Genomic DNA, 72,089 nt, shown 5'->3' with positions numbered 1-72,089 from the left:
TTCGTACCCTTTTAGAATAAGTTTATTTAAAGGAGCGATAAGTTTACAAGGATTATTTCTAAATTTCCGGGAATGGTAAATAACATTTCTGTAAAAATGAGGATGTTCTATCCCGTTTAGAATAATTTTTCCACAGGAACAACCAAAATTCAACACCAAATCTTTATATCTATTGAAAAATTTAGTTTTTAAGTTATTTATGGTAAATATATATATCCCTGGTTTAGTATTTTTTTAGTAATACATAGATTGCGTTCTTTAAAATCAAAAACGTCACAAAAGAGACAGGCATAGCGAACGATCTATGAAATATAAACACCGTATGATGGGGCTATAGGGACATCATCATTTAAAAATGGAAAATTAACAATAGGGAACGAAAAATCGTCTCTGTTGTCGTAAACTTTATAGTGGAGTTTGCAGTTCAAAATCGTAATATCTTAATCCAGGAAAGGACAATTATTACCGTATACATTTGATTCATTTAAAGTAAGTTCCTAGGGGTATATTTAAGCAGTATATTGAGAAAATTCTTGATTATTTAACGAAAAAATATATTCAAGATAACTGTAAGTATAAATTTGTTGAATTTATCAATTAAATGCAATTTCGATATGTCTTCACTGAGTTTAGTCATGGACTGATTCGTAACAGTACAAAAACAAGTCTTCTATTTAAGGGACACAAATAGTGCCCATGCAGATGCCTATAACCTGTCGATAAACTTTGTTGCCGAAACGTACATAAATATTATCAAGGAGAAATTGAACAGCTTCATTCATCTCATCACACCTCCAGTAAGTATATCTAGCATATTTACCTTTCACATTAGAGAAGACGGCTTTAAATGAGTTGCAGGAAATATATTTGCATTCAGATTTCTAAACGAAAATTTAATTAAATAGGAAAACTTGTGTTTAATAAGATAGTTTTGAAGTATAGTGTAAAGAGTAAAAATCAAAACTGTCAACAGAATCAAAAAGACCATCAAAAGCAGGTAGTTTATCTTGAACATCCAAAGAATTTGTTAGACTCTTAAAATGGTTTATACCACTATGTTCATATATTGTATTACAATAATTTATGATAAGCTCTTTAATGATAGTAAATAAACTTGTTAAAAGCACTGAAAGATTAGTTTTACAACACTTACTAAAGGCCGATATGAAACGATATTTAAATGGTTTTTTTTTGTGAGGTTTAGGTAGCCAATACAAAGTAGTGACTGTCAAATGTTCAGAAGAAGCCTTAAACCTTGATGTGGTTGTGATATGTTTGTTTACTATATGACTCTCTGTGGAGCGGACAGAGTTGCATTTAATATCTAATATTTCATTCTTAAGAACGTCCGTGTAGTATTTACGTCATACAACAACCACATTGTTGGCTGCTTTGTCGGCTGGTACCCACACAAACCGCTTTGAAAGTTCATGAAGTTAATTTTGATTCTGGAAATAGGTGTATTATGCACTCTGTTATTTACTTCTAAATTATTTTCAAAATGGGATATGCTCTTATCTACCACATTCATTCATATATTTAAATAAGAATCAAGAGATTTTTATCAGATTTTTTCCCGTTTACACCACTTTTTATAAAACGAGGAAGAGCATCTTTTGTGACTTAACGACACTCTTTCCAATCTTATTTAGATGGATGGCGATAGTTAGGTCCTTTTTGTCAAAAAGTTTTTAACCTCTCTATATATACACATGGAAAAAAAGTATTGCAACAACTTGATTTTTTAAAAATTGAAAAATCAGTCTCTTATTTTGGATGGAATATGATAAAATATTTGTAAAATAATATTGAAACGTAGTAAATGATATCATTGGCTTTAAAACGAACAAAAAATGTATGAAAAAAAGGTTTTATCGAACCAAAATTTTTATAACAAAATGAAGTGTTTGCATTTTACAAGTTTTACTGTAGTCGAACTTTACAATGTTAGACATTTCAAAATTAATCTTTAGATGATTGTTCACATCATGGTTGGTCGATATATGCCTAATAATTAGTACTTTGTGCGCAGCTTACATTCAAACGGATAACCGCATCTTAATGTCTTTTGATTCCTGCCATAAGTCGACTCATTTGTTGCTAAGCTAGCAGCAACCATTCTTGACGAAGGGTATTGTTTATTTCATGGCCTGTTTGAACTGGGGTGTCCTTTCGTGCACTTTACGCCCAACAGTGTCCCATGTATGCTCGATATCGTTCAAATTCGGGCTACGATAGGGCCAAGGAACAATGGATCTTCCTCCACGACGTTAGTTTTCAACATTGGCGAGCTCTGCACAATATTGGATACGGGCATCTGTGTGTCTGTTCGTATGCAAAGGTCCCCGAAATGGTATTATCGCACGATAACCAGTAGCGATGAGCCGATCTTGAACAGTTCTTGCTTAAAGGCTCATGTATGGTCATTATTCTCTTTTTAGGATTGTATTGTTTGCAATGGGTTTCCTTCTGTCCAACCTTCATTATGCTTAATTTTCCCTTGCAGATGTTATAGGGGGTGTTCTTGACCTCTGGATGTCTTTAACATCGTTTCTTGCCTGATTTGTATTCTCAAAACGACTTATAGTGGAATGGAGATGACCAACAATACGTGCAATTATTACAGCGGCATACTTGTACCCTCATGCTGGATATCTGCCATCTTGCTGCAGTTATGAGTTGCGGATGACCAATTAGAAGGTGTCAATAACATAAATTTATAAACTTGGTTATTTTAAGTGTTGAAAACAATGAGGATTAAAACGTCTGTTTTAGTGTTTACGAGAACAGTAGCTGCATGTGCAGATAAGAACTGATAGAGTCGATATTTATTGATTAAACTCAGGTGATGTTTAAATAATATTTAACTAGTTCTATTTCAACAAATTATTTAACAAAAAAATAAAAAGTATGTTTTTAATTTGAATTCTAATTTTTTGTTGCAATACTTTTTTCCAGGTGTATATGTATGTTTATGCATATGGTTTACAATGTTACATTTTAGTTCGAACACGAGACAAGCGATTGACACCTGTAAACTTTTCTTATGTATTTTCAACATGTCGCTCTTTAATAAATAACCTCTCAAAAAAGAATACAAGTTACTGGAAATGCTTATTCTTTATTCATATAACTTGAAATAAATCTTCTGTGTGTCGGTTTGTTTCACGTCTGGCCTCTGTCTGCAAAAAATATATAACAAGGTGAAGACACAACATAGAAACACTTAACACTAAGCAACACGAACCCCACTAAAACTTGAGGTGATTTAAGGTGTTCCAGAAGGGTGGAAAAAATCCTGTGCAACATGTCGTGTTGCTTATTTTATTACAAATCCAGTAAAATCAAGGCTGTTAGTTTGTCATGTTTTAGAATATTTGTCAGCTTTACGGAACCCTCTTGTCAATTCGAATGCCTTCAAAAATGCACATTTACCCTTATTTTTGTTTTATTAAATATATATTGATAAGCCATTTGTAAAAGTTTTATTATTTTAATTTTGTTTTAGAAATAACTTGTCAATGTTAAAGCAAAAAATAGTCATAAGAGAAAGATCATTTTTCCGTCCAAATTTTAATGGCTTGTATCTCGAAAACAAGCATATTGACCTGCATGTTTTTCATAGCTGTTTTGATTGCTTTAATAATCACCTTTTTAAAAACTAAGCAGCGAACTCCCTCAAGTTGTATTATTCTACAAGTGTAACAAAGTAGAGAATTTGTACAATCGTAGAAAATGTTCACAAATCATTTTGTAGAGTGTTTTATTTTCGGTCTATAATAATCAAAATTCGCGTTTACATGTTGCAAATTCTTTAAATGTGTTCTCAAAAATAGCCAACAGTTCCTTTCGAAAAACATAAACTATGAAACTGTCTATTCATTTTTTTACACAAATAAGGCTGTTAGTTTTCTCGTTTGAATTGCTTTACATTGTCGTATCTGGTCTTATATAGCTGACTATGTGGTATTGGCTTTGCTCATTTTTGAAGGCCGTACGATGACCTATAGTTGTTAATGTGTGTGTCATTTTGGTCTTTTGTTAATAGTTGTCTCATTGGCAGTCATACCACATCTTCTTTTTTATATATTCAGTCTCTTGTTTTATGACTAGGCTTTTAAACCTCATCTGGTAAAACTTTGTCATAACAATTAAATTTGTAAAACTAATAATTATGCTTTAAGGTGTTGAGATGGTTTTGTTTGGCAAATAATCATTGTGCTTCTAATGGAAATGAGGAAGTGTCAAAGAGACAACAACCCGACCAAAGAGTTAAACAACATTTTAATTATCTGATTGTTGATTTTCTTATTCACAAAAGTATTAAATGCTTTTAACCCTGATTAAGAAATGAAAAGACATGACGGGTATTTAAGGAAATTTACAAATCCAATAAAACAGATGGAAAGCTGATGTATCTGGTAAAATATCTGCACTTATATTTTCTTGACCACCGCAAACCGTCTCGACCATTGAAAGTAAGATACATTGGAAGATAATCAAAAATACCAAAATGAACTATTTTTTTTAGGTGTTTACAAGAAGACAAGTATACAAAAAACGCAGAATAAGGAATACAGGAAAATTTACTATTATAAGTACTTCTTATTGAAGATCAGAAATGACATGGTATAATGGAAGATTCTGAGAGTTTGATAAATGCTTAAAATCTTTGTGTTCGCGTATTTTGGATAAAATGAAATGATTAAGTCAAGAATAAATTGTTGCATCACGTATTAGTGAAATAGTAGCATAACATATCATAACATTATAAAACTGTTATTATTTCAGAGTCTGCTTACCTGCATTTTTTTTTATTTTGGTGGAAGTATTCCCATTCCAGGGTACTGTGGGAAAGTTGATATTCCAGAGCCACGGAACCTATATGAGGTTTGTTAGTTGCTCAGATATTTACAACATGTGTTCCATGATCTGGGAGAAAATGGAAATACACATGTGTATCTTATGGTCCATTCCCTATAACTACATCGCCGACGGCAAGTGCACCATATTCGTCCTGTACAGGAAAGGAATTGATTATGAAATAGTAGTTATTACATAACATGTATGTTTCATTAATATAAGAAAAAAAGAAAAATTTCTCATGCTCTTGATATATTCTAATTGTGCTTGTGTCTACTTTTTTTCAAATGTGGAAAAAGTTTCAAATTGTAAACAAAGTGATAAGTACAATGATTAATGGACATACATATGTATCTAATTAAACTAAACATATCAATTTAAAGTTCAAATATTGTATTATAATGGATTATAGAACTGTAAATTCAATACAAAACATATTGATTGCTCATCGGCTGTGACATTGGACTAATCATCCCTCCCAATGGACTCGTCGGCTGTCCCAATGAAGTTATCGGCTGTCCCATTGTATACATCGGTATCGGTCCTCCAAATGGACTCATCGTCTCTCCCAATGGACTTATCGACTGTCCAATTGGACAGCAGTGAAATTGGACTCATCGGTATCGGAAGTTCAATTGGACTCATTGGTGGTCCCTGTATACCCATTGGCTGTCCTATGCTTGCAAAATATTCCGGCGTATGACCATACATGGATGGCAAGACCGTAAGAGCAATACTTAGCAGAAGAGTTGGAAGTCTCATTGTGAAAAGTACGTCGAGTGACTTGTGGTACACCTGCTGAAATCTTTAGCCAAATGTGAAGTGATTTGTCCTCCATAAACAGTATATATACCCTTAACCTACAAATGTGATGTAAAACAGACATGACTGCAATATTTCAATAACTGATTTATATAAAAATAATCTTTGATCTGTCTGATTTATTGACTTTTTTCATGAATTGAAGTTTGACAGATTTGGTTTTAATTAAAATGTGTGCATGTAGTTTCAAATCATAAAAAAGTTTTTAAATTAATCAAAAGTATTCAAACTGATAAATTGTCAATTTGAAGAAAAGCAACACTTAATTCAAACCTGAATATTATGTGTTCCTGGTTTATTACTTATTTTGGCATTAAAAAAGATCATGCTTATAATTAGATTCGCATGACGCGAGATTTGAATACAAAAGACGAAAAAAATCAGAACAAATCAGTAATTAGGTTGAAAAGCACTAAACGTCAAAATGTGTATTAGTTTTAGTTTAATTGATGCCGGTATTTTTTTCAATATAGCAAGACAAACACATGGGTTTTGAATCAGACTCAATACTATACTTTATTGATAACATGCGGGTAATTTGATTTTTGCTGGAAAACAATAGTGCATTATAAAGTTAATGAGTTTAGATTATTCAAGTGTTTACCTCTAAAATTGTGATTTAGATGGGTCTTTAATGTTTAGAGTGTGGCACCACGAAAATAATTCAAACATGCACATTCTGACTGAATTATACTGAGTTGGTCACATCAAATTCAGGTAAACGGAATAATATCCATCGCCTGGCAAATCACTAATTTACCGTATGGGTATATCACAATTACCTGTGGATTTGGTAAAATTTGACAAGTCCATTTAAATCGTTGATACAAAAAGTAAAATCACAAAATTACTGAACTCAGAGGAAAATCAATACGGAAAGTCCATAATCACATGGCAAAATCAAATAACAAAACGCATCAAAAACGAATAGAAAAGAACTGTCATATTCCTGACTTGGTACAGGCATTTTCAAATGTAGAAAATGGTGGATTAAACCTGGTTCTATAGCGCTATCCCTCTCTCTTTAATAACAGTCTCATCAAATTCCGTTATATTTACATGATACATGTAAATACAACATATATATGTCGTCATGAAGATATATTTCTCCTTTTACAGATCTTAATAAAATTGAGAATGGAAATGGGGAATGAGACAACAACCCGACCAAATAAAAAAAAACAACAACAGAGGGTCACCAACAGTGTAAAAACAAATTGAAGCTTTGATACATGTATCTCAGGTCATAGATATCAATTCATTAATTAAGAGGGTACATAACTGTTAAGGGAGTTAACTCTAATAAAATCAGTTGAGGGTTTAGATTACAAACTATTACATTTGATAAAGGAGACATAAAGCCTTTCAATGATCAAATAGTTATCAAAGGTACCAGGATTATAATTTAATACGCCAGACGCGCGTTTCGTCTACAGAAAACTCATCGATGACGCTCAGATCAAAACAGTTAAAAAGCCAAATAAATACAAAGTTGAAGAGCATCGAGGACCCAAAATTTCAAAAAGTTGTGCCAATTACGGCTAAGGTAATCTGCTCCTGGGCGTAAGAAAATCATTAGTTTTTCAAAATATTCAAAGTTTTGTAAACAAAAAAATTATAAAAATGGTCATATAATTGATATTCATGTCAACACCGAAGTGCTGACTACTGGGTTGGTGATACCCACGGGGACGAAACGTCCACCAGCAGTGGCATCGACCCAGTGATGTAAATAGTTATCAAAGGTACCAGGATTATAATTTAATACGCCAGAAAAAAAAATCAAAGTTTTGTAAACAGGAAATTTATAAAAATAACCATATACAATAGTGTTTGTAAAACTGCTATATAGCCAACCAGATTATTCCTATAACTTGGTCGGGTCAGATTTCTAGAAATTTTCATATTTTATTAATCAACATTTTGGTCAAAACCTTATGAAAATTAAACGAACCAATCAATTTTAGTCAAAGTGTTTAAACACAGGCGTAACCTGAAATGATTATTTTCAAAACAAGATTTGGAAAAAGGAATATTTGAAATGATAAGTAAAATGACAACTTTCAACCAAGGACTACATGAAATAGAAGGTAACAATTATAGGTCATGGTACAGTCCTCATTAATAAGCAAAACCTATATCAATAATTTGTAATAAAAGGCACAGAAAGGAAAAATGTAAAAATATTTAAAGTGGAAAACAATCCTCTTTATTGACGGACAAAACAGTACAAAAATAACAAATTTGATATACATCAAAAAACAACAACTGACTTACAGGCGCGGTTGCCAAAACTTTGAATACATTTGTTTTTACCGACAGATAGTTTTGCAACTCAATGGCTGCACATTCAGTTCTAACTGCCCTTTGTTAATTAGTTAGTTCACATTCTATGAAGTGCTTTGTATTTTAATTTTCGTTCTCAATATTCCTTGCTTGATTGTTAAATTTTCAAAGTGTAGCATAATCATTTACGTCTAAAATAAAACATGACAGGTTTATATTCCGTCTTTGCTGTTTGTTAATACGATTAATTCATTACCTCTTTGACATCTGTATGACAATTAACACATGTACATATATATATAAAGATAAATAACTTTGGTCGAATAATTATGTAATTATAATATACCATGTCGGACAAACTATACAGGTATTAAATAGCGTTAATAGAAGTTTGAGGTTCGACAATCTATATTTGAAGTACTCGTTATCAACCCGAATGTCTTCAATCTAACATTAGGTAGCATGTATCTCAATGTGTGCTGCTCGTGCCGAAGTGGTGTACTCGTAAAGTGGGACAGACGGGGCGATACTATTTAAGCTCTTGATTTTGTCATTTGATTAGGAACTTTTAGTTTGAATTTTCCTCTGAGTTCACTATTTTTAAGATTTTACCTTCTTTGAGACTGTGAAACACACTGTTCAAGACATGTTCCCTGTAATCATGTCATTACAAGATACCTCAAAATCGTCGAAGACCCTGATGTTTAAACTTTTCTTGAAAAAGGGCCTGCTTATCATCCTCAATCCAAAATAAATATGAAACATTGTCGTCTGGCTATAGTTATCAAAGGTACCAGAATTATAATTTAGTACGCCAGACGCGCGTTTCGCCTACATAAGACTTATCAGTGACGCTAATATCAAAATATGTTTAAAGCCAAGCAAGTACAAAGTAGAGAGCATTGAGGATCCAAAATTCAAAAATAATTGTGCCAAAAACGGCTGAGGCATTCTATGCCTGGAATAAGAAAATCCTTAGTTTTTAGAAAAATTTAAACAGGATTTTTTTTTAAAAGATTACATTATTGATATTCATGTGAACACCGAAGTGTTGACTACTGGCCAGGCGATACCCTCGGGGACGAAAAGTGTACTCTATATGTAACGTTCATGGGTCATCTTCACATTTAGTCTCATGCACGAGAAAATCGATTTTAACGAAATTGGAACGGACAATCCAGCTATATATATTATATCTAAATAGACAAAGTAAATTTACTTTGATAAATAACCGCTACATATAACATTATACATATGATTAAAAAGTGCAATACCATAATTTCTCTATACTTTTATTTTCACAAGTCTTGCAAAGAATTCTCTGTTCTTACCGTTAAACACTAAATCTCTGCGGTGTGTTTTAGTGGACTTTAGTCTTTGATGCATATTCTTTTTTATGTACATTGTTTTTTTTGGCTTTGAACCAGCTTTCAGTTAACTGAACTGTTGAACCAATTTGTATTGTAATTTTGTAAGTTAATGTTAGATATGTCTCTTTTCATTCTTGTTTATATACCACCTTTGATAAGTGTTTGGTATGACGATTATTTTACTCTGTTCTCACTTTTGTTAATACACCATCTTTGATAAGTGTTTGGTATTACGATAATTTTACTCTGTTCTCACTTTTGTTAATACACCATCTTTGATAAGTGTTTGGTTTTACGATAGGTTTACTCTGTTCTCTCAAATATTTGTATTAAACAATAATACGTGTTTCATCGATACCTTACAACAAAATTGTTTACATTTACCTGTGAAAAGTAAAATCACAAAAATACTGAACTCAAAGGAAAATCAATACGGAAAGTCCATAATCACATAGCAAAATCAAATAACAAAACGCATCAAAAATGAATAGACAAGAACTGTCATATTCCTGACTTGGTACAGGCATTTTCAAATGTAGAAAATGGTGTACGTTATTTTTTTGCAAGTTTGAGGTTGTCTTTCTAATAATTTGTTTACACCTAAACACTTTTTTTGTATTTATAATTAGTATTTACATTGGGTAATAGATAACATTAATTCGTTCAGTGTATGTTTACTTGTTTTTGTTAATATGTCTATCGATTGTGTTAGGCCATTTCAATTAATATGTTATATTTTGTCTTTCTATGTAGTAATGTTACACTATTGTTTCGGGTTAGGATGGATGTCAGTTACTTTTTAAATGTTTAAACCTACTGCATGTGTCTGCATCTGTTCCAAGTAAGAAATATAATGTTTAGGGATGCAGTTTGTTCATAGGATTCAGAACTGTTTCTCGTTTTTTTATATAAATTTGTCCGTTAGCTTTCTTGTTTGAATGGTTTACACTAGACTTAGTCATGTAATAGCTCTTTAAAGCAAGTTTGTCGGTGATATACAAGGCTCTCTGTTGACGGCTCACTTACATATAATGGTTTACTCTTACAAAATATGACTTGGAAGGATAGCTTCTTCATTGCCACTTTTACCACATCTTGTTATATCTTTTATAATACACATTTTCAGAGTAAACATTAACTATCTGAAACTATCTGAAACTATGTTCATATTTCTTGTGATTTACCTTTGCTTAGAAAAGCAGATCACATATCTTATATATACAAGCACATATAGTCTAGGTGGTCAACTTAATCATATTGTTAATCTAAACTTTTCACAATTGATCCACATTTGACTTGTTTTTTGTTCATTTGTTTATTTGAAGATAACTATAAGTGTACAGTGAAATGTTGCTAAAATTGAGGAGAAAATACCTAACGATTGGTCAAACTCATTAATCGAATATTCAGATACTGCCATGGTAAAAAAAAATGAAACCAAAAGAAAAACAACAGTATCCGAAAACAAATTTAGAATAACTCAAGTTAATTTCTGTTTGCTCTTTTTTTTCTCACTATCATATCATTGCGTATTGGTGTGTGTTTCCTTTTCTTCATTCACAAGCTGTATGTGAGACGGGAGAGATCTCACAACACATGTTTAAACTCACCGTATATTTGCGTCTGTCCTACGTCATGAGCCTCTGTCCTTTGCTAGTTTTGTATGTTGTCTTTTTTAATTTTGTTTATGTATATATATGGGACTTCAACATGTACAGTATGGTGTCAACTTTCCGTGTGCTAGTACATATTTTACATGGGGGCGAGCTGATGCAAGCCTTCGGGTGTAGGATTTGTTCGTACATTGAAAATCAACTGGTGGTTTTCGGCTCTTTTTTGTTCTTTGACCGGATTGTTGTCTATTTTTAGAATACATTCTCCGTTTAAATTCTCGATTCTAACATAATCATCCCTTTGTTTGCTTTTAAAATATGTTATCGTGAGCGTTCCTGGTGAATTAGAATCGACGGTTTGAATGTCATGCACAGTTTTGGGGCCCTTCATATCTTATTGTTCGGTGTGAGCCAAGGCCCCGTTTTGAAGGCCGTGCATTGACCTATAAACGTTTACTTTTATAAATTGTTAATCTGATGGAGAGTTTTCTCATTGGCACTCAACTCTTCCTATACATAAATATTATGTTTGATTTTCATTGATATCTCTACATATCTAATAATATCAAAATACAGATGTATTTGATGCATTCGTGTTTAATTCTTTGTGTTTAATTTACATTTTAATCGGTATAAATGTGTATATGCGACACTTATAAACTTGTCTTGTGTATTTTAAATATGCCATTATAACCAATTAACAAAAAAAGGCCATAAATCATTTCAAATGCTTATTGTTTAATTCATCTAATTTATAGATCCACTTTGACGGTTTGGTCAACGTCTGTTATTTTTCTACAATAGAAAATTATAAAAATTTAAGAGTGATATACGAAAAAGGATTATTTCTTATATCGTTCAACTGCTGTTTCTTTCTAACTTAGATGCATTTAGTTGACGAAAAAAACAGAATGTGGTATCATGATATAACGGCAAAACCTATGTAAATATGCCTTAATTATATGTTGTCAACAGCAATATGTTTTCACTCATCAGTAAAGCTACGAAGCAGATCTGTGGTAAGATTATTTAGCATTAACCACACAACAACAACAAAAACAGAATTAATATTTCAAAATGGGGACACACGTAGTAATTTTTTGGCCATGGACATGACATAAAAAAAAGATTACTCTGTATGCATTTCAGAGTTACATCTGTTTAACACATATATGTTTTTAAACAAAACCTATCAAATATGTATTAAAAACAGGTACGAAAGATACCTGAGGGACAGTCAACTTCTAAGATCAAACATAGAATGACAACGTCATAGCTAAACATTGATAACTATTCTAAAATCATTTAGTAAGTACTAAATGATATAGATATTGTTATTATCGGCTTTGAAAGTGTTTAACTAACTGTGACCGTTACTTTTATTATGCGTTCTTACCTTAAATTCCTATTTGAAACCTTTTTGTGGCAGAATACTTCCTCCCATTCCGTAATCAGCCATTCCAGGGTAAGTTGGAGGGTACTGTGGGAAAGTTGGAATTCCAGAACCACGTGACATAGATGACGTTTGATAATTGCTCAGATATTTACAACATGTGTTCCAGTATCTGGGATATAGTTCTTGAAACCTACAGGTGTATCTCATGGTTCTTTCACCCCAACGACATCGCCGACGGCAAGTGCACCATGTTCGTCCTATACCGGAAATTGATTATAAAAGACTAATAGTTACATAAATTCATTAAACTACGTCATTATAATTGGCTTACAGCAATCTCGTGTCAATCTCAAATCAACCTTCATTTTAAAATGTCTTGAATAATTTATAAAGACACGAGCTTCTTCGATAACGAACACAGGTAAATACGAGAAACTACTTAAAAGTAATCATTTGTCATGTTCGTAACGGGAAAACATTTAGTTACAATATGTATCAGTATTGAATATCGGATGAAAGATTGGTAATCTCTTGTATCATACACCAATATAAGAACTTGTTATTGTTATATTATTTGCGCGTTAAACTACAAATCACAGGAACAGTGCTTAAGTCTACTTTTTTATTGAAAGATGTGGAATAGAGTTTCAACATGTTCAACGTGTAAATAAAGTGATAAGTCAATATCTTATTAAAATTAATATATCAATTTAACGTTCAAATGTTGTATTGTCTAGATTAGTGAACTGTAAATTGAATACAAACCATATTGATTGCCCATCGGCTGTGACATTGAACTGATCGGTCCTCCCAATGGACTCATCGACATCGGTCCTCCAAATGGACTCATCGGCTGTGAAATTGAACTCATCGGTATCGGAAGTTCAATTGGACTCATTGGTGGTCCCTGTATACCCATGGGCTGTATACCCATTGGTTGTCCTATGCTTGCAAAATATTCTGGTGTATGCCCATGTATAAATGGCAATACCGTAATCGCAATACACAGCAGAATAGTTGGAAGTCCCATTGTAAAAACTACGTCAAGTGACTTTTGAACCACCTTGGTAAATCTGTAGCCTAATGTGCATTGATGTGTCTTCTAGAAACAGTATATATACCCTTCACCTAAACATTTAATGTAAAACAGACTTGAGCAAATTATTTTATTTATTGATTTTGTATAAAGTTCATCTTTGATCTGTCTAGTTTATTTACATACTTTTTAATGAATTGTGGTTGAACGATTTGATCAGAAACATATTGTATACTTTTTAAAATGTACAAAAAACATTATGTTTTATTCATCAATTGTATTTAAAGTTCTGATTAATATACATGATATAGTGAGAAATTAAAAATAAACATGATTCGTGACAAACACGATTGTGAAATTTTGCTGTGTTACGTCATACACACAATTCTACGTTAGAGCCAACACAACTAAGCAACCATCTGTTTGTCAGGATGAGGATTCAGTCCCATTATTTAAAATCTTTTGACTCTTTATAGGAGGATTTTACATAGATGAATAAAGTCGTATAATAAAAAAGGAATGAATGAGGTTTTTAAATTTAATGTTTGACTTTGATATTTTTTATTAGAGATAACGAAACGTTGACACTGCTGTAGCCCTATTTTTGACGATATTGATATATTGTGTCTTTTTGTTCACTCATTGTTGTTCTACATACGAGAATACCTCTACTAAGTCAAAAATATGATAGTAAGTACTTACTAAAGCCTCCTTAGAGACAGTAGACTTGTATATGGATAGTTCATTTAGCTTGAATATTATTCGTTTTTATAACACTTCTATTATGAATGAGTGAAAGTTATCCCAAATTTTGTATTTTCTGGACCTCAAAAGTTGAAACTGTAAGGAAATGAGAGGTATAAATGGATAACAAAAAAAAATATATAGACGACAAAGAGGTGCATTAGTGTTATTTATCATACTAAAAAAATGCGTTGGTATCATTTCCTTCTGTTTGTAGGCAGATGAGATAAACATTTGATCATTCATTGTTTTACACTATTTTCTATCATGATGCGGCTGGGTTTGGATTTGTTGAAGACATTTTGCTCAAATCGCTATAGATATCGTCTTACATTATACTAGATTTATCTCAAACCATTGAACTGGTTATAACAAAACTTATAAGGCTTATTATGAAGCTTATGAATCCAATATAAGGATGGAAGATCCTGGTCTTCATCCTTTTGATTAACACCAAAGGAGATGAGACCCGATTTGTGGTTTTACAGGATATCCTGCTTCGTAAACTTAGTTAGTGTAAATGTAGTGTTTCTTCCAAATAAAAACAATATTGTTTGAGGCTTTGTCAGCTGGAACGACAACATATTTACCATGGAGGCAAGACAACTCCTCTTTGACCTGAGGGTCTTTATTAGTACACATTAAAAGTGATCTCCAACTTACATAATAACTACTGTACATATGTATGCACTAAAGTAACCAACGTGGTCACCGCCCAACCTCTCTTACTAAACAAAAACGTGATCCTTTGTCTTATAAACTACCCATGAAATTTAAACTATTATTTTTCAATAGGCATTACATGTACGTGACAAAATTACTAAGCGGTGAGCAGATAAATCTGTATACTGCTGTTCTACATGTTCTACTTGTTCAATAGTCATAACAAATCAGGGTTACAAACTAAACCCGAGAGTAATACACCAACTATAAAAACACCGAACTGCAACATACACGCCAAAATATACAATCTCAATAAACCAAATACACATATGACACAGCTAATGTTTGTTTAAACAAGAAACCTATATTGACATCTCTAATGTTCACAATGATTAAATAGCAGCATGTTACTTATTTTTTAAACAAACATGTAATAAAATTTGAATACTCCAAGTTGTGGCTGTTAAATAAAGTTATACTTTATGTTTCGAAGGACTAGAACACAAATTCAAATCAAACCTAGTTGCCGATACTATAAAGTCTCTCTGGCATGGATATATCATATCGCCTTCGGCTCAGGGAATATGAACTCTAAGCCGGGAATGTCACAGTATATACCCTGTCTGAGACCTGAATAACATATAATATAAATGTTCGGCCAAAGTGATTTTATTTAGTATATGTATGTACATGATACATGTATGCACAATTACATTACACACATACTAAAGATGTAATCAATCAACCAAATACAAAGATGTTTTATTTCCTATTACAATGTTAATTTAACACCTTAGAAATTAAACTATAGGGCAAGGGATATTAGAAAATATTTTTTTTAAAAATACGAAAAGCATCTTAAAAAAATACGTTTAAATTTACCAATTTAAAAATGATAATTTGAACTGAGAGTTTAGCTATTGAATTTCTATAAGTTGTTGTCATCACTTGGGCAACACCATAAAACTTTACCACATGGTAACACGACTTCGCAAATATCGAAAACCATGCACATGCTGTATGTTAATGTTCAAAGCCAAATGTCTGTGTTTTTTTCTCTCCTGTATATCAATCAAGCTATAAAAAGAAGATGTGGCATGATTGCCAATGAAACAACTATCCACAAGAGACCAAACTGGCAGTACTGTGAAAGTACTTTTATTCGTGGGCTACCAATTTTCGTGGTTTTCGTTGATGACTTTATCCACAAATTTAAGTGTCTAACGAAATAAAACAACCATTGTCCAAATCAAGACATGGAAAGATCCCCATCGGTAGGTTTGACCACTGATATGATCTAGAGAATATATTGAATAACGCCAAATCTGAGAATACTTTAATAGCAGTCACAGAACTACAACTGCATGCAGGATTATACTCATTTTATCTTTAATAACTTAAATTGTACAACTTTTGATCCTTTAATTTTCATAAAATATATTTTTGATCGATGAAAGTCAGATTTTCGGTAATGATATGCTAGTATGATAAAGTGTTCATTCTATATTATCATAGTTCTCGTACATATGGAAAATAATAACTTCATGCTGGGCTTGATTTTTATAAGAATTATTTGACAATTCAAGATACGTTTATAGCATTTGTTTATGTTATTATTTTCAATAGGTGACATGTTTATGGCCTAATTGACACCTTTGATGGTTTTTAATCTGTTGATCACTTTATCATGGGTTAATGAGTGTTATCACTACGATGTACACGTTCAATGTTTACTTTGCAATTTCCTTCAGTCCAGACTATTTGAAACCTTCGTTTCTAAAGGCTTTAATTTTCATTTTTTTTTAGAAAACTAAAATCCACGAATTTAAAAACCCACGAACATGTAAATATTGCTCAATCCACGAAAATTGATACCCGCGAATTAAAGTACTTTCACAGTTTATGTCGTCAGGTCATTAAAGACGTTGTGTCTGCATGCTGTAAATACCGGTCTAAAAGTGATCAATCTGATTAAAACCGTTAGACAGTTATTTGAATAAACTTTTGAATACTTTTGGAATTCGTCGAATATGGTGGTTAAGTGACAGAAGTAATCGATAATGAAATTATCAATTATTCTACATGTAAGTTCTTATGATCTCACGGAGAGTCCATTTACAAACAGGCAAATCACTGCCAATACCCTGCTTGAAGCCAATTCTAACCTTTTGAAACCTCTGACTATGTACTAGTTACATAACTTACACAAACAACCATTTATACTCCCTTTCATCTCCGCATCTAGTTAGTCATATAATACATTCTTTACTTACATGAAAGAGTATGTTCCATGAATATCTTACAACAAAATTAGTTTCGGGTTGTCTTTCTGATATTTTGTTACATCTCTCCACTTTTTACGAATTTAAACTTTTTTTGTTGTAAAAACGTCTTTTGATTGTTTAAGACATTTCAACTGTTATTTTATAGTATGTCTCTCTATATAGAATTGGTATACTATTGTTTCAGGTTAGGGTGGTGGTCGGTTCTTATTCAAACCTGTTATAAGTCGGAAATATAATGTTGAGTGGTTGTCGTTTGTTGATGTGCTTCATAACTGTGTCCTGTTTTTTTATTTAGATTTTATCGTTTGCTTTTCTGTTTGAATATTTTACAAAAGTCATTTTTAGCACTGTATAGCAAGTTTGTCGGTGTTATATAAGGGTCCGTGTTGACGGCTCTCTAACCTATAATGGTTTACTTTGACAAATTATGCCTTGGAAGGATGTTGCATTGCCACTGTTACCACATCTTCTTTTTTTTGTATAATATGCTTTGTCATTGTACACATTAACGATCTCGGTTTATGTTAATATGTCTTGTGTACACAAATATAAGCTGTATTATTATGTTGGCGTTTGTTTTTGTTGCTGTTCAGCGTTACTGTTGTTCCGTTGTTTGACATGTTTCCTGGTTATAATTTGTAACCTTGATTTGCTTTCTCGGTGAATTGGAAGCGACTAATGGACTGTTTTGTGTTTCTTGCATAATTTAGGGGCCCTGTATAGCATATTTGTCGGTGCGAGACACGGCCCTGTTTTGAGGGCCGTGCATTGACCTATAAACGTGTCCTTTTATAAAATGTTATTTGGATGGAGAGTTTTATTATTGGCACTCAAACCATAACTTCATATATCTACATAATGAGTTTAATTTTCATTGATAACTTTACTTATCTAATAATATCGATACAGGTGTATTTGATGCATGCGTGTCAATTTAAGTCCACCGCTCTGTTTAAAGCTTTCCGGGGGTATTTCTCCATTGATAAATAATCAGTTTATCCTGATTAAGCTTTTCAAAAGGATGTCTTTATTGATACAGAATCAGCTCATCCCTCTGATAAAAGATTTTTATGAACATGTCTTTTTTTATACAAAATATACATAATCAGCTCAACCCTCTGATTAAATTTTTCCGGGAGTATGTCTCTATTGATAAATAATCATCTCACCCTCCGATTAAAGCTTTCCATGAGCATGTCTCAATTGATACAAATTCAGCTGACCCCTCTGATTCAAGCCTCCAGGGCAAATGTATCTGTTTTCACAGAATCAGTTCATCCGTCTCATTTAATCTTTCCAGACGCATGTCTCTATTAATACAGAATTATCTCATCCCTCTGATTAAAGCTTTCCAGCAGCATGTCTCTATTGATACAGAATCCGCTTACCCCTCTGATCAAAGCTTTCCAGGAGCCTGACTCTATATTGACAGAATCAGTTCATCCTCTGTTTAAGCTTTTTAGAAGCATGTCTTTTTTATACAGCATTCCCCCCTTCTGAATGAGGTCCTTCCAGAGCATGTTTCAATTGCTACATTGTCATTTAACATCTCTTATTAAAGCTTACCCCTCTGATACAAGCTTTCCAGGTGCTTGACTCTATTGATACAGAGTCAGCTCACCCATCTGATACAAGCTTTTCGAGAGCATGTCTCTATTGACACAGAATCAAATCACCCCTCTAATTAAGGCTCTCTAATATTATGTCTTAATTTGTACAGAATCATTTTACCACCGTGATTAAAGTTTTTCAGGAGCATTTCTTTATTGATATCGAATCAGCTCACCCCTTTTAATAAAGCTTTCTAGGAGCATGTCTATATTGTAAACAATCAGCTCAACACTCTGAGAAAAGCTGTCGCTATTATTACAAATTCAGTTCATCCCACTGATTAAAGCTTTCCAGACGCATGTCTCTATTCATACAGAATCAGCTCACCTGCCTGATTACAGCTTTCCAGGAGCATGTCTCTATTGAAACAGAAACAACTTCCACCTCTTATTTAAATGTTTAAGGAACATGTCTCTGTTGATACAAAATAATTTGACCCTCTTAATAAAGCTTTCCAGGAACATGTCCCTATTGATACATAAACAGCTCGAGTCTCTGATTTAAGCTTTCCATGAACATGTCTCTATTGGTACATAAACAGTTCCCCCTCTGATTAAAGCTTTTCAAGAGCATGTCTCTATTGATACAGAATCAGCTCACCTCTCTGATTACAGCTTTCCAGGAGCATGTCAATATTGAGGCAGAAACAGCTCACCCTTCAGATCAAACCTTTCCAGGAGCATGTCTCTATTGATACAGAAAGAACTTCCACCTCTTATTTGAATGTTCAAGGAACATGTCTCTGTTAGTACAGAATAACCTCATCCTACTGATCAAAGCTTTCCAGCAACATGTCGCATTTAATTGAGAAACACTTACGCACAGGAAAAAATTTCAGTCATCACGGTCGAGGCAATGTGTAAATTGCCAACAAATCTATGGCTTCCATAAATCATTTCTTAATCACCACATGGCTTACACTATATACGAAACCATCATTTAATAAATAAACGAAACAAAAAAAGATTACACCCTCGGATATGTTTACTTTTTTGTCTTCCACTGTAATACGGGTACCTTTTATAAAGGGTTGCTGATCACAAGAAAGCTATTAAACCAAGAGTTTCAAATGGCGAAGTTGAAATCATTCCTTCGTAAGTTTTACGGACACCATCACGAGTTGGTTGCCCGTTATGGAATAACCATTTCACAAATGATATCAGATATGTTCCTTACGTCGTAACTACAATCCCCTTTCCTTTCATGAATGTGACCTACCGAATTAGATTATTTACCGGATTTTATATCACATAAGCAGCACTACGGGTGTCACATGTGGAGCAGGATCTGCTTACCCTTCCGGAGCACCTGGGATCACCCCTAGTTGTTGGTTGTGTTCGTGTTATTTATTCTTTGGTTTTCTATTTTTTGTCTGTTTGTCTGTTTTATTTTTAGCCATGGCGTTGTCAGTTTGTTTTAGATTTATGAGATTGACTGTCCCGTTGGTATCTTTTGTCCCTCTTTTATAACTCTTTCAAAACATTGGGTTTTGCTCATTGTTGAAGGTTATATATACCTATAGTTTTAAATAAACTTTGTACTGCATGGGAGAATTCAAGAATCAAACAGAAATAGTTTGAACAAATTAACTCCAAATGTTATAAATATTGCTCAGCAAAGGTCGATTATTTGTGTTGTCGACTGTATGCAAAAAACAGCAATTCTCAATTTAAACACCTAAAAATCATCATTTTAGTTTCTTCAGGAAAAATCTGAAATTAATTGCACCTCCATCCTCAAAGACCGTATGTTTATGTCATTATGATATTGTAGGTTATTTGTCTATTTTTAATGAGGTTTGGCTAGCCACAAAACCAAGTTCAACCCACTAATTTCTTCTTAAAACGTTTTGTACCAAATCACTAATCGTTTTTATGTTTGTCGTTTGTATTGTTTTTGCACTTTAGTGTTTCTGTTCTTTCGTTGTTTTCCTCTTTTTTGGTTTGTAACCTGGATTTGTTTTATCACAATCATATTTGTACGTTCAAACAGCGGTATATATACTGTTGATTTGTTTTTGCAATCACACGACATCGTCTTATTTTAATAGTAAAAAGATTATTAGTCAATTAAGAGAGGTTAACAAAAAATAACACCAAATAATGTTGTTCTGATTATATTGCTGATATAAATTGTTATCACAAAACTATTCTCTGAATTATTATATATACAACATTCTATGCATACCATTACAAAATATTAACAATCTTAAATAGATATTTACTTCAATTGATAATTACATATCTCTTTATCATATAAAACTTTCAGACTCCATTTACATGTTATTGATCACAATATTTAAGAAATGATTGTTTAATAAATGTAAAACTTATCTCATTTCAAGCTTTTCAAGTTTAAACAAAATTTGATCACATGACAATTGTAAATAATAATTACTGTGGATTCATTCATTTTCGTGGACATAAATTTTCGTCTTTATACAATCCTTTGGAAAATTTGTCATTAGTTGAACATTTAATTTCGTGGTTTACCAGTGTTCACCTATACCTAAAAGTATCAACAGAAATTTGTATCCAACGAATTATAATGAATCCACAGTAGGACAATTGTAAACCGTATGCAGGGGAAATTGTACTTATGAAAAGGAATAACGCTTCATGGACATGATATAAATATGTAAAACAGTAAGTTAAATATGTGAAAAACCCCTACAAACCAAATAAAAAAACCAAAAAAAAACCAGCAACAATTCAAATGAAATAGCAAAGCAATCACAAAACAATAGTAGCTCCTATTTGTGTACAGTGAACTTTCGTTTAAATACATTGAATTTTAAAGGATGAAAACAATTAAGAAACAGAAACAATCCTCTCATGTATTTGAGAGTCCACACTATAAACAGCAACATGAGAGGAAATCTAGACAATAAAAAGAAATGTCAAAAAGGGGTACAGCAGTCAACTTTGTGTTTTGATATAAATCCCTATAAAATAACAAACATAGAAAAATAAAAGGCATATAGACAAATCACATAATCAAAAATGAAAGGCAAGTATACAAAAATGAACACACAACAAACAAATTCAAACAATATGAAAGATATTACATGCCAAATAAAATACGATACAAATGATAAACATGGGATATGCATTATTAATAAAACCCAAATTATAAACAATGCAACATACAGCATTAAAATTACAATAAGACAAACACTTCAATATTCCCGATCTAACATGAATATCAACTGTAAAAAAATAAGAACAAAAACATAAACATTCAAATCAAATTAAGACAAACACTGCAAACTATGAAAAATACCATAAATAAAAAAAGAACAATTTCTATAATACAGAATAAATATCATACGTAGACACTATTTGTATTATATTAGAGATACAGTATGAAAATCATAGTTAATAGTCTGCAATTATGTTTAATTCTCCATAACTTACAAGACATTATGCCAGCGTTAAAATTAGAATTAAGGATGTCTGCTTGTCATGTTTTGGTATCTTTGTCAGATTTTCGAAATTCCCTGGTTTTGTCCATTTGAATGCCTTAAAAAAATCCCAATGAACCCCCATTTTTCTTTTTATAAATCTTTAACATGTATAAGTATAAGTCAGAAGAATAGTAAATGACATCATTATTGTTCAATGAAAAATAAGCATAAAAAAGTACGGGGAATATGATTATAAAACTATAAACTGGGGTAATAGTCTTTGAAACTATTGACTGGCAAATAGTCAGTGGAATTTAATAGCACAACTATTCCTTAACTTTTTATATAGAAAATACATACTGAGGTATAATAACAGTAAATACCAAACAGAGACAGAAGTACAATTAGAGTAGAAATCAATTATATGAAGTAGTAATTATGTTGTAAAAAGAAGTAGATATCAATCAAAGACAGAAAACAATTGATGAATAGCAGTAGGTACCCAGCAAAACTATAATAACTACGAACAATAGCTTTTTCTGTCTTCATGATGTCGTTTTAAATATTACAATCAACCCCTGACACAGGATTTAGAATTAGAGCGGAACTGGTCTCCTCTTTTTCGTGTAGTCCGTTAACATCATCACTATAGATGTATGTCCATTATCTGTTGCAATGTCTAAAGGGAATTTCTCATCTATTCGGCATATCTGTGAGTTTGCTCCTTTATGTAACAATAAATGTACAATATCGGTGTGTCCTAGTTCACATGCATAAAATAATGGGGTTGTTCCATCTTCTTTCGTCATATTAATGTCAGCATTTTTGTTAAGAAGACAACGTGTTACATCTATTCTCCCTAAAAAACAGGCAATGTGTAATGGAGAAGAACCAGCTTCAACGTCAAAGATATATTCTACTGACTTGTTACGAACATAATCTGTTGCATGTGATAATGTATCATTTACAAGGCTATCAAATAAAGATTGTTTATATTCGTCTAATGTTACGAATGGGAAGTTATTTAATTTTTCTGTAATTATATGTTTATTGTGAGCACATAAATTAAAGTCAGCATTGTTCTCTAATAGTATCTGTGTTATCTCTTTGTTTCCATTTTTTGCACTGAAATATAAAGCACTACCACCATCATATGTCTGTTTATTAACATCTGGTTTATATTTCATTAATAGCTGTACTACCATGGTGTTGTTATTGATGCATGATGATATCAATGGTGTTAAGCCGTTCTTGTCGGAAATATTAACGTTCGGATTTTTCTCTAATAACAACCTTACTACATCAGTATTTCCATTCAGACTAGCCAGTTTCAGAGGACTACATCCATCAATGTTACATAGGTCAACATTAGGATCTTTCTCTAAGAGTAACTTGACTATATCAGTATGCCCTTCGTGACTCGCCCAGAACAGAGAACTGCAGTCATTCATGTCACATATATCAACATTAGAATCCTTTCCTAAAAGTAACTTAACTATATCAGTATGTCCATTCTGACTTGCCAACAAGAGAGAACTAGAGCCATCATTGTCCAATAGATCAAAATCAGAATCCTTCTCTAACAGTAACTTTACTATATAGGTATGTCCATTCTGACTTGCCAACATCAGAGCACTACGGCCATTTTGACATTGATCTACATCCACATCATTGTCTAACAACCACTGTACCATGTCAGTATAACCACGATAACAAGTAAGTATTAGTGCAGTAGTACCTGAATCCCAGTACTCATGTGGCACCTCTGTATCCTTGGTATTTGCTAATGTGACTTGTTGTAATTTGTCCATTTTTTCCAAGATTTCTAAGAACTTTTTTCTAAATGATGACATTTTCATATTAGTGTTACAGAATACATTTGTCACCTTTCCAACTGTCCAGTCCTTTATCAACCTTTGTAAATATGATTCCAAAAAATCGTCTGGTATTTCAATAATAAAGTCTATATTACTTATCTTGTCACCTGGCGATTTCTGCCAAATAAAACGTTCACGTACTAAATCACTTTCACCATATTTTATTAAACATTCTATCATTCTATGACCAAAATAATGAGCAAGGAAGTCAAACAATTTATCATGTATAGTTGTGTAAACACCATAGTGTTTAGAGACGAATGTACCAACTAGTGTGTCAAGGTTTTTTTTTAGTGTTACCTTTGATATTGTGTTGAATTCACCAGCCTCGCATGTCTCTTTTATGATCTGTTTTTGTTCACCTGTTATTTTACCCCTGAACCATTTCTCTTCCAGCTGATTATTAAAAATCACAACTAAAGCAAGACTGTACAACTTAAAGCTTTCTCTATTATCATGCCTACCTAAGCTATCTAGTTCATTTTTATAGACTTCAAATGGATTTTTGAAAAATTCTTTAAGATCTCCACGTTTTCCTTCATGATATAAATAACATAAAAGTGGGAAGATCTCACTATTTTGTGAAACATGAATATCGTCCAAGCTTGAATTAATATAGGTTTTAGCTATACTATGTTTTTCTTCGGATGTAAGACATAGCTTATCTGATAGTAAGTTACATTCACAAGTTTTAAAAGGCACTAGTATATCTAACTTATCATCCTTAAAGACCAGTAACCTGCATGCTACAATAATTTTACAACATGTGTCTGTAACAATAGTGTTAATCACTGGTAAAAATTGTTTCCAGTTATCAATCTGTTGTTGGTTTGCAGTAAAATTTCCACAGATATCATCTATAATGAAAACTGTCTGTTTTCCAGGTTGATAATAATCTCTTATATCGACTGGTTTGTTTACGGGTATAATTGTGTATCCTTCTTTCTGTAATATTAGTGCTATGTGTTTTGCAATTACAGATTTTCCTGCTCCTGATGGTGCAGTTAAAGTCAAACAATTGTTTTCTCGTAAACATGTCATGACAAAATCACTGGCCCTTGTAGACACAAACTTTTCATCTGTCTTTTTCCAGTCTCTTATTTGTCTTTGTCTAAGATCTGAATATACATATATGTTGTGCTTATTAAAAACTGAAAACGATTAATGATAGGAACTGTACACAAGCACTTGAAACAGTCATGAAATAGAAGATTGAATATATGATGCATGATTTTTTTTTATTTGATGGTGACCTATAATCGTTTTGAGTGGATGATTGTCAATTTGGCCATCACATCATCTTTGTTTGTTTGTCAAATTAATTAGATGATTATATCATTCTACTTTTAATAACATCACTAGTGTATTCAGAACAAGTAAAGGAGTAGGTCCGGTAGGGATCGATTTTGGCCTCAAATTTCAGGTTCATCTGACGAAAGATTTTGACCACTTTTTAAACACTTAAGTGTCTATGTCATTTGATTCAATTAGTGTATGTGAAATATTTTAACTAATTTAGTCATTAAAAACGATCCGATTCAAGGTCAAATATAAAAAATCTACCAAATATGCCGAAACATTTTTTAGTCAAAAATGAAAGTGGCCGCATCCGTGTTCATCCTTAACCTTTATATGTGTTATGTTTTATCATCAAATACAAGTTACATTTCAATATTAAGGATGAACACGAATGCGGCCACTTTCGTTTTACACGGAAACCGTCTGAAATTTAACCAAAATGATAGAATTTTAAGATTTCAGTTATTTAGTATGACTTAATGGTGCTAGTACCCGATATATGTGCATTGTATTGTCAAAAACAGCACATATTTGTGTAGCAGAAGCATTATATTGTTCATTAAATAACTAAATGTTCAAATTTTAACAATTTTGTAAAACTGCTATATTTTTGGGCCAAAAAGGTGTCTAACTGAACATACTCCTTTGATCATTTTGATGTATTATTAAACTGTGCACCAGATTACAACTACTTCACTTTAAAAATAAAACTAGATTCCAATCCTTAGACAAATCAAATTTACGAATTGTATAACTCTAAACCATGATAACAGAATATATGTTGATTAACGTGTTGTATATTGTTTTGTATGTGTAATAGTACATATTATCATTATATTATCATAAAATTGATTTCAGCAGAGCTATCATCATCTCAAAATATTTTTAAAACTTTTCAAGCCATTGAAAAGCATATTCAGTTATTGCAAGGGGGAACTCTACCGTTTTTATAAAGTTGTTAAATAAGTAAAAATTGCATGAACTAAGGACATACTTCTAATATTCTTTGGAACACAATCTTCCTGCTCTAATATTACTGTTATCTCTATATTATGTGCATAGTCTTGTTGTTCTGAAAATTAGAAAATTATTTATATAGTTTAATAAACATGATAAATCCATTATGAAAATTGCATTGACGCAATTCATTATTACGATACAAATTGCTCACAGTAATATCATACATGGGATGCTGCTCACTTTTACATCAGCAAGCTATTTTATCCAGTTTCAAATAACTACAATCAAACAAAACGAATCGAAGAATAGAGAAAAAATATTCAACGAGTGACCAAACAATACATTAATTCGTGAATGCGTGTAGCGTATCTGTTAAGTGTTGTTCATTCACTTGTTGATTATATTGCGATATTCGAATTCTTTTATAAGTTATTTGTTTCATTGTGTTTTTTTTTTATAAAATTGGCAAATACAATTGAGAATGGAAATTGGGATTGTATCAAGGAGACAACAACCTGACCATAGAAAAAACAACAGCGGAAGGTCACCAACAGGTCTTCAATGTAACGAGGAGTTCCCGCACCCGGAGGTGTCCTTCAGCTGGCCCCTAAACAAATATATACTAGTTCAGTGATAATGATCGCCATACTAATTTCCAAATTATACACAAGAAACAAAAATTAAAATAATACAAGACTAACAAAGACCAGAGGCTCCTGACTTGGGACAGGCGCAAAATGCGGCGGGGTCAAACATGTTTATGAGATCTAAACCCTTCCCCTGTACCTCTAGTCAATGTAGAAAAGTAAACGCATAACAATACGTACATTTAAAAATCAATTTAAGAGAAGTCCGAGTCTGATGGCTTTTTTATGATTTTTTTTCAATGGAAATTAACGTTAATATTTTGAACCGATGTTATCACACGTATATTTTCCTAATTGTGGTCTTGTTGACTCAAAAACGATATACTACTGATTCTATTTACAAATTTTCAGTGGACATGATGCAAACTATATTGTCATAACCCTGAAACAGATTATATTTACTTCTAAAATGAAACAAAAGAAATTGATATCATACTTCAGAAGCAATTTTCTTGATTTGATTTTCCCAGGAACACTAAAATTATAATATTGAAAAGCCAATGATGTATAAGGACCGACAACCTTATAAATAAAGGCAACAGTAGTATACCGGTGTTCAAAACTCGTAAATCTATTGACAAAAAACAAAATTGGGGTAACAAACTAAAACCGAGGGAAACGCTTTAAATATAAGAGGAGAACAACGACATAACATTAAAATGTAACACACACAGAAACGGACTAAGCATTAGACAAACTCCGATGAGAATAACAAATATAACATCAAAACCAAATACATAAATTTGGGATAGAACAGTACCCTGACACGTCTTGTAGCAATTTGAATTCACACTCAAATATAAAAGAAAACAAACGACACAACGGACACACAACGTTAAAGTAATACACACACAGAAACGAACTATAATGTAACAATGGCCATTTTTATGACTTGGTACAGGACATTTTTGAAGATAAACATGATGGATTGAACCTGGTTTTGTGGCATGCCAAACTTCTTTAATGGCAATGCTAAATATAACATTGAAATGGAAACATGCTATTACAGAACTACAATGCAAATAAATAGGAGAACGTATTAGACAAAGAAACACATTATTAATAGATAACAAAAGGCATCAGGTTTAAAGTTCAATACGCCAAAAACGCGCCTCGTCCACGCCAGACTCACCAGTGACACCCATATATAAAAGCTCGAAAGTAAAAAAAGTACATACTTGTATAGCACTGAAGATCAAAAGTTGAAAAAGGTTGTGTCAAATACGGCTATGTTTTTATGCTTAGGATAAGAACATCCTTATTATTTTAATAGAATAATTTATGCTATTGCAAACAGAATATTTTATCAAATGAACATAAAAGATATACATAAACTAATAAAAAGGACATAGCAATAGCAAAATCCATCTAAGGCCAAAGATGTTTGACAAAGATGTTATAAAACTTTAGTTTTTGTAAAATCAAAAAATATCGGATATTTAAACAATCATCATATTGTCTGAAATTAAATATAATTCTATAACTCAGATCGTCCGGTCGCAAATCAACGTCCGTTCGTTAAATCGACGTCCAAATCTGACGTTATGGTAAAATAACATTTTAATTGACGTACAATGTAATGTCACTCTCTTTGACGTACAATTTTTTAGCCTCCATAATCGACGTCCAAGTTTTAGCTTCTCGAATTGAAGTCTATTTTATAGGCATATGATATGTGGGCTGACATGAAGTATCACATTGGAATATCAAGAAACAAATAAAAAAAGAGGAAGAACTCTATGGAAAGTGTGTATAACTGTTTGAAAATAAAGTTGTTATAAGAACTCTATCAATCAGATCAAAATTCATCGTTTTTTACAGTTCACAATCAATCAACGGCCTATATATGTCCATGTATAAGTGTAAATGCAGTACTTTGTTATCTCATTATTTAGTAATTGATATTCGACAACGATTAAGAGAGACTGCAATATAACACACGTCGTTTGGGCAAAGACATAACGTTGCATTGGACGTCGATTAGAGGATTAAAATAATGGACGTCAATTAGAGAAAGGATGTCGATCTGGGTCTAACCTAGAAATTAATCTCATACTGAAAACAAGTATAATAGTATTATCCATCAGAAATCTGTAACAGATTATATTAAGGCCAGCCATGAGATGGTTTATACTGAATATATTAACATCAGCTACTTGATACTGAATATAAGCAAAAAAAAAGTATGATCATCAGATATCTGAAACAAAATGAAATTACCATAGCCACAATATATTTGATTCTGATTCTGAAAATATTAACAACAGTCATCTGAAAGAAATTGATTTTCACATGAGCAATTAGCTACTGACTATATGTCACGGTGGCCAATTGGTTCCTAATTTTTTTTCATACTGGCCTCTGCCAAATAATAGCATTGACAATGAAATTTAAAAATCTGTCACAATATTGATTCAGTTTCTTTAGCTTCACAGTGAATTATCCTATGCTATCTTTAAAAAATCATTTATTATACCTTTTATCTCAGTTTTTTTACCCAAAACTATATCTTTCAGATTTAAAGTGTCTTCGTTTTCTGAGAAAAAAAAATGATGTGTTTATTTGATCTCATTTACAAATATACATTCTTGTGTCTTTTAACACTTCGAACTTTATTTTGACTTTTTACCATTTTTTTATTCGATATTCAATTATTCTTTTGTTGTCGAAACAAGCATCTGGCGTAAATACAAAATGACAATCCTTGTATCAATGATGTATTTATTAACAACAATGGGGTCGATGCCACTGCTGGTGGAGTTTTATTCCCCGAAAAGGGTATCACTAGCCGTGTAGTCAGCACTTCTGTGTTGACATGCATTATTTTTGATATGGCTATACTTCTACATTATCTAGATCTGTTTTCGAACCTTTTATGTTTTTAGAATAGATAACCTAAGCTGTATTAGGCAAAACGTTTATAAATTATTGGTCCTCTAAGCTCTTCGTACTTTTTTGGCCGTTTTGTTTTTCTCTCTTAAAAAGATATTTCATTCTGTCAAAGAATCAACTCTAGCGATACCATGTTTCGATGAAGGCATACACAAATGGCCTATCAAAGGTTATTATCTTCGTTGATAAAATTCAAACTATAACTTGTTTTAAAATTATATTCGTCTGATAATTTTTTGTTGCCAATTTGGGAATTTTTTTTAAATTTAATCTAGGATAGCCTAAAAAAAATCGTCATAGTCAGCATTTAAATTTTAGAAACAAATAATGTGAAACTTTGTTTATTTATCGCTTCAATACAGAGACATTCCCATATATATGTGAGATGCATTTTAATGTAAAACTTCCTTGTCTGGTATTTTTCATACACTGTTATTGGATTGTAATAAAATTAACGGTACTAATTTTCTTGCACCAGATGCGCATTTCGACAATACATGTCTCTTCAGTGATGCTCGTGGCCAAAATATTTGAAATCCAAAGCTTATATAAAAGATGAAGAGCTATAATCCAAAAGGTCCAAAAAATATAGCCAAATCCGTGAAAGGAATCAGAGCTTTGCATGAGGGAGATACATTCCTTAATTTATAATAATTTCTAATATTTTGTAACAGCAAATTTAAATAACACAAAAAATCCGTATTTTCATGCCAGTACCGAAGTACTGGCTACTGGGCTGGTGATACCCTCGGGGACTAATAGTCCACCAGCAGAGGCAATCGACCCAGTGGTAGTAATAAAATTAACGGTACTAATTTTTTTGCACCAGATGTGCATTCGTAACTATTCATGTGTGGTTTACTTTATGCAGTTACAGTAATATGTTTATTGTACATATATAATAATTACTAAGGTTTATATCATTATTGAGTTTAATTTCTCATTTCAAATGAGCCGTAGAGCATATTAAAACCTGAACGCTTTAAAAGGGAATAGCCCATCTGTGATCGGTAACATAGGATGCTTAAGTTTGCAAATCTTTATAATAAATCATATTTTGGTATGGTATATAAGTCAGATTATGCATACTTCAATGTTTTTCCTGGGCGAATCACACTTCTCGCGGTGTCGGGATTGCCAACAGAATACGGTCGGTTGTTCATTTGCTCAATTTTGACACCCTTATGTGCATGTGTTGACAAAAAATACTTAGAATATGCGCGTCTGACGTAAATACGAAATTTCAATTCTGGAATCTATGATGAGTTTATGTTCACTTTGAATTAGGCAATTAATGTGAGTACAGTTAACATTCCAAACCAGGTATGCACGTTCAATTATGCGTCTTATACTGATAGTCTTCAGATGAGTCATCTGCTACAGTTTATATATCCTATGATCAATACATATGATACTGGCTATATTTCATAAGCAAGTCGATGCTTATTATGCATGTATAATACAATAACTATCTGATGAAATAGATTGTAAAATACTAACTAATCTCTCTCAAACTATGTCAATCAATAAAATTTAAAAATCTTGTAAACATGTGGTTTCACCAGAAGCTACACAGTTTACCTGTCAAGGTATCTGTAAGTTTGCAAGCCGATATACCTTTTTGCTCAGTTTCTTTGTCTAATAAGTGTTCTTCAAGTTCTGTACTGTCGGGTTTTCCTAGAAAAGAAAAATAGATAAGTTGATTTGAAATCATGCATACTTTTGCATTTTACACATATGTCATTTGAACTCTTTATTATGCATACGATATTTATAAATTCAATAAAATACCATAATCTGAATAACAATTACATCAATTATCTGTCCCTGAATTCATTAAAACATTACAATATTTTCAAAATAAAATATACATTAAAACATAGATTTCTTTAAAACAAAAGGCATCACTAAAATCTACTGGAACACGCTGGCGTGGTGGTAGGGGCTGATGTAGATCAGAGGGCGCTCTGATATAAACGAATCCTGATCAAGTAGAGATGTCATATCGACCAATCCAACCAACATTACAACATATTGCTGTTTCATCAAGCTGAAACGACGATATTTTAGTGAATGATATTAGAGATGGCACATATTTAGCAATATATATAGGAAGATGTGGTATAAGTGCCAATGAGACAACTTTCCAACTAAGGAACAATTTTTAAAAGTAATCCATTCAGGGTAAGGAACGGCCTTCAAGCATTGGCGCACTCCTAACAGCAAGCTATAAAGAAACCCAAAAATTACTTGTGTAAAACCATTCAAACGAGACGGTCTAATATATATGAAAACAAAAAGCATGAATGAGCCGTTTTAGAAAATGGACAAGAAGTCCCAATTGCATACAGACAAACACAACCTGGAGATATTTAATATAATTTATGTGAAAATGACAATGAAAATGATGTTCGTAGTATGGACGTAGTCTGGTCGTACGAATAGCGTTATGAGGACGGCAAGATTGCACTACGATCTGAGAAATAAATGCAATTTTGATGATCGTAGTACGATCGTGTAGATCGCAATAAGGTTGTTTCAATGTCGTGGTGAGGTATTCAAGATCGTGGAGAGCAAAACCAACTTTGAAATTGTTTAAAACAATCGTGGTGCGATCGTGGTGAAATCTGGTCGTAGTAGATGAGTAGTGAGAACGACATAAGATCGTAGAAAGATCGCAAAGGTCGCTGTACAATCGTAGCGAGAGCGGTTCAAAAGCGTATTATATTCGGAGAAACTGCGCAACGATCTCACAGCGACGTTATCACGACCTCACTACGGCCACCACGTTCTCACTGCGAGCCAACAACGCTTCCACTACGACTTTACCACGCTGTTGAAGACCATAGTACTAATATAGCACGCCCTTGCAATCCTCGTCATGCTCTTCAAACGACCTGACACCGTTCACACTACGACTATCATTTCCAATGTCATTTTCACATAAAATATATAAAAAAGTTAGACCCTAGATTGTCTGAATGTGCTCTATGTATATCTATTTGCTCTGACGGCTTAACCAAGCTTCTCGTTTTTTATATAGATTAGTTAGATAGATTAGATCCTTGGTTTTCCCGTTAAACTTGTTTTACGCTTGTCTGGTTGTTGTTTTAGTCCTTTATAGGGGGCTTTTCGGTTTTGAAGGCCATACCTTTGCCTATAATGCTTTACTTTAATAAAGTGTTACTTGGATAGGGACTTGTCTCATACCACATCTTTCTATATATATTGACACATCTGTATCATCTCTGCTATTGGTCACTAAAATATCGTCATTTGAGCTTTATGGACCAGCAATAGGTTGTAATTTATCCACCACGCCCATGTGTTTTAAGATATTTTGGTGGAAAGACTGTATTGTATCCGAAAAATCTACGTATTAATGAGAAATAGAAGTAATAAAACTGTATTAATATGGAACACGATTTTGACGTTATTGCTGAGAACGTAGTCATATCGCGGTATGATCATAGTGTAATCATGGTAAGAACGTGCTGTAATCGCAATAAGATCTGATCCAATCGGATAACTCGTGGTATGGTCGTAGGGATAATGTGAAGAGCGTAGAAAGATCTTGATTAGCGTAGTGATGTCGCAGAATAAGCCCGATGAGAACGTGGAATAATCCCCCCTCCGCATACCCCCCTCCTTTGTGAATCTATTAAAGGTTCAATGTGTGCATTTTCTATGTTCGTGATGTTTTCAGTATGTACACACTTTCAGCAACCAGAAAGACGAATTACCCAAAGACGATTTACCCATAGACGATTCACCCAAAAACGATTTACACAAGGACAAATTACCCATAGATGAAATAACATTACAAAACCAAATATGAAATGTAGCAATTTGTGCTCGGGACGAGCACTTCGGGGAAGTAGTGGAGAATATAACCGGAAGAAAAGTTTCTTTTAATTAGCTTTTACAATTATTCGCAAAGTGCTTTACATGAACTCTCGTTTTAAATTGAATATTTATATGAACTCTTGTTTTGATTTGAATATTTATATGAACTCTTGTTTTAAATTGAATATTTCTCATTTCAGTTTTAAGTTGAATATTATTAAATATAATGTTTCTTATTTCAAATATCCAAAGAGATTATAGATTTACTATTTTACAACTTAATCCGATGGCTGTCAAAAGTGAGAAACTTACACTCAGCTTCAAAAAAAACAATTATCGCCATTTTGCTAAGTTGAACCGGAGTACAATAATCCTTTTATTATTACATAACATTGGACAATTATATTTATATTTTATGAGAACCTATTATAATGTTGTAATGCCCTTATCTTTGACTAGATATATGATATGTGTTTTGTAAACTGTTACTGACAGTCTTCCCCTAGCTTTCGAACTGTAAACTTGTGTTAATAAATTTGTATATATTTTATACGGTCTTGCGTTTAAAGCAGCCATAGTGTCAATTATAGACCTGAAAACTTTAACGTAACCCGTACCGAACTTCACGGACTCGTGCCGGAATTCACGGGGTTATATTTACGTCAATTGCACGGTTCACTGAACATAGAAAATGATAGTGCAAGTCGGACATCGGTGTACTATAACACCTTTTTGTTAATATTAAGTTAGTTTTAAGCTAAACGAAACTATTTAATTGTACGCTACAAATCATCTAACAACATGATCACGCTTTTTGAATACAAAACTAATGTTGAATAATTATTAGATGATATTTTATATTTAAATGCTACCCAAAGGCGTTGACAAACAAAAAGTATTGGTCTTTATCGACAAAAAGCACGCAATTATAGTCTTGACCTTGCTTATTGCCTGTTCAAGGTATGAAAGGTATGAAAATAGATGATGTGATGTATTTTCATTAACATCTATCGGGCTATTTAACCCAATTTAAATAAGGTATATTAGCTAACCAAATGAAAAACAATTCACGGGAACATGGCCCTACCTCTTTTTTCAAAACACTGTCAGTATTTAAAAAGGTACAAATGAAAGAAGCGGACCACCTGACCCCCTCCCGGGACACCCATACGTCTAAGGAAGGTTATTCAGAATAATATACACGACTGAAATGGAAAATAAAACGAAAATAAAATCTATATCAAACATTTTGCAGAATTGCCTAACTGCTACATGGATCATGGGAGGCGTCATTGCATTTAAAGCATTAAACTGGTACATGTATCTCGCTCAATAGCCTACTGGACACCCAATATATTTCTAGTTCGAGGTTCAACGAAGTCGGGAGAAACAAGGGGAACTTTGAATTATCTATTAGTAACTGCGAGTACTTTTAGATCTGTACTTAGTTGTTTTTTATTCGAGGGGACGTACAAGTATCCGCTTTGTCCCATTATAATGTTACACCTCGCCATAAATGATGTGTGTACCTGTCCCAAGTCAGTAGCCCGTATATCAGTGGTTGTCGTTTGTCGTCGTGTTACTTATTTGTTTTCGGCTTTTAATTTATACATAAATAAGGCCGCCATTTTGGTGGATTGAATTATTTTACATCTGTTATTTCAGGGCCTTTTTAAAGCTGACTGTGCAGTACGGGCTTTGTATATTGGTGACGGTCGTATATTGACATATCGTATTTGATTGCTGCGTCATTTGGTGTCTTGTTAAGAGTTGTCACATTGTCATTAACACCATATCTTCTTATATATATTGTATTGTGCCCTTCGGTGCACTTCTAAGAAACTAGTCGTGTCTGTTTATTTGTAATTTTTTTAATTTACAACAAGTAAAGTAAAACAAAAATTAAAAGCATGGGTGCATAACGCACACTCTTAAAGTTGAACAGAACCAGGTTCAATTCACCATTTTTTTCATAGGAAAATATCTGTATCAAGTCAGGAATATGACAGTTGTTCTTCAATCATATGATGAGTTTGAGTTTTTGATTTTGCTTTTTGAATAGGGACTTTCCGATTTGTTTTCACTGCTGTACCTCTAATGTTGACATTTTAATGGAACGCCGGAACTGTCTTATAGTGTAGATATTTAATGTGTTTGATCGCGTTGCCTTTACGTCCTGTCCTTTCTTTTTATGTTATGTAAATGAGCCTTTATTTCCTGTCACTGCACCTTTGGGGTATGTCAAATGAATTATATGTTTGGTCAAACAATTGTATGATACGTCATTGCTAAATTTGTCGTGTGCACTAGGCATTACATTATGCTGTAACAAAAATAGCAAAATTAAAAAGCTCAAACACATCATATGATTGGAGAACAACTGTCATATTCCTGACTTGAAAAATTGAACCTGGTTCTAAAGCTAGTTGAACATCTGACGTATATTAAAGTGGTATCAAATTCCTTGATATTATAAACGATGCGTGAACAAAGCAAGCAGACATATATTATGTAGAAATTTCAAAAAATAGGGAAAGAGCAGTCAACATTGTGTTACAATCTGAATCACTATAACAAAAAGATGTTCTATTTCCATTAAACCAAGCAAATGCAAGCAGCGCCTGCAAACGGAGTATAAACCTGCAAATTACTACGTAATGCTTGGTCTTGTATGTACAATCATAACAGTCTTGATAGAAGGTTGCTGCTCATAAGGAATATATTAAACAAATCATCCCTTTGTAAATTCTACGAAGTTGGTTGATCTTCATGAAATATCCTTTTACGGACGATAGCAGATATGTTTCAAATGCCGTAACTTCAAACCAGTCCCCTCTTCACAAATAAAACTTAGCGAACTAGACTTTTTAACTTGTATGTACTCATATGACTATACGTGAAGAGTGTCACATGTGTCAGAAGATCTGCTAACCTTTCCGGAGAACCTGAGATAACCTACAGTTTTAAATCTTTAGTTTTCTATGGAATGTGTTGCATAAGTACTATTGTTTGTTTATTTGTCTCTTTCTGTTAGGCCAATTTAAATTAGTAGCTAGATTTTCATCCCCGCCCCTCTGAAATCGTCCCGCCCCAATTTATTTAACAAAAATACGATTTCCGGATTTTGTTCATGTCCGTTACCGGAAATCATCGATAATTTCGTTTCATTCAACATTTCCTGTTTCAAATTTCGTTTAAATTGTATTTCTTCGAGTAATATAACGAACTGATTGAATCGACATATTCTGCTGCTCTATGATGACAACATCATCTACCGAGAATATAGATTGATAACGAGAAAGGCATGAAATATTCGAGTAACGATTAAAACGCCTTGTCATTTAACGCAAGTTGCGGTAGTCACAAGTGAATCGAAAACCGTGTTTTTTTCTTTATTTATACGATTACTTTGTGTCAGGAAATTTGGACTGTGAATGATATCCAAAGCGCAAAAATCGTAGAACAAATTGGTACAAAAAACGACTGGATTAAAGAAACTGACACAAGCACGAGTTTGTTTGATTTATTACCATATATTGAGAAAAAAGTCGACAAACACCCATTTTAATTCCCTTATATTTACCCATGGCTGTTGTTTTTGTTGACAAACATCAAACACCCTCTGTTACTGTCCCAATATCCTCAATTTAATTGTCAAACAACAACTACTTTTTGGTTAAGGTTCATCATAGGGAATTGAAAAATATGGCCGTGTTTACAACTCAAAATTTACTATGAGTACAGACAAACTGGTAAATCTAGGAAAGTTTTAAGGCATGGCAGAAACTAGATATATAAAAGTTATATGAAGTCTACGTTTCAAAAAATTAAAAACTTACCGTGATTTTGATGTCAAGTTTTTTCCAGTCTGCCGAAGATAGCAAAATAAACAAACACCCGAGTTTCATGTGATACGGTCCACTCAGTTACACATTTTAAATTACCTTTTTTCTGTAGATGTCTATTGTCCATCTATTGTCCATTTAAATCAATACTACTGACAACATGTATTATACCATGGGAGATTTTCAAACCACTTTCCCAACTTAGTTTATTTTAGCACCTTCTGCAGGAACGAAAAAACTGGATAGCAAAAAGTTTCTAATTTGCTTAAACACAAAATGCATTTAGAATTTATATATCTAGTTCATGCCATCCCTTAAAACTATTGCAAGTGCATAGATTTGTCTGTACTCAGAGACAAATGTGTGAGGTAAACACAGCCATATTTTTCAATTCCTTATAATGAACCTTAAGTTCATGTTTTACATCATAATTACTTTCCACACTGAGTTTACATTTTATTTTGTACTCATAATACTTTTGTTGCATACAATTTTACCAATACATTTTATTGATTTTATGTGGACTACAAACCATCGCTTAGAAAGCAAAATTAATTTGGTGTAGGTCTAGTCCAACTAACGAGAGCATTTCTCTTCTCTTTGATGTATACTATAAATAGGTTTCTAAAGCGGCAATTATCTGTATAACAGAGGTTGCTAATCAGGGATTTTTATTGAAAAGTTTAAAAAATAGTGTCGGATTCCTTATACAGCATGTATATACATTATACAAGCTTGTTTATCACTAGCATATACCCCGCGGTATGAAGAACGTGTGACAAGGGTTTCATATGAAATAAAATTTAAAAAATAAAATCCTCCCACCCACCCCATTTTTTTAAAAAATTTGGATGAAAATCTACTAATTAATTTAGTTGGCCTTAAGGGCATACGATACAGTTACAGGGGAGGTAATGACGTTGCTAACGTAAATTGTAGTTTTCACGACATCTAACTACGACATATCAGAAAAAGATGCATTTTTCGACTGATTTCTATCATTCAAACTGATTTAATTTGAAAACGAGTGTATGGACCCCTATCTTTTAAAACGACATGTTGTTTCATTTTGAAGGGAGATAATGTGAACCAAATTTTATAAAACTGAAAATAGTGCATTTTTTTTTTATTTTTCATAAATATACAGCAAAAAATTACGTTTTTTTCTCAATTCATGACCATTTGATAAATATGACTGATTTTAGAATAAAAAAATGCATACTTTTTTAAGGACACTGATAAAAATTACAAATTATTTTAAAAAAACAATTTGAGTTTATCTTTTAGAACAAAAAAAGTTATGGATTTCTTCCAAAAGGGAAAATACGGCCAGTAATCCGAATATTCAGCAAATATACAACATTTCTACCTCCTTTAACTCAAAAAGTGGCACATAAAGGTATATCTTTTATTGCATATTGGATTTAATCAGACAAAAAATAGCATATATAGAAATCTTCATCAAATTGTAAATATGGGATCAAACCGCTTTTATGGCACTGTCAGTTCATTTTAATGTTTGAGTTTGAATGTCCCTCAGGTATATTTTGCTCCTTTATGAGAGTAACATACACATGTTAATGTAAATATATGACTTGAAAATGAAACAAAGACAACATGTTATAATGATCATGCTTCCACGTTTTTTTCTGGTTTAACAGTTATCAAGGATGCTCAAAGCGAAATATTTTTCTTAACGTTTCGTGATTTATCAACGGATAATTCGAAAAAGGTGAGTTACAAATCATGTTATTATCGAACCAATGTCTACTGAGATGATTTTATCCTTGGGGTATGATAATCAACCAACATAGGAAATCGACCCTTGGCTGTATTAATGAAAAAAAACCGCATTACGAATGTTATGCTTACAATCGCTGTTATGGATGTATATATAAATGAGATACCTTTATATCTGTTACTTTCGATTCTCCGTCTATAAAAATGCACGGCAATGGTCACTGACACGGACACTAAAATAATTATTCCAGTTATTAAAGCGGCCCTGGAAAACAAAAACATTTTGTGAATATCAATGTTAAAATAAGCCTGTATTGATAATTTCGTAATGTTATAAAAACGATATAAGAAATAGTTTGTTAAGAAAACAGACCCGGAGACGTCATCCAGTTGGCCCAAAGCATGTTTCAAGGTCCACAAAGTGAGTCTTATGTGGAAAAAAAAATACCTACCCATGTGAAATTTACAATAAAGTATAGCATGCATCAATTATTTCTTAAATAATTCGTACACATCACAAGATACCAGTATATATCTTAATTTAGTAAGGCAATCCTATGTTTACAGAATCCTGAATATATGTACATTTAATTGTAGGTTTGGGCTGAATTGAAACACCATATAAGGAGAAGGAAGAAACTTAAAAAAAGCAAGCAACAACTTCTTGATGGTGATACAGAGTTTTGGCAGACAATGACTCCTGGAGAATGTGTGCGTTACATTGACTATATATACAAAGCTATACCAGCTGTGGTTAAAGCTGGCGGAGCAGCATCTGGACATTAAAAACTTGTTTGATAATCTGTTAATGAGGTGTCAACTACAAATGTATATGTTTTGTTGGTATTCGATAGATAGCATTTCAGGTGATTTCATATGAAGCAATATTAGAATAATGTTTTAGGAAATAGGATTGTTAGTAGATTAAAATTTCTGTTATTCATTCTCTTTACTCAAGACATACATTTTGTCAATTTAAGTTCAGGGTCAAAAATTATTTTTCATCAAACATGTCTGAGGAACAAAAATCAGTTTTGAAGTTATACATACAAAATGTATTATTTGCCGGTTTAAAACATCTTAAAAGTCCTGTTCAAAATAATGAAAATATATATATATTTTTTTAAATCAATATGTCAATAGAATGCAATTTAAACTTATTTGTATCATCTTTCCAGCACTGCTTAAAGAACAATGCTTTGTCGGAATTGATTATGATACTGATATAAACAATGTGTGGGGTAGGTTTTTTTATTTAGAAAGGGAAGGTAAGGCATTGTAGTCTTAAGTGTAAATTGGGCTGAAAGTTTTCTTTAAGTCTTTTCAAAGGTTTTGTTAGTTTCTGAGGTGAATACTGACAACTTTGTGCTTTATAAAGAATATTTCCATAAAAAATTGGAAGTGAAATACCTGAACGTATAAGAAGTCTTCATATTGAGCTATATTTACGAATGATGTCCTTATACCGATGATAAAATTTAGTAAATGTTTTGACTGGTTTGTGATATTGAAAACCCTGGTGTAATAATTTTCAGTTAAACATAAAGGAGTAAGTTCGGTAAGGGCCATATTTGGCCCCAATTATAAAGTTCATAGTTACAAGACAATACATGTTTTAAATTGCCTTTAAGACATGTTAGAAAGTTAAACAGAACAGTTTTTGTGCAAAGTTTAATTCTAACACGTTGATTTTTACATCCATAAAAGGTCAAAATAAGGGATTTGGGTGAAATTTGACAAAATCAGCTAGATTTCAACCAAATAAAGGACCAGGAAACATAGAGCGCAGGCGTCGACAAGCTTAAGATTCAAATAAGACATGTGAAATGTCTTCACAAACATTATTTTAAAATATCTTTGTTGTCGACGCATGCGCTCTATGTTTCCTGTCCAATAAACTATGGAAATTTTCCCATTTTCATTCATTTTTTCGTGTAAAATCAACATGAGTACAACTTGTGACGTCATAATGAAGCGCAGAAACGTAAAATGTTCAACAAAATGGTTTATATCCGAGCTAGTCAATGTATTAGCTTTAATTTATCGTGATATTGGTCGATAAATCCGAGTTTGAAATTTACGCTTAAAAATGGGGCCATTTTAGGACCTTATCGAACATACTCCTTTCTCTCGTTAATATCTAAAAAATTGTTACATACACGAGCGAATCGTACAAGTTGAGATATATAAACACCGTAAGATGGTCTACCTGATCAAAATGGTCAGTTGACCCCTTTAAGGAGTTAATGCCCTTAATTGTCTCTTTTTACCAATTTTTCGTAAATTTGGTTAACTTTTACAAATATCTTCTTCTCTAAAACTACTGGACCAAATTTAACCAAACATAGCTACATTCATTATAATTAGGGTAACTAGTTTGAAAAATGTGTGCGATGACCCGACCAACCAACCAAGATGGCCGCCATAGCTAAAAATAGAACATAGGAGTAAAATTTAGATTTTGGCTTATAACTCTGAAACCAAAGCATTTATCGCAATTAAACAAGAGGTCAACTTGTTTATTTAGTAAATACCTATCTGCCCTGAAATTTTCAGATGAATTGGATACTTGGTTGTTGGGTTGCTGCCCCCCAATTGATAATTTTTAAAGAAATTTATCTGTTTTTGATCATTATCTTGAATACTGTTATAGATAGAGATAAACTGAAAACAGCAATAATATTCAGCAAATAAAGAACAACAAATAAGTCAAATGACCAAGATGGTCAATTGACCCCTTAAGGAGTAATTACCCTTTATAGTATTTTTTTAACAATTTTCATGAATTTGGTAAATTTTTACAAAATATTTTCCTCTAAAGCTAAAGGGCCAAGTTTATTACAGGTAGAGAAAATTGTAATTGGCAAGAATGATCAGTAAAGTATAATCTACAAACAAATCACCATCACCAAAACACAATTTTGTCATGAATCCATCTGTTTCCTTTGTTTAATGTGCACATACACCAAGGTGAGCGACACAGGCTCTTAAGAGCCTTTAGTTTTTTGATAAATAATCATATTTAGAAGGTGTGTACTTAGCAAGGTCCTTATTTCACAGGTAATTGCTTAGTGATTTACTCTTTTGTCTCAAGCAATAGTTCACCTATATCTGTTGTCTGGTAAGATTCTAAGGTGTATAGGTCTATCTGGAAGGTATCAATTGACCTTGACATCATTTTCGTGGTTCATTGGTCAATGATACTATAAAAAAAATATGTGGTATGACTATCAATAAGACATCCCTCCACGAGAGATCAAAATGACACCAAACAGTCTCCAACAATGAGTAAAGCATATGTCGCATAGTCAGCTGTATTAGGCCCCGACATGACAATATAAAACAATTCAAACAAATATAAACTATTATTCATAAACAAGAAATGACTAGAAAAACAAATATGTAACACAGAAAATAACAACAACCACTGAATTACAGGCTTCTGACTTGGGAAAGGCACATTCATACAGTGGCTGGATAAACATGTAAGCAGGATCACGACCCTTCCCTAACCTGAGACAGAGGTATAAAAGTAGTAAGTTTTTCTACCACAGGGATATATTACCTTAGTACAAACGTAGCTGTATTTGACAAAACGTTTAAGAGTTGTTGACCCCCAATGCTCTTCAACTTCGTTCTTTAATTGACTGTTTTTTTTTTATTCGAGCGTCATTGATAAGTCTTTTGTGGACGAAACGCGCGTCTAGCGTTACTGTACAATTTTAGTCCTGGTATTGATGATGAGTTTATATACAATCACTGGGTCAATGCCACTGCAGATTGAAATATTTCCCCGAAAGTATCACTAGCCTTCACTTGTCATTGACATGTTCAGAGTAATACATTAACTCACAAAAAACTTTTAATTTTGAAATACTACGGCTTTTGTACATCAGAATTATATTACCTTAGCTATATTTAGTAAAACTTGTACGAGTTTGTGGTCCTCAATGCTTTTCAACTTCGAACTTTATTTGGCTTTTTAAACAATTTGTATTCGAGCGTCACTGGTAAGTCTTTTGTAAACGTCTGGCGTAACTATAAAATGTTTGCCCTGGTTTAGTTAAATGTTGTTAAGTTTGGAAAAGGATATGGTAATGCAACAAGCAATCTTAAGATTATTTAAGAAACAGCCAGCAAATAAGAATTAGAAAAACTTGTCAAGAAAAAAAAACCGCCGGTCATAGTACACTTGAGATGTAAACTCCCATTTAATTGAAATTTTCATTATAAATTAATTTTCATCAAAGATAGATCTGTACTGTTTATGAAACTGGTTTTGGAACTTATCTAAGAGGATGCTTATATAAACCCCTGATATCATTTTTTTCTAATTAAAGAATAGTCGGTCCCGACGTTTATATAAAAAAAAGTTGTTATTAACCTTTTGGTAACATGCTTTTGACGTTGCGTGGTGTTTAAACATCAAGCCATACTGTTGTTTTGCAATAGTCATTTCCGGGTTCTTGCCTTATTTGCGTTCATACTTTGTCTAGAGTGTTTATTTACTATTTTGATTAATTTGTTAAAAAAGGTTTTGGTGTTTATAGTAATTAAGAGTCAAGCACACTCTTGAGTGCTGCATCTAAATGTTTGATATTGTTATGTAGCTTGTCTAGTATGTCTGGTTTTTTTGTTAACTTATTATTGTAAATATAATGAAAATCTCTCCATACAAGTGAATTGTATAGCTAGAAATGAAGACAGGTTTTATCCACTTTTTTTCAAAACAGAGACATGCCTGTACCATAGGAGTAATGACAGTTGTTCTCCATTCGTTTTATGTTTTATGTTTTTGAGCGTTTGATTTTGACCCTTTATTGAGGAGTTCCCGTTGACATTTTATCTGGGTCTCGTTCTTTTTGTTATTTTACATATTTACAAATTGCGTTATAATAAGAGGTAATATTTTTTTTTTAACATATTGATTTTTAAATTACTTGTATTACCTTGAAAAGGGCAGTAACAGTGATCCTTTTTTTAGAACAAGAATGAGTTGGTGTTCATTCTTCATTGCAAAAATTAAAGAAAAAATCATTTATTCAAATATACATGTACGAACATAGCATAGTTGGATAGCATTCTTACATTTGATGGGCGAAAGCGCATTGTTATAGTTAGATGTAAATTATCTTTTTGTTTTCATGCATTTGAGGAGGAAATTGTTACTCGCATAAACCTAAGTTATTGATTAATTCAGGATGATGAAAACACTATCATGTTATTTCCTTCTTACAAATTGTATGAATATTTGTTTTTCGATTTTTCTTTGCAAACGATGCATCTTTTTTTTAAATTTTTATCATTCAATTGTGACTCATACCTAAGTTTAGGCATTGTAGATAAAAACAATAGAAAAAAAGACTTCTTACTTACATTTCATCTGTTGATAATTTGCTGTTACCATTGGGAATATTTGGTTTTGTTGTACTTGTCGCTAAAATCAAGTAATGTATAGCATGTGTATACGACACAAATAAAAACAATAAGTAAATATGTAAGATTGGTTATTACACGCCTAATGAATTATCTGTCACAACTGCAATCTTAACAATCGTGAATGAGATTCATCCGAACACAATTGATCAAAAACATCTATCCTTTTTAAAGTTCCAAAATAACCATGTCTTTTAAAAGTGCTCGGGTGGCAGTATTTTCACATTCCTTCTTAAGGTTGGGACTTGAAAGCAAATTCATGAAAGAGCATATTATGCAGGAAATGTTTCAATTGTTATTTTCATTTTCAAAATTCTGAAGCTTCAGAAAAAAAACCTTGAAAACTGGTTTATTTAATGAAGAATCAAATATTGGCCCAAAGTAGGAAGTTTATTTTTGGTGTCGATTTAAAAGAAATGAATATCAATTGTAGAAACCCCTTCACACATCAATATTGCTACGTCTATTTCAGTCAAGAATATAACAGTTGCTATCCTTGTGTGAGGTTTGATCTTTGATTAGGGATTTTCCGTATTGAGTTTTTCTCGGAGGTCGATATTTTACTTTTCACAAAGGACCGTATCGTGCTCTCAATGACAATGAAACATGTCACTTCCGAAAGCATTTAAATCTTAACAAAAGCACAATGTTTATACCACATCTGATTCTTATTTACCCTAAGCAGTACAGTGTTTTCAAATTCATTGGAACATCAATCTCAAATTTCTTTTGTTAACATTTTAGTGTCTTGTTTTGGTAGAAGTTGTTGTCTCGAGCTCTTTGGCAAAAACCCGACGTCTCTTTTTATCTACCTCAATTTGTCTATTTTGTTATATATCATTTGTTTGCCGTCGATAAATCCCTTATAGGAGTTAAAAGGAATTTATAAGTGTATAAACTCTACCAATTCACCCCCCCCCCCCCCCCCTAAAAAAAAAGAACTGTATAATATGTTTGTTAATGATTTGGTCCTGTTTATACACCAATACACTCCCCTTAAAAGGCGTTATGACTACATAATTCAATTGAATTGAAGATACGGAATACTGGTATATTTGTACACCGTCGTTACACATTTAACATGTAAATTGTATATGTATGTTTTTGAATAGGCCTGGTACAACGGAAAAAAAACAGATGTACTCAATGACATTTGCTATCTGATAAAATGTGGATTTCAAAAACTTTTATAATCATTCAAAAGAATGTGTGTATGTTTATTAATTGATGTATAGAGTAACTTGCAGTGAACATACAATTTGTTTACGTTAGTATTATTATCACCGCCATCTTGTTTACATTGGTTACAAACAGAAGTTTGGTCAACGTCGTCCATCGAAAAATAACCAACTTCAAGATTAACTAACGGAAGTTCTCTCGATCAAATATATCTACGTATTCCCTAATATACAAATCATATAAGGATTTTAGTAAAATGGACAAAGATGTCTACTGGAAATATCAATGAGTTTCCAATTAAGCTTCATTAGAATACTACTATATTGTTTTTTTCATCCATTCCAATTGGTGTCTTGTTGGTTCTCGTTTCTTCGACAATCATACCACCTTTTCTTACTCTTATATATATCACAACATTAAGGAATGTTTTCTCGTCCACCTGAACTGGTATAGACATAAAGTTTAAGATAAAAGACGTCTTTTGTATTGTACCGTCTTATTTCCAGGATGTTTACCTCATTCTTTTTTTTATATACCATTACAATTATAGTATAATTGTCAAAACATTATATATTTAGTATTTTGACTTACAAGTGAAAACATCCTCTTCAAGAAGATATTTTTCTTCCCCTAAGGTAGCACCATACACACAGGAATACGAAACATTAAGGTCCTGCTTTGTCAGATTTTGTATGACTAAGGTATATCCGTTCCTTAATGCCTTTCCATCATACTTTTTATTAGATCGTCCAGTTTTGACATCTATAAACAATGTCTGTTGTACAGGAGTCAATCTATCCCAACCAGCATATTTTGGACAGCAGTTTGAAACATTACAAAATAATGTCACGTTTTGTCCATATTTTGTAACTTTTCCTATAACCGTCCATTCCAATATACCTGAAATATTCTTCTTTTATTTCTTTTCCTGTTTCAATTGAATGCTATGCTTTCGTGACACATAAACAGTAAGTAAAAACTGCACATGATAAATCACAATGGGATTAAAATATCTTACAATCAAACACTTATAATAATGTTAAAATTTCCCCCTATCCATAGGAAATGACCATCAGTGGTTAAATATATGAGACAATTCAATTTATTATCGTTAGACATCTTAAATCCTAGTCACACACAATGTCTTCAAGACATGTCTACCATTTACACATAAAAATTAATTCACACATAAAAGTTGACATTTTGTTTCTAAAATCTGAGAAACAGAGCGTATCTGAAAAAAAACGTTGACCAATAAAACATGAACAATAGTCATTTTTCAGTAAACCCTGCCGGACAAACATTAACATCTCTCCGATATTCCATTTATTAAATATAGATAATACATTGATATTATTTTACAATACATGGAAACAGATTTACAAGTATTAGATAAAAATACAAAGGTAGCAACGAAATAGGCCGGGGACAACTGTTGTCGGATAGTTTTTCTGCAGTATTAGTCAGGTCAAGGTCCTAGACAGGTTCACAAATCTATTCGGCTGATCGTAACCGGCCTTTTTTCTTTTGTTACTTTTGTTTTTTTATCTTACTTGTACGACGTTTCAAGAAAGTAATCATACATTTTGCAAAACTAAAAATTTGGGAAACTTAGTTAAGTATAAAGCAGTAAATGTAATTTATAGTATAACCACATTTTTTTTCATTTCCCTTCAACTGAGATTTTTTCAAGAAAAAAAATCAGGAATCTAATAATTTGATAAAAAAAGAACCATTTTAAGTAAAAGATGAATGTTGTACCCATTTAAAACTTTTCAAAATGCAACTTCGTAGAAAAGTAATATATTAAAGAAATATTTCAGTGGTAAGTAGGCTAACGTTTGATTTTCATGGATGAAAAGGAAGGCCAGGAGAAGGGGGGCTAATTCATTTTAAAATAAATAGGCTGTGGTCTTAATTTTTGATGACAAAATGCAAGATATGCCATTCCATCCCCCCATTCCCTCTTAACAAAAATCGCAGAAATCGTGCGTTTGTTGCCAAATATATGAATTAAATATTCAGTGATGGGGGATCTCGGGGGTTTGAACGACCCTTTTTTAGACGATAATTGCATTTAAATGGGGACATATAGTTGGACCCCCTTGTTTTGTCCTAGATTTGGACCTGGATCCGCCACTGATGTAAATTCATTAACAATATAAGTGTATCAAAAGATTAAATTTCCTACTTCGTTAGTGAATGAAATGTTTATTAAAAAATGGATTGTGTCTTAATATTATATATATTCAGGCATATACTGTAACGTTTATTTAATGCATGGTCGTCTGTAGATCTGCAAGTGTTGGCTTTCTGTTTATAGGATCAATCGTGCATTTGTGAGCTGACAGGGATTTTATCTTTTGAAGTTAAATATCATATATCTTAGTGTACCGATATGAATAGTATTTTACTGGAAATGTTAGAAAAAATATATTGATGCTACATGTAACGTAAATACTTTGTTCAATGAAAAGATCGGGATTAAACATATGTTACATTATGATCCAATCGCAGCTTACCGCCCAAAATTGATGACATATTAAAGTTGAATGATTTTCTTCTAGATTTGCTGTTTCTTTGGACGTGTATTACATGAACACTTTCTGTTTATAGGATCAATCGTGCATTTGTGAGCTGACAGGGATTTTATCTTTTAAAGTTAAATATCATATATCTTAGTGTACCGATATGAATAGTATTTTACTGGAAATGTTAGAAAAAATATATTGATGCTACATGTAACGTAAATACCTTGTTCAATGAAAATACGGGAAATAAATCGGTGAACCAAAAAGTTCAAATCTAATTGAAAGTTAAAGTGGCCATAGACTCACTGATCATGTACGAGTGATTCTATTTATAAAAAGTGTCCGTGTAACAACTAAAAAAGAGTCCGTGTATCATCTAAAAGAGTCCGTGTAACACCCGTTATTGTACTGTATTTATATAGCACTTGAGGGGGGGGGGCTGCAAAGTCGTACTACGCCCATTAAACGTCAAACCATTGATCAAAGAAATAAGATCATGGTCACGTGAATCATCTTTTATTCATTTTTAACTTGCGGTATTGCTTTATTTTATACTACACCATATACAGATGATCACATGATATAATGTATTCTTAGCATTTGCTGAGCAAATACATAGAAGTCAAAGACAATAAGTTACTTCTACATTCATAAAGCTTGTGTTGACGTGACGTTCGTAATACGCTTTGTGTACACACCTGTAGTTCAGAATGAATAAATTGTTTGAGCTGTTCCGATCGTATTCCCACGTGATATGCTTTTTAATAAATGAGCTACCCCATGTCAAAGAACGGTGACGTTATAGTATAAGGATTTCGCGGGAAAAAGCGTCTTTGTGAAAGGTTATCACAACAAGGAAACATAAACAAACGATGCTTCAATGTGATATAAGCCCCTTTTCCTACATATAAAACATACAAATAAAATTATTTAAATTCATCCAAACCTACTTTGTAATACATATTTGCAAAAAGTTTAAGCATGACCTGGATGATTGATTTGTGTTTAACTTGAAACTTTATTGCTGCTCTTTTACAAAATTGTATTTTAATCTGACTGACTGCCTCTCTCGGCACATTAGCGTAAAATCATCGCTTGAAAATAAGGGCCCACGTGCAGTTTTCAATGAAATTAGCAACTTAGTCATAGGTAACATATAAATGAATAGATGATCATTTGTCATCACAACTCGATTGTTTTTCTCATTTTTCACGTACTGGCTCGAGCGAGAAAATAAATATAGTTGAGATGAAAACAACAAACTATTAGTATCAAACAGGCGGACAATAAAGTACTATGAAAACAAACAACATAAATATATAAATCATTTTGATTTTTATTACCCTGAAAAAATTACAAGATATTGCTTTGAAATGGGTTAGATTTTCATCCTTGACCTTAGTATCATCTTCGACATTTGCATGATTCGATCATGACAATTGTACTTCATTGTTCTTAACATATTGTAACTTTGTTTTAAAACTTGCTATTTTAAAAGATGACTGTTTTTGATTAACTTATCTTTTACCTACCTTGAATCAAAAGACAATTAACTTGAATCACCAATGGCAACAAAAATTGCATATCTCCAAGTTGATACAAAATGTAACTGCTTGTTTTTCTATATAATGTATTATAGGTAAGCTGTTAACATCTGCTGCCATACAGTTCTGTGTCTTTCTGTAACCTGATCTAACATACTCACACGTGTTATTCTTTAATCTTTTATCATAATATGTTATACAATAACATTTTAACATTGAATACACTTTGCCAGATATCTGACATGATATTTTTCTGCAGTCAATGGTTGTCTGATTGGCATCAATAGGTATATAAAGTCAGGAATATAGAAGTTGTAATAAAATAGTCCGTTTCTATAAACGTGTGTGTTTGTCTGCCTTCAATGTGTCTGTTGTTTCGTTGTTTTTTCTTATATAGTTGATGCATTTTTCCTGATTTTAGTTTTTAATCCGGATTTGCTTTTTTCTCAATCTGTTTTTAACTTTTGGAAAGCGGTATTTGACTGTTGCCTTTACATGTGTTAAACTTAGTCAGACTTTTGTGGTATTTGAACCGATGACGTTTTGGTCTAATTTGCTTAAAACTGAATTGTATTTGTTGGATTTTGTTTTAAATTAGGACATATAGGTTGCTGGGCAATTCTGATGAGTCGGACCACTTGTTATCAAAATATCGTGAGAATTTAAAACAAATTACGCAAGCTGACCTTATTGCATAGCAAACATATCTTTTCTTAGAACACGTCAGCTTCATAATTATCGTATTTATCCCTCTTACCTTTTTTTTCACAACTGGGAAGCTGAAATTTTTTTGTTTTCAACTCACCATCGTTGTCAATTTATAGATGCAAGTCAAGATATAAGGCAGACTTGAATGTATATTGTTTTCTTTTATCTGAAGTTCAACGATATGGATGCGCTCAACGTAGTCACTTATTGTTTTAAATGATTTTTTTTTTGGTGAGAGAACATCATCTATATAGCGGAAAGTAAAGTCTTAGGATACTGCTAACTGTTTTCTTGCTAAGAAGTTCCTTGATCATGTCTATGCAGTCAGCGTCATATGGATAAAGAAAGAAGTCAGCAAGAAGACTGGCACAGTTGGTTCCTATTCAATTATAACTGACCTACAAATGTGATTAAGATGTAGAGGAAAAGATAATTAACATGTTGACGATAAATTTATATCTGAATTTAATTAGGTTTAAATCCTCAATATATTCGGTATCGATGGCTAAACTTCTCCAACTGATTAGGTATTCATTAAATATAAAAAAAAAAGAAATCTTTCGTACTGGATTTTTGGAAAATTAATTTTCAATTTGCCGTTTCAGAATCTAATATATCATTGTTTATATTCTTGGTGTACGCTGCTACGCCATCTTGAATATAACGCCACGCAGTAGTAATTTGATCATGCTAGTTTTATGCATTATGAATGCTGTACCTATGCCGGTACTTGATAAACCAGACCATTTCCCGTGGGTACTCATGGAAGATGATATACCGGGATAATTACTGCAAGGAAAGTTGCCACATTTATTGAAGGTTTCCGAGCTGCAGTTTTGGTTACGCTGTCGTGGTATATTAGTTAGAGGACTCAATAAGTCACAATTTGTTTCAACAGTGCACAATAAACTGCCAGTCCAAACAAGTTCAACCCCCAGTGTGACCCAGACTAGCCGTAATGTATTGACAAAAAAGCAGCAGTTGTCTACAACATATAAACTAACTGACAACAAAGTAAAAAAAAATCCAACTTTCAAACCTCCTGTCTTTTCTGTTTACGACTAGAAACATTTAAAAAATGAAAATTACGACATCAATATATTTCTCAGTGTTTCACATCCTCTGAACCTCATTAATATTTTGAATAATGGCGAAAATTAGAGGAATAGACCTAAGTTTCAAAATATTTCAGGTTAAATACATTGTCATTTAAAAAATGTTGCACATACAACACTTTTAGTCAGCAACTGACTTTCCATTAATAAAAGCTTGTCTATGTGCTTCCATGAGAAAACCAACATCCGAGGCCCACATTGAGATTAAGAAATATGACCCGCAAAATCAAAACTAAGTCGTGGTGTATGTGTGTACTTTCGATAACTCAAAAGTAAGCCGCAACACTTAAAACACACAAACAAAAACTTTTTTGTCACCACGGCAAAATAAATACAAGCTAAAAAAACAAAAGTATCTCAACAAAACTCACAGTAGCATGTGATATCTTGAATATGTACTTAATATTCCAAATTACTAGAAATTTGAGGCCACAGGGGCAACAAACAGAGAACATTGCCTACCCCCTGTGTCATAAAACAAACAATTTTAGTTATAAAAGCTATGATTTTATGATTTAAAGTTCTTGATATAGAAAACAAAAACTATGCTTGAAAAATATTCAAAAATCAGATGATAGCAGTTATCTCTATAACAGTTTAAGTGAATTTATATCTTAGACTGGTATCTGCATACATACAACTATTGCAAATATGGCTTTTTTAACACTTCTAATATATGTCTTAGCTACATTGTGTCAGATGATACTGTTGGGACAAGAATTCTAAATTAACAATTTGAGGCAGAACATGTTTATTTTAATTGACAAATAGGCATACAGTAATATGTGGAATGGAGACAGAGGCTGGATTGGATACTATATATAATCTTTAATGTTGTAATGATTGACTGCTAAACATTACATTTATAATATTCTGATATGCTTTCAATATGTTATCAAAACAGTTTTAAACAGGTTCTATGCAATTTTTATCAGAAAACATGCAAATTGGGTAAGCTGGCAATAATTCAAGTTTTGTTTTCAAATTCTGTAAAAGATTGAAACAGAAAAGGGGGTATGCAATGTACAGTAAAGACAAACTTAGAGTTTATAAAGTGATTTCATTAGGCTATAATTCCGATAAATGAGAATTACCGTGAGAAACACTGATTTTAGAGAGTTTTCTTTTTGAATAAAAATGTGTATAGGTTGCACTTTGTAAATACAGCTGTTTCTCAAAAGACGCCTCACGTGGGGAGATCTTGAATATTCCTAGAAAATGAATAGCTCTAAACTTATAAAGTCTTTGTATGATAGTATTAAGGATGCAATATATTTAATCAAATGTAACTGCATGTGTTAGTTTCTTTTACTCTTGCTGATTGCTTTATATGTATTGTTTCTTTTCTGTTTTTTATTTTATTTTCGTAAGTGTTTGTATGTAAGTATGTTTGTTTTTATGATTCTTTTTTTTTTTATTTTTATTATTTTAGCATGATATATTCAGTTTTCAGTTTAAATGTATTGCAAGTAATTATTTCGTATGACCAACGTTTGGATACTTCATCCTTAATACTAACTAATTATAGACAAAGACGTTATAAGTTTAGAGCTATTTATCTTTTAAGTGTTTTGAGTTTGAGATCTGTCGACTAAAATACACGTATGCTACACACTCCCTCTGATTCAATTCCCTATTCGATTAGCACTTGATGTCAATCTCAGGAATGTCACCGTCACCGTCATCGCCGTTTTGTTTTGTATTGGGCTCAGCAATCTAAATAAACTCATCATAGATACCATGACTAAACATGTTTTCCTCTGTGCTTTTCTTCGCTGTCATTCAAAAGCTGTTTGCTAAATTTTTCAATAAGCACATTACGGTATTAGATCTGCTGCAGTGATAAATGAACGTTGAAAATTTGTAAGGTAGGCGATGTTTTGTATGTGTGATGAAAACAAATAAAACTGAGATATCAGAGTTCTCCTAGTTTAGAATCTATACGATTTTATTCTACATATCGCCTGTTCTATAAATATGGGGGTAGCTGTTATGTGCTTTGTTTTTCGACCTGCTTTGGATTAAATTGTTTCTTGTTTTTATTGGCAAACGGAGGCACAAGAAGGTGCGTACCCTTTCCCTGGAACTGCCTCTGAAGGGTGAAACCTTTGTCGACCATATACATGTATACCTGGCCTGTTTAATGTTATCCAATAAGCCTGACTTTTGGCACATTTCAACATGTGTTGTACTGCCAGGGAATACATCTGAGATGAAAGATAAGGACCCCCAACAAACTAATACCTTTGCTGTATGACGACTTCAATATTCGGACCAAAATATTGACTGTATATCAAGCTCACTGGGCTCATCGATCTTACATTCTGTACAGTCCAAATTCATAACACAGATTGGATTTTTTTCAAATATAAAAGGGAGACATAATGTCTGGAATTCCTCCATTGTAGCGTTCATATTGTTTTTTTTTGAAAATATTGATTTGATGTGACAGTCCCATGTTGACAAAATACATGAAGCAGTAAATATTGAAACATTGAACATAGAGCCTAGAGGCAAGAACGGTGTCACTAATGTCTTGTCGTAGCCTCAATAAATACTTAAAAAAACTCGTCTTGTGCTGATACGGCTATGTGTCTACCAAAATTTTCCATCTAAAATCTTCTTTGTCAAATAGTGTAAATAGAATCTGAAATGTGTGGTTATCAGGTAAGCAGGTTAATTCTTTTATCTTTGTATGACTGTTCTTGGCATTGGTTTATCTGAAGAGATTATTACTGTGCATATTTTTTTTTCATTTTTAAAATAAGTTAGTGTTTATGGGGTTTTTGTTTTTGTATTAGCGCTTTTTCTAGATTTCAGATTTTCTCTTACAGTTTATTATGTTCTATTTTATTTTCCGTAGCCGTGGGTTTTGCTTGAAAATCGTCACCAGAAGGCATTGGATGTAATTGGGACCAGGATGCATTGTTAAAGAAAGTTGAATTTTTCTTCTGTTACTAGGCCGTTTAGCATTACCTTAGATGTTTTTCTATCTTTTGAGTTTACATATTTTACCAATTTGCTTGCACATTGAGAGTTCTGAGATACCATTACTCAGAATTTTTACACCAGCGAAAAAAAAATTAAGAACAAAAATTATTGTTTACATTTTTACGTCTTTGTCCTCCAATTTTAAGGCATGTACCCACTTTTTCCGTAAAATATTTTTTGGAACTCTAAAAAAGCTCAAGTTTCGGGTGTTTCTTGGTGTATTTGTGCACACGGCATATGTCCAACCCATTATTATGACGTTGTTTGGCTCCAGCTACGGTATACGTTACGGCGTCCTAAGAAACAAAATAGTGTCGCAGCGTACACCAAAGAAGTACTACCCCTGATGCATTAAATTCTGAAACGGGGAATTAATTTGTCAAATTAGGAAAATTTGATAAATTTTGTGTTACTATTTTCAGTCATAACCGTGTAATAATTGAAACTTATTCGCAACACATCGTAGTACAATGTAATACAGGTTCTGTATGATCCTGTATTGAAAATTTTCACAGGTGAGGGTATAAGAATTTAAAGTGCTCACAAACATACCTTGTCTAAACCTTAATTATAATCTAAAGTGACAGTCTAAATTCAAAAGTGTTTTTAGTAATGGTTATCAAATTGTTTACCGTTAATATCATTGCCTCTCTATAATTATGTGTATGACCTGCAGTGGTGAACACAAATCAGACAAATTATGCAAAGCAGAAGTGTATTGACGCACTTTTCCCCGCTTGAAATTCGTTCAATTTGGTCTTCAATACTAATTTTGTCTTATACTACCTGCCCCTATTTTACAATTACAATGTTTAATTACTTTCATATTTGTTCTTTGTTATTTATCGTAAAAATACGATAATACTCTGCAATACTTAAAAAAAAAATATAATAAATTTGTCAGTTGAAAATTAGATTATGCATTCTAAGGAATTAAATATCTAGTTATTGATCTGTTTACGACAAAACAGGTAATTACATTTGGTATTTCATTGATAGGGAACAGATAGTTTCATATAGGTTCCGAATTGTATCTGTATTCAAACTTCTACCACATTCAAAATGTTTGATTAAAATAACGTAAATGAGATACGATTAATATCAATAAGAATAAAAAAAATGACATATAATTAAAGGATGTTTGTTCCTCTTGTTTTTGAATTTTTCGAAATCCTCTATTTGATCCATGTATTTGCATAAAACATTTGTTGCCAGCTGACCCCTGCCTTTTTTTCATAACAATATAACACATAGTTAAAGACAAATATGAATTCTTGATATTTCGAAACAAAGAAACGGACACTGTTAAATGGATGACAAACCCAGACAGAATTATTCCCCGCAAATTTTCAATGGCTTCTATCTCGAAAACTAGCACGAAGACTCTTTTTTGTTTTCATTCTTTCTTCCTTTCTTTAATAATGGACTTTGAAAACATTCTTTGAAAAAGCTAGTTTTTTAACATCCTAAATCCAAATGTAGTTGTCTACAACAGCTAGTGTAGAAATAAGTTTGTCAGCAGATTTAATTTAGATTTAGATTCTAAGAGGTTTCAATGAACTGATTTTGATTTTGTTGAATAAAAAAGAGGTCATTGATGTACAATATCTGCAGACATTTATATCAGATCACGATAAAGAAAAATCATACCTGTCATTAATTGTTCTCGTTCACAATGCCTTTGTGTACATCAGTTTCGCTGTTTTCATTTAACTTTCGTTCCAATAAGTGCCGTTCAATACCACTATTGTCATACAAATCGTTTGAACAGGTATTGTGAACATAATTGTATAAAATTTGAGATTGCATGTTCGTCACATTAGTTATTCATTGTTTGTTATATCCTGTGGTAACTGTGGTTGATGGAATATGTTCGTTTTTGTTGTTCTTCGGTTTACATGTTGTGTCGACTATATATAAATTATTTATGAACCATCAAACCAGGTTTAACCGACCATTTTTTCTTCAATTATCCTGTTGAAAATCAGGAATATGGCGGTAGTTTTCAAGTCGTACATTCCTATGTATGTTGGCATTTGTTCTTGTTGCATTTCCATTTTCCTGTTGCTTTTTTTCCCTCTTATAGTTGACGTGTTATCCTCGGATTTAGTTTTTAACCCGAATTTGCTCTTATTTAACTATTTGTAACTATGTATTAGTATTGTAAACAATTTATGTATCATTAAACATTTTAAATGTCTCTTTTGTCATTTTTAATTCATATCATTTGTCCTGATGAATAAGAAGTTCAAGTGTTGACCTGTTAATTTTATGTTAGATACAACTTATTGAGAATAATCACGTCATTTCGTGATGGTATGAATATTTAATCTCATATGATCATCATATGTTTTTGAAGGTTGTCAATTTGAATGAGACATAGTTCAGCATAGATAGGATCTCCCCCTTAATAGTCTGATACAAGAACAAAAGAGACATATAACAATAGCACTTTAAATTTAGATGATCTCTTCGATAAGCTTCAATCCTTTTGGCACAAGTCTGCGCTGAGTTATTTGATTAGTACGACAACGATGCATAGCAGTCATCTTTATAGTGATTTTTTGTCAGCATATTTTTGCTTTTCATATTACGTGTTTCTCTGTACATGCTATATGAGCTGCCTGTACAGATGCTATAAGTCGATATACTTTCTAGCGCAACGATTGAGAACGGTCTTACTTTGTCCTCATCATGGATGGGTACGGAATAATCGTTATAGACAAAATGAGTTGCGAGGAGGAAAGATTGAAATGAATTCCGTTTATTTAATAGACACAATCACGGTATTTTTTTATTTATACGATGTGCCTATGTCTAAACTAACATATGATTTTTATTCCACGTCTTAGATCGTAGTTTTTCTTCTATGGTGTCGGTCTGCTAAATCCGATTGTGACTTATGCTCGAAATTGAATGTAATACCAAGTGTATATTTGCGTTAAAATATGATGTTTCACTGTAGCTTTAGCTGGCACTTATGGTAGATAGAAGCATCGTTTTGGAATAAAGAACGATAACTCTCTCTACACGACCCATCTGAAAAGTTTCTTCACTCTCGTTAAATCTCGTACGTTTATTTTTTTTTTATTAATGGCTGCCGAGTTTATCGTTTTATCGCGATCTTGAAAAACGGGCAGAACGGAACAATTTCGATGTAAAATGAACTTTTATTTCAATATTTGTTTACCAAAACAAGAATTAAGAATATTTGTTAACTTGTGCAGTTTCTTTTAATTTTAGTGTACGACGGACGTTCATTTTTTACATAAATAAGGCCGTTAGTTTCCTCGCTTGAATTGTTTTACATTGTCTCATCGGGGCCTTTTATAGCTGACTATTTGCGGTATGGGCTTTGCACATTGTTGAAAGCCGTACAGTGACCTAGTATTGGTAATGTTTGTGTCATTTTGGTCTTTTATAGATAGTTGTCTCATTGGCAATCATACCACATCTTCTTTTTTATATAACAGAAGTTTGAACAACAATATTCGACGCCATGATGTTTCATCGTCTGCATCATCTTTCCATAATCAATGACAAATTTCTAAAATAACAACAGGTACGTCATATAAAAGTCACAATAACATGAGAAATGATAAAGTTTAAAGTGTAAAAGTTCCATCCAGCCATTGGAACACAGAAACAAAATCTATGAAAGCAATAATATTTAGGAGAAACGTGACGTTTTGAAAGGATATTATATTTTTTTTCTTTGAGGCCTTACTTCGTCGAAGTAAGGCGTCAAAGAAAAAAATATAATAGCCTTTCAAGAGGTCATACTTTTTTGGAACCCGGAATTTAAAATCCGGCGCTCTGTCACTGGTTGACCTTGACTACTTATATTCATCTGCCACATAATTCCCCATATCATGAAACAGTGATTATGACGTTTGTTTTACTATTGCCTCCCCCTTTTCGTGGGAAATTTTTGGTTGATTTTATTGGGAATTCCTGAGGCATGACTGGAGCGGTCTACCCCCTTTTTAGGTCAGTCAGTGGGCCCTCCAAAAGTTATGGATCCGACACTTGAATGTGATCACGGTTTAACAATGTAGACCTCAGCAGGCTCAGACAGAATTAGGGGTATAGGACCTTTATCGGGAATCCGGGCTTGGGTATTTCTAAGCTCGGGATTTCGGGATTGACACTTTCGGGATCCGGGAATTATTTTCTTCGAAATTCGGAAGGTTGGGATTTAATTTATCAAAATTCAGAACCTCGGTATTAAGTATTTTTAAGCCAGGGATTTCAGGATCAGGACCCAGCCTACCCTCCGTCTAAAATCAGGTGCAATTCAAAACTTTTTTACAATAGTTTTACAGTATTTGCTGATCAATCCAGACTTTTTATTCTCGAGGGCAACAGTCATGACAGTGTCACAAGCTCAATAGCAGTTGAGTAGTCAGCACTTTTGAGTTGACATGAACATCAATTTCATGATATTTTTTATAAATTTTCTGTTACAAAACTTTGAACTGTTCAAAAAAATAAAAAATGTTCTTCCTCTTACCTATAATGTCACAGTACCCAAATTTCACCGTTTTTGCAATTAATTTTCAAGTACTAACTCAAAGGCAATAAAATGCCTCGCCAAGCACATCCTAATACAACTGCAGATGTAGATTTAGCATACAAATGTATAAAAAAAAAAAAAAAAATATTATGTCAGTTTATATTAAACATATTTTAATTTTGACCCTTAAAACTTTAATATAGACTAAATTAAAAACAGGTATCAGGTTAGCCTGTACATTTTTATTCAGTAGCATGCCATTCTCCAACTACATAGCTCCTTATTGTATATGATAGTTTTAGTCTGATAAACATATTAAAAATGTATACATGGACGTTTATCTTTTTTTTTCTATGTTCTCCTGCATAATTCTAAGTTGCCAAGCGAAGCAACTGAGGGGGCACTTGTTATTACAGTCCCATTTTTCGTAGGGAAGGCAAATGAAAAATAAAACACCCATAATAAATTATAAACATCTATCTTTATAAATATCATATACGTGAAATTATTATCTATCTATATACATGAAATATGTATGCATCAACAAAACAAATATATTCATTTGAATAAAGTATTCATTCTACATGTACTTTTTCTCACAAAGGATACTTGTATGTACAAAACAGTTTCAATTTTATAGCACATCAAACCGTTCTTTTGTTATGTTTATTTCTATTACATTAAATATATGATCGAGTGATCTTTTGCCACGTGCGACTTTTCTTTCACCGAAACACAAAAAAAGACATTGACATTATAGCAATACATTGCAATAATCTATAAATCAACGTATTATATTGTCATTTACATGTTATATTTTGCATTGTCATTAAAGTGCAAGGTTTGGCATGCCACAAAACCCGGTTCAACCACCCTTTATTTTCTTTAGGAAATATCCTGTAACAAGTCAGGAAAATGTCTATTGTTATATTATAGTTTGTTTCTGTGTGTGTTACATTTTAACGATGTTTTTCCGTTGTACCGGGTTTTTTCCCCCTCATATGTTAGTGTGATTTCAAATTACTATGAGACGTGTCACGGTACTTGTCTATCCCAAATTCATGTACATTTATTTGGTGTTGATGTTTTATTTGTTATTCTCATCGGATTTTGGCTAATGCTTAGTCCGTATCTGTGTGTGTTACATTTAAATGCTGTGTCGTTGTTCTCTTACATTTAATGCGTTTTCCTAATTTTTAGTTTGTTACCCCGATTTTGTTTTTTGTCAACCGATTTACGAGCTTTGAACAGCACTTTACTACTGTTGTCTTTATTTATTCCGGAGAGGCGCCAAATAAAGGCAACAGTAGTATATCGACAAAAAACAAATCGGGGTAACAAACTAAAATCATACAGCAGTCATCATATATTTGTCGTTCAACATGTTCAATGTATAGACAAATAATTTAAAAATTTCACATGGGCAAAATGACGTTACACATATGTTAAAAAGGTAATCAATCAATCTTATTAACAAATAACAAATACGAAAGTGTTTACCTGTCAAGTTTTATTTCCTATGTAAATAATCAATTACATGGAAATTAAACAATAACGTAAGGGATATTAAAAAAATAATTTACAAAATACGAAAAAAAAACGTCATTACGTTTCAATTTTACCAGTTTAAATTGAAGATTAGAGTATGTAATTCGAAGCGATTGAATTGAGCTAATCAATTCGTCAACCACCACTTTACCACATGATTACAAGACTTAGCAAATATCAAAAACCCTGCCACATTCTATTTGTTAATGTCCAAAGCCAGGCATCTGTATATCAATGGTTTTGTTGGTTTTTGCTGTATATCAATCAAGCTACACTGTGTTGATGCTTTCGACAGTTAAGACAAACCTAATACACAGTATGATGTTTAATTAGTTTCATCTTCATCACTGCTTTGCCCTTCTTATTATAAGTTTTTGATTTCAAAATTAACGTATTTAATCGTAAGTTCCGTAGTTTTAATGACTAATTTCTTATTAAACTATGAAGGTTTGCATTAAGGTATTCTTCAAATCAACACTTTAGAGGTTCAAACACCTTTGATTATTTTAACAAATTTTCTTGTGTTTTTCAAGTACACATTTTGATTAAAACCAAATATGTTCAATCTCAATTCATGCCCAGGAGAGTTAATAAATAACAAAGATCAAAGATGAATTGCATATAGATTATTAAATGAAACATTACGGTCATATCTGTTTTACGTCAAATTGCTGGATAAAGGTATATATACAGATCTCATAGATAGATCAATACATATTTTGTTTAACCAGGGTTTGTATCAATTGACTCAATATAGTCGACAAAGACTCAACCATGAAATTCTTACTCCTTTTCTGTGTTTTGTCCTTGTCGTATTGCCATCCATCAGAAGTACCACACCTGAGTTCTTTGGAGACATTGGACAACCTATGAGTACATTGGTACAGCCAATGAGACCCTTAGGACAACCTATGAGTACATTTGGACAATCAATAAGTATATTGGTACAACCTATAAGTACAATGGGAGATGCGATTAGTCCATTGGAAGATCCAATGAGAACATGGGAACAACCGATGAGCAACCAATATGGTTTGTATTTTAACAATTTTATGATTTAATCTTATCGACATAAACTTTAAAAGTAAAGTTGATGTAAATTAAGGCAACAGTAGTATACCGCTGTTCAAAACTCGTAAATCTATGGACAAAAAAAATCGTTTTTTATCAATTATTGATGTATATTTTTTTAATAACTATTGTGGTCCTCTTTCAGAATCGTACACCAACAATTATAATGTAACAACGTTTGTAACGCTCATTTTGATTGGATAACGTCACTAATTTACATGGCATCAATTGACCATTGATGCCATGGGACGTACGCGCAAGCGCAGACGGCATATGACAGATTTTGAATACATGTTTTAACATTGTTTTCTGTCAGTTTCATTAGAATGGAGATAGCAATATTGTATTTTAAGCTCCGACGGCATCAATTGGGGATTTGATGGTCGCAAATACCCGTTTCCTGTCTCCGCCAGCGCGTCGCCAGTAAACTTAATTTGCGACCATCAAATCCCCAATTGATGCCGTCGGAGCTTTAAATACAATACCGTTATCTCCTAATTGTTATTGTTCCATGTTATTCTTCATTGAACGAATGTCAACAGAGGTGTGTCATCCCTTACTTGCAGTGTTATACATGTAATATGTTAAAATATATTAAGCATACCCTCCTTATTATATGCAAAATCATACAGAAATAATACTATATTGTAAAAGCCTTATCAAATAGTTTTTGTCTTACGTTTTGTATATTGACTCAGAGTAAATGTTCGATGTTCATGCCAAGGATCCACAAACACTTTAATTGATTCAATGTGCTCTAAAAATGTAAGCAAACCCTGGTGAACATGTTAATAAAAAAAATACTAGACTATTTCATTATGAAAGAGTTATCGTCTAATATAATCTTTAGTCTTGATAATGTTTTTTGTTTGTTAAAGCCTTTTGCTACTATTTAACTATAGTGCAATTTTAATATAACTGCATTAGATATATATGATATACGATGTCGTTATAATGAAAGGACTGTGAGATCATACAGGTGTCTACTTCCATTTTACCCAAGATACTGGGACACATGTTGTAAATATCTGAGCAGTTATCAAACCTCATCTATATACCGTGGTTCAGGAGGATCAACATTCCCTCAAATTCCACCAACTTACCCAATTACTGAATAGGGAATGGGAATGGGAATGGGAATCGGACAGCTGACACCAAAAGGTGCCAAATAAGATGTTCAGGTAAGCAGCTCTTATATATTACAATTGAATTTGAAGGTTGTTACGATTCTATATTGTTGGCTTTTGTATAATGGTCTGCTGGGGCATAAACTTAATCTCACCAACAATCATATGCAGTTGCTTCTTCATTATGTTATAATGGTAGTTTAACAAAACTTGATCGATCTCCTTCATTGTATAATGGGAGATATATCATGCAAGCAATGTGCTTACAGAACCAGTTCATATTTTTGTTTATCAGCATGTTGAATCCCGCCCTAGCAGCTAGGGATTTCTTCGCTGTGTTGATGGCCTACGGATATCGTTCGGCTGTTTTCATCTCTTTTTAAGATGTGTTGTCTCTTTTACACCTTCCCCATTTCCGTTCCTAAATGTATGTAATTTATTTAAAGTTGGAAGATAAATTATACATGAGAGTTTTCCATTCAATTGATATAGGAGAGCTCTACTTCAAATATGTTTTACGACACAATCGATTAATAAAGAGAAAAATAGGGAATTGATCAGATGTAGGTGTAGATATATAAAACCTCAGGCAAATGTGGAGCTAAAATATATATATGAACTAAACCATTATTGGGAATCTCTTAAGAAATAACATTAGCTTTATTTATAATCTTTGGCAAAACCATCCGCTTTTATTTGTTCAAGCTCGATAATTTCATAATTTATTTGGTCCCGTTAACTCTTCAATGCAAGCTTCACTGATGCGTGTTTTTTGTAGGAAAAAACAGGCTCCTGGTGATCTCTAGATATATCCTGGAATTTATGGTGAGTTTGAATACTCAAATTTTAGGTCTGGTAAAGATAAATTTTATACTACTTTAAAAAAAAAATACCACAAGATGTTTATTATCACTTGTATGAGACACTATATTCTAGTGATCTTGTAGGTTAATGCAGATTGTTAGAGAGGGATATGTTTGCTCTAGCTATATGTTTCCACTCCATGCTACATACTGAATGTGTCTGTCACAATCACGAATCCTACTTATGGTTATAGTTTCTAGCTTCAATTAGATTTGATTTTATCGAGGATCGAAATAAAACAATACATTTTGTGTCATCAACTAAACTAACTGGTTAGAAAGGGAACACTGTTTTCTTATTTTCTGAAATATATATGTGTTTGAGCTATTAATTTTGCCATTTGATAATGGATTTACCGTTATGATTTATCCTCGGAGAATTTTTGTGATTCTACTTTTTATATATTAATGCGGCCTCAATTGCTAAAAATATTTCTATTGCAGAAAGCAGTCACACGAAGACTAAACAGACAAATACTGAATTTATTTCGAGTTAAATTAATTAAAGAATACGACGTCGAATTCCTTTTTAAGTGTCTATATTTCTTATTTTCTTTATAAAAATACACTAGTTCAGATGTGTCGATAAAGTGTTTCATATTAGATATAGTGTACACACATATATTTACATCATTGCAAACCAAACATATATACAATTGAGAATGAACAGTGGGATTGTGTTAAAGAGACGGCAACCCTAACAAAAAGCAAAAAACGGTCGAAGGCCACCATATTACATCAATCAAAACAAGTTAGAAATATGTAGGACAGATATCAATGTTAATAATACACTTCTATTTCTATATTATACGACGTTGAATGGTAGATAAAAAAATCCATCAAGGGAGATACATAAAGAATCAACGTAACTTAATTTTTCTTCATATGTCATTGTCTTTTCGTCGGTTAGATAAGTTTGTCGTGGCATTATAAGAGGAACAACTTATGAGTTTGATGCTCCGTTTGGTAGCTTTCGCATCTCTTTTAAAAGCATCTCATTATACCTCGACATATGTCCCCAATGGACAAAATTGCTCTTAAGGTTGGAAAGATTATGTTGTGATTTGGATATACAGAATGTACAGTTTATGCGTTTTATATTTCGTTGTCTTAAAGGGACACTAACTACGAGATATATAAAAAAAAGTAAGCTGTTTTTTTTGTGCAATCAATAATGAAAGTGAAATAGTGAAATAATTATTCGCTTTAAGTAACCAAAATGGTTCAAATTTGTCAAATTAAGCTTACTTATTCACATACGAGTGAATAAGTCGACCTCATTAAATCAATTGTATCAGCAATCAAACGTCAAAGTTATTGTGAAACTGCCAATTCTAGAGGTGGCGTGAATCAGATGTGAAAACTTAAAAATTCCAAAGATCTTTTAGAGTACATACAATCTAACCCTCTTTCATCTTGTAAGAGTATTAAAACATTTGACTTTTCTACTCTTTACACAAGTATTCCACATTCCAAACTAAAAGACAAATTGAAAGAGTTGGTATTTCTTTGCTTCATAAAAAAGAATGGCCAACGTAGATACAAGTATCTTGTCTTATGGAGGGATAAATCCTACTTTGTAAAGAATCACTATGATTCAAACAAAAAATTCTCTGAAACCGATATTATCAAGATGCTTGATTTCTTGATTGACAAAATATTTGTTACGTTCGGAGGACATGTTTTTTCAACAGACTGTCGGCATCCCAATGGGAACAAACTGTGTCCATCGAGATCTACTTGCCGACTTGTTTCTTTATTATTATGAGGCTGACTTCATGCAGGAACTTCTTAGGAAGAAAGATAAGAAGTTAGCAATATCCTTTAACTCTACTTTTCGCTATAAAGATGACGTTCTTTCACTAAACAATTCAAAATTTGGTGACTATGTGGAATGCATCTATTCCATCGAATTGGAGATAAAGGATACTACAGATACAGTTAAGTCGGCTTCATATCTTGACTTGCATCTAAAAATTGACAATGAGGGTCGGTTGAAAACAAAACTTTACGACAAAAGAGATGATTTCAGCTTTCCAATTATAAACTTTCTATTTCTAAGTAGCAAAATTCCTGCAGCACCTGCATACGGGGTATATATATCTCCTTATTGATACGATATTCCCGTGCTTGCATTTCCTATCATGATTTTCTTGATAGAGGGTTGCTGCTCACAAGGAAGCTATTAAACCAAGAGTTCCAAATGGTGAAGTTGAAATCATCCCTTCGTAAATTTTATGGACGCCATCAAGAGTTGGTTAACCGTTATGGAATAACCTTTTCACAAATGATATTGAATATGTTCCTTACGTCATAACTACAATCCCTTTTCCTTTCATGAATGTGACCTACCGAATTAGACTATATACCAGATTTGTAATCACATAAGCAATACGACGGGTGCCACATGTGGAGCAGGATCTGTTTACCCTTCCGGAGCACCTGAGATCACCCCTTGTTTTTGGTGGGGTTAGTGTTGTTTATTCTTTAGTTTTCTATGTTGTGTCATGTGTACTATTGTTTTTCTGTTTGTCTTTTTTATTTTTAGACTTGACGTTGTCAGTTTGTTTTAGATTTATGAGTTTGACTGTTCCTTTTGTATATTTCGTCCCTCTTTTAAATCCGTATTCAAGTAAACTTCAATGTAACCCCTTGGTAGAGATTGACAACGCATGCATTGTTCGTGTACTGGTTATTCAAAGAAAAGAATGTCAACAATGAAAGTGAAACTACGGTAAATCATTTGATTACTGATTTGATCCATATAAAATCATTCTTATACGGTTAAAACATCGAGAAACATACATTTTTAATCTATAAAATAAATTCAAGCAGACAATAAAGTGTTGGTTTAATTTATTCATATCTTTATCATGTTTACAACGCTTATATGGTCATCTGAGGTCAAACCGATAGTTAATTTGATGGCGTCTTGACTATAATACACGACACGAACCTACATATTATCTACTACATGCTCTCTAAACCCTTTTTTATTAGCATTTTGGTAGTTTGGATAAATGTTTTACATTGTTAAAAATCAAATATGAGAATTTGAGTCACATCGGTGACCATAAATTTGACAGCTAGTGCCCCTTTAATACCCTTGATAATTCTAGCGTTTGTTTAATCTGATTTATATTGTTTTATTTTCATATCAACCTCAAGTGTCAATGAGACAACTCAAGTAAAAATAAATAAACATTTTACAATTCAAAGTAAAAGAACCGCCTGCAACACAGATCCGCGACGTTAACCTAACATAAAGCTAAAAAAGGACAGGTGTTAAATAATCCATACAGTCAGGTATGTCACTAACAGATATCACAACATCTCATATGTTAGTGACATCATTGCCATACTAAAATGGAAATCCCTTGAAGACCGCATAAAAACAATTGGGTACAACTTTGCAAATAGGATGCAGTCCCGATCATTTCACCAGACATAATATTACGGAACTTAAACATCAACGGTTCCCAATTACCAACATGTAGAACAGAAATGAGGGAATTGTGACACTCCGCAAATTGTATGATCAACATGAGAATGGATTATCTCTTCGAAGCGTCTGTGTCTTAACTAACTATTGACATTGTCACCGCGTATATGATTGTGGTTTAACACCTATAAGTGTATGTTGTCTGTCCGCAAAGAACAAAACGTGACCTAACCCAAATATGGTGTATATAAAAAGGAAGATGTGGTATGATTGTCCATAAGAAAACTATCCACAAAAGACCGAAATGACACAGATATTAACAAATATAGGCCACCGTTCGGCCTTCAACAATGAGCAAAGCCCATACCGCATAGTCAGCTATAAAAGGCCCCGATAAGACAATGAGAAAACTAATGGCTTTTCTTATGCAAAACAAATGAACGAAAAACAATAAGGTAACACATAAACAAACGACAACCACTGAATTACAGCCCCTTTACTTGGGTTAGGCACATACATAAATAATGTGGCGGGATTAAACATGTTAGCGGGATGCCAACCCTCCCCCTTAATTGGGAAAGTGGTATAAAGTTGTATGCTTCTCCATTTTTTTTATTTTTTGCCATTTTTTCGGAATCCTCTGGTTTATCCGTGTATTGTCATTATGAAAAGAATGCCTACTAACCCCTACTTTTCTTTTCATAATTTTATTACATAAAGTTTAAAAAGCCATATTTCAAAATTTTATAACATTCCTGTTATATGTTCATAGTTTTTGAAACAAATAATGTGTTGGTGTTAAACATATGAAAAATCTAGATTATTCCCCGACAAATTTTCAATGGCTTATATATCGAAAACGAGCACACTGACCCTCCTTTTTTCTACTTTTTAAGTTTCTTTATTTATAGACTTAAAATTCATAATAGTCTTTAACAAGCTTGTTTTTTTTTCTACAGAGTTTGTGCTGTATTTCTGTCCCGTATATATTTATTAAAAAGCTATAAAACCAACATTTTATTATATATTTACAGTTTTTATCAAATAGTTTGATTTAATATATGTTGGCATTTGCTTTATTGTATAAAATTGAGAAAGGAAATGATGAATATGTAAAAGCGACAGCCAACCGACAATAGAACAGACAACAGCCGAAGGCAACCAATGGGTCTTAAATGTAGCGAGATACCCATAGGTGTCCTTCAGCTGGCCCCTAAAAATATGCATAATAGTACAGTGATAATGGACGTCATACTTAACTCCGAATTATATTCCTAATTCAGTTTTCCTCTTGAAAGTGACATGCTTCCTTTGATTTCTGTTTGCCTCTATAGATACGGAAAGGCATCACAGCCCCTAAATAATGTTTTATTCCATTAGTTGAGGCTTTTTTTTAATCTTTATTTCATTGTGGACTGTTATCAATGCTTTCAAAGGAGCATGCAATTATATCAGAATTTTTATGTGTAATTCACATTGCAAAGAGACAAATTATCGACACATGTAAACGATATATTCGTGTTAGAAGCAGTTGACATTTAAAGATAAAAGAGGTAAAATAAGCAGAAAAAAATGTCATGATCATGATGATAAAAGCATATCCAAATAAAGAAAAAACAATAATAGCTAATGCAGATTATTTTATTCGTATTATCAATAAAATATTCATTATCTGTCTTTTCGTACTATGACTGCTTTCTGTCTACAATAAAACAAAACAAAATATAATAAGAGGTAACTTCAATAGAAAAATAATAACTTTAAAACCTAAATCAATTTTAAAGTACTTTTGGAATATTTCTAAACACTTTAGAATATGTTAATTTGACGCAAATATGATATCATCATTGTTTTAGAGATGATTGTGTATGACCATGGTTGTACTAATGTTCAACTTGTTACACGACATTTTCACTGAAACCTCTGGCTGACAGCTTTCCTTACGTCTAACTTCATGACTAACTTTTAACCGACACATTTAAATCTCTACGACTTAGACTGGTATAGTGTTTGTTTTATTGTGTGTTGCTTTTGATGGCAAATTGTTTTGTACGTTTTTTTTAGCTTTAATTATCGTCACGTTCAATATCCCGTTAACGTCAATCATACTTAAATGTCTGTTCTGTTCTGATCTATAATTTATTGTAATGTTTGAACTTCAAATGTTTACAACTTAAACTAATGTTTAGTTACTGATCCACATTCACACATGTACAAGTTTAAAAGTAAGATAATTATCAATATACTTCATATAACCAACTCTTACGCTACTCTTTATTTAAAAAAGAAGATGTGGTATGATTGCCAATGAGACAACTATCCACAAAAAACAAAATGACACAGACATTAACATATAAGTCACCGTTCGGCCTTCATTAATGAGCAAAGCCCATACCGCATTGTCAGCTATAAAAGGCCCCGATAAGACAATGTTAAACAATTGAAACGAGGAATGTAACGGCCTTATTAATGTAAAAAGATGAACGAAAAACAAATATGTAACACATAAACAAACGACAACTACTGAATATGCAGGCTCCTGACTTGGGACAGGCACATACATAAATAATGTGGCGGGGTTAAACATGTCAGCGGAATTCCAACCATCCCCAAACCTGGGACAGTGGTATAGCAGTAATACTTAAAAAAGAACTATAAAAAAATCAGTTGAAAAAGGCTTAACTTATCAGATGGACAAAAATATAAGTGGACGTGGCCAGGTATTTCTACATCCCAACACCAAAAGACACAAGGAACCGATCTGAGAGTAATCGAAGTCTTAATGCATGCAAAATTTAAATTAAAATATCAATTATTTGCTAAGATGTATTATTGTGAGATTATCCATTTCATTTCCGTCTGTGTATGTTTAAAAAGTGCTTATTTGAAATACCTACCAAGTCAACTTTTTCTAAATCGAGTTTGGTATACATTAGATTCTATATAGATGAAAATGATGGATGTTTTATTAAGTATATGCACCAGCGAACAAGTATCAAAATTACCAATAATTCAGATAATAACATCCTTAATTTGTAAATATTCTTACCTTTCACATCTAAATCCCTTTTGGTGGAAGTCTACCTTGTGCAATACCGGGATATATAGGGTCTTGTGTGTAAGGCAAAGGTCCACCATACATAGATCCAGGGTCACTCACTTGGGGGTCTTGTTGGTAAGGTGATGTTCCACGGTACATAGACCCAGGATAACTTTGAGGGTACTGAGAATAAGGTGATCCTCCATAACCACGGTACATAGATGATGTTTGATAATTTCTTAGATATTTACAACATGTTCTCCAGTATCTGGGGTTAAATGGCACCGCACATGTATATCTGAAAGTCCATTCACTATAACGACAGCGCCGACGACAAGTACACCATATTTGCCCTAAAACGAACAGGAACTGATTTAAGAAAGGTAATAATGAAAATAGAGATTTTTTTTTTCTCCAAATTAAAATTATTATAATACAAGTGCCATATATACTGTTAATTACTCACTTCGAATAGCTTTTCAATTCTGATATAAGGTGCTTCTTTTGCTTGTAAGAAACAGCGTGCTATGATTCTCCGTATATCTCTACTGAGGGAGGCCCGCGGGTATACGATTTTCAGAAAGACAAACAACCTTTAATTTTCATTATAAATTTTATTAGTAGTTGTTACTTAATCAGATGCATATTGTACAAAACTCATTCCGAAAAAAGATTTTGGATTGGCCCAAGGTGACATAGAAAATGTATATATTATTGAAAAGCTCCAAATTATCTCCCTTTGGTGCAAAAATGCCATTGTTTGTGCATTAAAATTGAAATATCTTTAACTCATCGGTGACCTTTTTTAATGTTATTTTCGAATAAGCTGTACATAAACTAAATAATTATAAAATTAAAGCAATTTCTGTAATTCGGTTCTTTTTTTTTATTTCGATATTACCGGTATTTCTCCTATTAGTTTAAAAGGAAAAAGGATATTTACAAAAATGTATGCTTCTTTTGAAGGCAGATTGTGGTCGTAAATGAACGGTGGCCCAATTTTTTCAATTCATATTTGTATTAAGTATAAGATAAATTTCATTTATAGAAAAATATAGACAAATCCTATATTAAATAAAAAGTTTGATTTAGACCCGCGGGCCCCCATTAATGTATATTTAGAGATTTACATAGTAATGACTTTAAGAATGTACCTCCTACTTAAATCCACAGGTATTGTCACTATACAAATACTATGAAACGACTAAATATAAAACAAAATCTGCAAACATTCATGAATGATCTTGACGCATTTACACCAGTCGGATTGCTGAAGATTATTTTGTTACGTGTACGCTCTTTCTTCGTATAACATCACATCGAAATTCAGTTATCCGGTAGATGTTGTTACATTTTGTATTATTTCGCATTTTTCGCACGTTCATTGTGGTTCACTCCTGCATAGGACATGTCAATTTTTTTTTTATAGGAAACACAATCAACTGAAAAACGATACATACCTGAGCTTGAGCCGTATCTGGAACCGTAACCTTGACTTTGTCCGCCTGTATAGTCCTCACTAGGATACATGCCATCTCCGGCTGGGTCACCACCAATACCCATGGGTTGTCCCATGCTTCTAAAGTACTCAGGTGTGGTACCTTGAATGAATGGTAAAACTGCAATGACAAATAAAAGAAGAAAAGATGGAACTCCCATTCTGATTGCTACGTAAAGTGACTTGTTGATAACCCAAGTGAATATATGGCAAGTGTAACGTTCTTGGATTAATGTTAATTGTATATATACCCAAAATTACTCAACTTGATTGAGAACA

At 32.6% G+C, this 72,089-nt stretch overlaps 1 protein-coding gene across 1 annotated transcript; it reads right to left on the bottom strand.

Moving 5' to 3' along the window:
• Window positions 1–22,691: 22,691 nt before the first annotated feature.
• LOC134719318 (uncharacterized) lies at window positions 22,692–71,887 on the bottom strand. Its single transcript, XM_063582327.1, has 5 exons — window positions 71,773–71,887; window positions 70,357–70,665; window positions 31,388–31,447; window positions 26,266–26,343; window positions 22,692–25,090 (listed from the first exon to the last, which is right to left on the bottom strand). Exons 1-5 carry the CDS (start codon window positions 71,885–71,887, stop codon window positions 22,692–22,694), a joined length of 2,961 nt encoding a protein of 986 aa, XP_063438397.1.
• Window positions 71,888–72,089: the final 202 nt, after the last annotated feature.

The sequence above is a fragment of the Mytilus trossulus genome, chromosome 5 (genome assembly GCF_036588685.1).
Source record: "Mytilus trossulus isolate FHL-02 chromosome 5, PNRI_Mtr1.1.1.hap1, whole genome shotgun sequence".
NCBI classification, from domain to species: domain Eukaryota; kingdom Metazoa; phylum Mollusca; class Bivalvia; order Mytilida; family Mytilidae; genus Mytilus; species Mytilus trossulus.
This window is presented reverse-complemented; position numbering and strand designations above follow the sequence as displayed.

Coding starts and splice junctions, on each gene's coding strand:
- LOC134719318 (XM_063582327.1), bottom strand. CDS start 71,887: ATGGGACAACCCATGGGTATTGGTGGTGACCCAGCCGGAGATGGCATG. Junction 31,448..70,356: donor ATATCCCGGTATTGCACAAG/GTAGACTTCCAC, acceptor TTTCTTTTCTAG/GAAAACCCGACAGTACAGAA. Junction 25,091..26,265: donor TGTTCCAAAGAATATTAGAA/GTATGTCCTTAG, acceptor ATGTATATTCAG/ATCTTAGACAAAGACAAATA.